At 43.7% G+C, this 56,447-nt stretch overlaps 1 protein-coding gene and 1 pseudogene across 3 annotated transcripts; both read right to left on the minus strand.

Annotated features, from left to right (window-relative positions):
- Positions 1-804: 804 nt before the first annotated feature.
- LOC123121222 (disease resistance protein Pik-2-like) lies at positions 805-15,141 on the minus strand (annotated as a pseudogene).
- Positions 15,142-23,032: 7,891 nt separating this feature from the next.
- On the minus strand, positions 23,033-29,640 carry LOC123126216 (probable peptide/nitrate transporter At3g43790). 3 transcript variants are annotated; one of them, XM_044546595.1, is made up of 17 exons: positions 29,312-29,640; positions 27,105-27,145; positions 26,910-26,970; positions 26,653-26,755; positions 26,461-26,563; positions 26,326-26,379; positions 26,185-26,247; positions 25,664-25,713; positions 25,500-25,575; positions 25,204-25,413; positions 24,949-25,036; positions 24,350-24,435; positions 24,197-24,262; positions 23,734-23,778; positions 23,566-23,654; positions 23,420-23,463; positions 23,033-23,298 (listed from the first exon to the last, which is right to left on the minus strand). In XM_044546595.1, the coding sequence occupies exons 1-17, from the start codon at positions 29,466-29,468 to the stop codon at positions 23,201-23,203; spliced, it is 1,434 nt and encodes a 477-aa protein (XP_044402530.1). In that variant the 5' UTR covers positions 29,469-29,640; the 3' UTR covers positions 23,033-23,200. The 3 variants fall into 3 exon arrangements, with proteins under 3 accessions (XP_044402530.1, XP_044402529.1, XP_044402528.1); XM_044546594.1 differs by having other exon boundaries at positions 24,155-24,262; XM_044546593.1 differs by having other exon boundaries at positions 24,125-24,262.
- Between the last annotated feature and the right edge of the window lie 26,807 nt (positions 29,641-56,447).

Below are 56,447 nucleotides of genomic sequence, written 5' to 3' on the forward strand. Positions count from 1 at the left end.
ACTAAATCAACTAAATCAACTAGCATACTAAATCCACTAGCATACTAAATCAACTAAATCAAAATGTTCTAAATAACCTAAATCAACTAAATCAACTAGCCTACTAAATCAAAATGTTCTAAATCAACTAAATCAACCAGCCTACTAAATCAACTAAATCAAAATGTTCTAAATCAACTAGCCTACTAAATCAACTAAATCAACTAGCCTACTAAATCAACTAAATCAAAATGTTCTAAATCAACTAAATCAACTAGCCTACTAAATCAACTAAATCATATCAACTAAATCAAAATGTTGCATATGAACTAGCCTACTAAATCAAAATGTAGTAGGGAGGAGGGAGAAGGAGGGGCGACTCGAGGAGGGAGAAGAGAGTAGGACGGAGGAGGAAGGCGGAGCGAGGAGGGGCCGGCCAGCGGCGAGTGGAGGAAGGACGGAGGAGGAGGCCGGTACCGAGTCCAGCGAGGAGGAGGAGGTGACGGCGGCGCAGATCGGAGGAGGGGTGACGGGGGAGGACCGGCGCGGGGGGTTGTGGGGGAGATCGAGTGAGTGTGAGTGTGATCTGGATCGGATAGAGGAGAGTGGGGGTGGGAGATGGAATGGTTTAGCAGTAGCGCGCTGTAGCAAAAGGCGCTACTGCTAAACGACCTATCAGCAGCGCCTTTCACAAAGAACGCGCTACTGCTATGTGTCAGTAAAAATAGACATAAAAAATACATTGATCATCAATGGTCTTTTTGTGTACAATCTGATATGTCAATAGGAATCCTCACCGGTTGGTTTAAGAACCGGCGAGGATTCCTATTGCGGCCACATATCCTACACATAGAGTTCAATGAAGACCAAGTGCTTGTGAAAATTGTAGAAGTAACATATTTAAGGTGGTACAAACTCTCTTCACGGAGCGAGGTGGGACTAAATTTTTGTAGTAAACTTAGCAGTAGCGGTTATTGTGTAAATGCGCCACTGTTATGATCCATAACAGTAGCGTTCTTTATGTTAACGCGCTGCTGCTAGAACTAGCCTCGCGGCGACGTCGTGGCAGCAGTAGCGCGTCTTTGAGAGGGCGCGCTACTGATACATTTGTTTCAGCAGCGAGTTTTGTGCGCGCGCTACTGCTACTTAGCAGCAGCGCCTTATTTTAAAGCGCGCTGCTGGTAAGATTCTGTGTATAGGGTTTTCCCTAATAGTGGGGGCATGCAGTTCTACAACTTTCGGGCATGAGAGATGCTCGATGCCTAAATAGAAGCGATAGGTTCTCGCCACTGACATGTTATATGACATCTCAAGATTATCAAGCTTCGGTGTAGCCCCTTCCGTGAACGTTATGTATGCGCCATCCATAGAAGTGAGGTAAAACTTCTTCAAGAATTGGAATCCAATAACAATAAGCTTTTTTTGGCTCTTGTAAGCAAGCGCAACTGTAGCACAACTAATGATGAGAGCTCACCATGAGTGTGCAAATCCTCCTCCCTTAATTCAGCTACAATGATTTCCAGACGAGCAAGACTTGTGAGAGATGAAGAAATCCACTTTGGAATGTTCGTAAAACAGATATTGCCATCCATATCAAATACCTGAAGGTAAGATGGTGGGGGTGACCAAGGATCTAGGAAGTTGACGGAACCATCATAATCATCCCATATAGATGAATGGCATATACATAAAGATTGGAGTTTGCAGCTACCAAGTTTGCATAGCGAGGAGAGTAGCATTTCCTGATAACTCCTGTCCATGTTCTCACTATCCAACAATAACTTGAGTTCATTCAATCTGGCCAGGCTCCCGAGCTCCTCCAAAGCATCCAATGAACTCCTCGTAATATCAAACATTGGGGGCACCCTTATGCTTCTCATATTGTCGATCCTATTACGTACCATGCAGAATTTTTGGGTGGGTAGATACTGTAGTTTACTGAGACAGACAATTCCAGCCGGCAACTCTACTATGTGTGTCCCTAAGATCTAGGGTCTCTAGATCATGTAGTGCCACGACACTTGGTGGTAGCTTTGATATGCTGGTGCCCTGAGGCTTAGAAACTTTAGCTAGTATGATTTGTCCATATTGTTCATGTCGTACTCTTCCAAACCCTCACAACCTTCAAAGTCCAATACACGTAAAGCTTCAAATTCAGGAAGACTAGGAAATTGTTCCATGTAACCTGATGATGTTACTGTTAAAGATCAAACATGACTTATATCTTCATTTGCCAATGAGGATGCCAACTTCTAGTCAATGTGCTGAATTGATAGTCACCGAATAGAACCATGACGATTTGTCAAACTTGTTTGGCCTCTACCTACAACAGTGAATTTTTTTTCTTCAATTGCTTTTGAGCTAATACTTTCAAGCATCATATCGTGAACTTGGCAGGCACGAACCTTACCATCATACCCAGTGTCCACTGGTTGTACCGTGCTTTCGTTGATAAGATCGTAAAAATAGTTCTTTGCGACCTCTTGATGACTCTGTCCACGCCCTTACCTGATAAAGCCTTCTGCTATCCATCTCCTCACTAATCTCTCGTTGTCAATCTCACAATCCTTGGGAAATACACTTAAATACAACAGACAAGTTTGAGATTAGGTGGAAGATCATTATAGCTAAGGGATAGTATGCTATTCATTCCCTATAGACTCTGGTTATTTTCCAGTGTAGAACCAGTCGACCTTTTAACCTTCTCCCACTCCTCCTTGGTAGCTGATCAGTTTGCCAACAAACTAGATATAGTGGCAATTGCCAATGGCAGGCCTCCACACTTCTTCAGTACTTCATCTGAAACTTCCTTGAGCATATCAGGACAACAACCATCAGAGCCAAATATCCTTTTGAAAAACAAGCCTCTAGAGCTAACATCACTTAGGGGTTCCATTGCATACATGCGTCATCAGTATTCAGACAACATGACTTGGCTACATCAACAATGCATGTAGTGGTTATAATTCTGGTACATAAATTATCCTCTGCAAAAGCACACTTAATATGTTCCATACTTGTGTGGACCATACATCATCTATGCCAAAACATGAACAACTAAGAGGGCAAATAGTTGACCTTTTCCTTATCTAAGGCCCACGCAGTATATTTTCTTCACTATTTTGCCTGGGTGGGGGGGGGGGGGGGTGGGGGGCTATGCCCCCCTCAGACCTTCACTAATTAAGCTCCACCACTGACGAGATATCTATCGAGAAAGATGACATGAAATTGAACCACTTTCATACATAGCTTTTATTCATATGAAGCAAGGCTGAATTACTATGGATTTAACAAAATGCAACTTTGTAACAACATGAATCCACTTATATCAGCCAAAGCACTTGGATGCAAGATATCAACATGCTAGTGGGGTATACCATGGCATACATGGGCATATTATGGAAGTAAGCATAATGTAGACCATAAATCATATAAAGATCATTTCCAAACGAACCATGGATCCCAAGTTATGCATATACAAAGTTGCAAAGTGAAAGATCGTGGATGTTGCCTAGAGGGGGGGGGTGAATAAGCGCTTTAAAATAATTACGGTTTAGGCTTGAACAAATGCGGAATAAACCTAACGGTTAATTTGTCAAGCACAAAACCTAAAACAACTAGGCTCACCTATGTGCACCAACAAGTTATGCTAAGCAAGATAAACAACTATGTGATAGCAAGATATATAACAAGGAACACTACGGCTATCACAAAGTAAAGTGCATAAGTAAAGGGGCTCGGGTAAGAGATAACCGAGGCACACAGAGACGACGATGTATCCCGAAGTTCACACCCTTGCGGATGCTAATCTCCGTTTGGAGCGGTGTGGAGGCACAATGCTCCCCAAGAAGCCACTAGGGCCACCGTAATGTCCTCACGCCCTCGTACAATGCAAGATGTCGTGATTCCACTAAGGGACCCTTGAGGGCGGTCACCGAACCCGTACAAATGGCAACCCTTGGGGGCGGTCACCGAACCCGTACACTTTGGCAACCCTTGGGGGCGGTCACCGGAACCCGTCAAATTGCTCGGGGCGATCTCCACAACCTAATTGGAGACCCCGATGCTTGCCCGGAGCTTTACACCACAATGATTGAGCTCCGAACACCACCAACCGTCTAGGGCGCCCAAGCACCCAAGAGGAACAAGCTCAAGGGTACCAAGCACCCAAGAGTAATAAGCTTCTCAACTTGTAACTTCCATGTATCACCGTGGAGAACTCAAACCGATGCACCAAATGCAATGGCAAGGGCACACGGAGTGCCCAAGTCCTTCTCTCTCAAATCCCACCGAACCAACTAATGCTAGGGAGGAAAATGAGAGGAAGAACAAGAAGGAGAACACCAAGAACTCCAAGATCTAGATCCAAGGGGTTCCCCTCACATAGAGGAGAAAGTGATTGGTGGAAATGTGGATCTAGATCTCCTCTCTCTTTTCCCTCAAAAACTAGCAAGAATCCATGGAGGGATTGAGAGTTAGCAAGCTCGAAGAAGGTCAACAATGGGGGAAGAATATGAGCTCAAAGGATAAGGTTCATTGGGGAAAAAGACCCCCTTTTATAGGTGGGGAAAAATCCAACCGCCATGGTCACAGCCCGCACCGAGCGGTACTACCGCTCCAAGGAGCGGTACTACCGCTAGGGCGGTAGTAGCCCTTTGAAACACAACAGCAAGGAGGCAAAAAAGCCAGAAGAACCGTCGGAGCGGTAGTACCGCTTGACCTCACGGTACTACCGCTAGGGGTAGCGGTACTACTGCTAAGGGTAGCGGTACTACTGCTTGCGAGCGGTACTAAAAAATTACATCCGTGCCTACCACCGCTGGACTTGTGACGAGTTTTTGGTCCCGAGCGGAAGTAGCCGCGGTAGTACTGCTCCAAGCGGTAGTACCGCGCTCAAGAGCGGTAGTAAAAAATTACATCCGCTCCTGTCCGCGGTAGTACCGCTGCAGCCTTTTCAGAACAGCAAAACTGACACAACTTCTGCAAATGGACTCCGAATTCGACGAAACCAAGTTTGTTGGAAAGCTAGCGACAAGGGCTAACACAATCTTGATAGAAATACCAATAAGAAGAAAATGAGAAAAGGCCCAAAAGAAAATGGTGAGAACCCTTCCTCGGATAAGACCGGTAAAACCTCCAACATCGAAAACATCATAGAAGACGCATGCAAACTCCGTTTTCGATGAACTAAAGCTTGTCATCAAGATGACCATAAGCTCTAAGACTCACAAAGAGAACCAAACAAGAACCAAGAAACATGATGCAAGGATGCAATGGTTTGAGCTCTCGACGAACGATACGATCAAGCTACTCACTTGAGAGCCCCCCTTGATAGTACGGCTATCGATCCTATAACCCGGTCTCCCAACTACCACCATGAGACCGGTAAAATAGAAAACCTATCAAGGGAAAACCTTTGCCTTGCACATGGTCCACTTGAGCTAGATGATGACGATCTTGACTCCCTCAAGTTGGACCACCTTTCTTGATTGCGTTGGCTCGATGAAGACTAGATGATTACTCCCCCATAGTCCACTATGGGTGAGCCACTCTTCGGCACATCTTCACAAGTCCATTGTCACCACAATGGACGGCAAGCTTCAAGCACTTGATCTCTTCGTGATGCTCCACTTGAACTTGCACATGGCAATCTTGATGACGATCACCACTTGAACCACAAGATATATTGGGATTCAAAGTGGGAGATACCTTTGAAGCCTTGGCCATAAGGCAAAAAGCAATAGATGATGATGTGGGATCCCTTGAAGCACCATTCAAGACCACATCTTGTTCCATGGAGTGTTGGGTTTCCTCTACATTGTTAGCACAACAACTCGAGGAAATACATGCATTTTTATCATGCCAACAAGACATAGCAAGCATATCATCATGAGATTTAGTCAAGCAATTTGTACATGATATGCAAGGACTATCAACACAAGCATGTGAAACATTTGGAGTGCTCGAAGTGCTAGAGTCCAAAGATGAAGCATCGCAACAAGAAAGTGATGAAGGATTATCAAAACTAAGCCCACTATTATCATTGCAATGAACACCACTACTCACCATGTCATTACCTTGTGGCAAACCACATGTAGGTGAAGTAGAAGAAGTTGAGAACACAACACGACCGGAGGTGGAGGGAGAACAATCATCCCCACAAAACTTGGACACGCCATATTTATCTTGAAGCTTTGTCCACAACTCATGAGCATCCCGGAAAGGCATGAGTTGAAATATAACTACATTGCTCAAAGCATCAAAAAGCACATTAGAAGCTTGAGCATTGAGATAAGAGTTTTTCTCATCCTCTAAAGATAATCTTTGTGGATCCTTTGGAGGAGAAAAACCCATATCTACAATTCGCTCTAAATTTGGGTCCATGACCCTAAAGAGATTAAGCATGCGAATTACCCAAACATCAAAATGTGTGCCATCGAAACTAAGAGTGTCAGAGAATCCTAAACCCCTAGTCGACATCCTTACTCTCTAGGCGGTTAAGCCCTATAAAGAGAGACGAGGCTCTGATACCAATTGAAAGATCGTGCATGTCGCCTAGAGGGGGGGGGGGGTGAATAGACACTTTAAAATAATTACGGTTTAGGCTTGAACAAATGCGGAATAAACCTAACAGTTAATTTGTCAAGCACAAAACCTAAAACAACTAGGCTCACCTATGTGCACCAACAAGTTATGCTAAGCAAGATAAACAACTATGTGATAGCAAGATATATAACAAGGAACACTACAGCTATCACAAAGTAAAGTGCATAAGTAAAGGGGCCCGGGTAAGAGATAACCGAGGCACACGGAGACGACGATGTATCCCGAAGTTCACACCCTTGCGGATGCTAATCTCCGTTTGGAGCGGTGTTGAGGCACAATGCTCCCCAAGAAGCCACTAGGGCCACCGTAATCTCCTCACGCCCTCGCACAATGCAAGATGCCGTGATTCCACTAAGGGACCCTTGAGGGCGGTCACCGAACCCGTACAAATGGCAACCCTTGGGGTCGGTCACCGAACCCGTACACTTTGGCAACCCTTGGGGGCGGTCACCGGAACCCGTCAAATTGCTCGGGGCGATCTCCACAACCTAATTGGAGACCCTGACGCTTGCCCAGAGCTTTACACCACAATGATTGAGCTCCGAACATCACCAACCGTCTAGGGAGCCCAAGCACCCACGAGGAGCAAGCTCAAGGGTACCAAGCACCCAAGAGTAATAAGCTTCTCAACTTGTAACTTCCACGTATCACCGTGGAGAACTCAAACCAATGCACCAAATGCAATGGCAAGGGCACACGGAGTGCCCAAGTCCTTCTCTCTCAAATTCCACCGAAGCAACTAAAGCTAGGGAGGAAAATGAGAGGAAGAACAAGAAGGAGAACACCAAGAACTCCAAGATCTAGATCCAAGGGGTTCCCCTCACATAGAGGAGAAAGTGATTGGTGGAAATGTGGATCTAGCTCTCCTCTCTCTTTTCCCTCAAAAACTAGCAAGAATCCATGGAGGGATTGAGAGTTAGCAAGCTCGAAGGAGGTCAACAATGGGGGAAGAACACGAGCTCAAAGGATAAGGTTCATTGGGGAAGAAGACCCCCTTTTATAGGTGGGGAAAAATCCAACCGTTATGGTCACAGCCCGCACCGAGCGGTACTACCGCTCCGAGGAGCGGTACTACCGCTAGGGCGGTAGTAGCCCTTTGAAACACAACAGCAAGGAGGCAAAAAAGCCAGAAGAACCATCGGAGCGGTAGTACCGCTTGACCTCACGGTACTACCGCTAGGGGTAGCGGTACTACTGCTAAGGGTAGTGGTACTACTGCTTGCGAGCGGTACTAAAAAATTACATCCGTGCCTACCACCGCTGGACTTGTGACGAGTTTTTGGTCCCGAGCGGAAGTAGCCACGGAAGTAGCCGCGGTAGTACTGCTCCAAGCGGTAGTACCGCTCCCAAGAGCGGTAGTACCGCTCCCAAGAGCGGTAGTAAAAAATTACATCCGCTCTTGTCCGCGGTAGTACCGCTGCAGCCTTTTCAGAACACCAAAACTGACACAACTTCTGCAAACGGACTCCGAATTCGACGAAACCAAGTTTGTTGGAAAGCTAGCGACAAGGGCTAACACAATCTTGATAGAAATACCAATAAGAAGCAAATGAGAAAAGGCCCAAAAGAAAATGGTGAGAACCCTTCCTCGGATAAGACCGGTAAAACCTCCAACATCGAAAACATCATAGAAGACGCATGCAAACTCTGTTTTCGATGAACTCAAGCTTGTCATCAAGATGACCATAAGATCTAAGACTCACAAAGAGAACCAAACAAGAACCAAGAAACATGATGCAAGGATGCAATGGTTTGAGCTCTCGACGAACGATACGATCAAGCTACTCACTTGAGAGCTCCCCTTGATAGTACGGCTATCGATCCTATAACCCGGTCTCCCAACTACCACCATGAGACCTGTAAAATAGAAAACCTATCAAGGGAAAACCTTTGCCTTGCACATGGTCCACTTGAGCTAGATGATGACGATCTTGACTCCCTCAAGTTGGACCACCTTTCTTGATTGCGTTGGCTCGATGAAGACTAGATGATTACTCCCCCATAGTCCACTATGGGTGAGCCACTCTTCGGCACATCTTCACAAGTCCATTGTCACCACAATGGACGGCAAGCTTCAAGCACTTGATCTCTTCGTGATGCTCCACTTGAACTTGCACACGGCAATCTTGATGACGATCACCACTTGATGTCATCCTCTCCATGGGTTGAGTGATATCTTCCTCTTGACGCAAGCCCATGAACACGTACCTAACCCCACATAGAACTCTCACATAGACCATGGGTTAGTACACAAAGCACAATGGACAATGCTTACCATACCATGGGATCACTTGATCCCTCTCGGTACATCTTCTACGCTTTGTGAGTTGATCAACTTGATTCACTCTTGACTTAGTCTTGATCAACCTAGAATCTTTCCAACTCTCTTCATTTGGATGATGTCTTGAAGGTAAACATGAATGATCACACAATCTTCTTCTTCAAGACATGCTTGCAATAAGCTCAACTCTCACATGACCAATCTTTGGATAATTCCTTAATAGCACCTTGGTCAACACAAACTCTCCTTGAAACCAACACATGTACTCCAAGAAAAGCCTATGGACAAAACCTTCAAATATAACTCAAGGCAACCATTAGTCCATAGAGATTGTCGTCAATTACCAAAACCAAACATGGGGGCACCACATGTTCTTTCACAAAGTTTTAACAGTTTCTGTGATTTATATCATGATGCACTTTTCAAACAGAGATGGCAACATGCTGGCAGATTTGAACATGGATGAACATGCTATCAGGAAATGCTACTCTCCTCACTATGTAAGCTTGGGAGCTGCAAACACCATCTTCCCTTCAAAGTTATTACTTGGATGGTGTAATCTGTTTTGCTAATGTCCCTAAATGGATATCTCCAACACTCACAAGCCTTTCTTATCTATAAATCATTTTTTTGAATTAAGGGATGAAGGAGCTGCCATCATTAGTTGTGCTACACTTGAGTTTGCACATAGAACCAAGAAAAAAGCTTAAAATAATTGGATTTCCATGTCTGAAGATGTTTGGTATCTCTTGTACGGATGGGGCATACGTAACCTTCATGAAAGGGAGTATGGCGAAGCTTGAGGATCTTATGTTGTCATATGATGTGTCAGTAGCAAGAACTTACGACTTTTATTTAGGCATTAAGCATCTCCCACTTCTAAAAGTAATATGATTACAAAGCTGGAAAGAATAACCCACACCATCAAAAGTCAAGTCTGCATTAGTTGTGATCAAGAAGGAAGCTGGTGCCCATCCCAACCATACTGAAGTTGATATAGGTCTTCTGATTTGGGATATGGACAAAGAGGACAGTGATGAGACCGGTAACGGCGAGCAAAAGAACAAGGAGGGGAATTAAAATGGTACAAGCAGTACCCCTATATCACATAGTCCGAGGTAACCCCAATGCTATGCGCTGCGATATTTTTGTGATGATTTGATTTTGTGTAATCGTGTAGATGGAGGAACCAATGTGCTACCATGTGCACTGATTAACCTAAAACGAGTCTCTCTCTTTTGAAGTCACTTTTTGTATTGGTTTATCAGTGTATGGCTTCAGTTCTTTTGGGGGGTGGAGTGGGGGGGGGGGGGGCGTAGCCCCCCCTGCATTTTAGGTTTTTATCAGTCTTAGTTATGCTACAGTCACTTTAGACATTCATCAATATTTTTCTTTGTATTTTGTTTTGTGCGAGCTAGTAGGTTTTTCGTTCCCTCAGGTCATTATTTGTTTTTTTAGTCAATGTGACTCTATCTTGACTCTGAATTCTCGTTTCTTTTTCTGTTGTGGCATGCAGAAAATCTCAAAGGAAGTAGCCACAAACTTGGACATCCCGGAGAGTGGATCAGCGACACTAATGATGGGTGAATGCTGCTACACGACGGCTGAGTACGACACACGACAGCCAAATGTCGAACATCATTTCGGACCTAAGATGCAGATGTATTCCTCTTCTCTTTCTTTTCTGTGCATGACTTGGAGCAGATGTTAAAATAAATTTATGCATGTATTTCTGGTAAACTTTCATAATAGATTTGGATCATTTAAAAAATCACCCTAAAATACCTCTAGAACAATGATGTCACAATGGATCCTGTATTTTTCTTATTCATGCATGTCGCATGCTTCCCCAAAAGTTAGACCGTGCATGTGAAAGTTACCATATGACATCACGAATGGTGATGCACTGTTGAGATTGTATTGAATAATATGTGCACGTATTGTGCTACAATTGAACTTGTAATTATCAAGAGTTAGGTGCTAGCACTAACAAAGATTTTGCTAGTCAAAGTACATGATCAAATGTTAACCCAAAGTACAAGAGGGCCTTACATATTTGTACAGAGGGAGTACTTGTTATGTACCATGATTGTGGTTTGATTTGTTACATAATTGCAATAATTAGCCGTTCTATAATAACTATAGGCTTGACCGTTAGCGGAGCCATGGTACACGCTAAACATCGAGTCATTTTGGATCATCATGCGTGAATGGTTTGACAGTTGAAATGTTTCGGAACCAACCACACCCAGTGTGTTTTTTTACCAGAGGAAATGCGTCTTTTGGGCATCCAGCATATATCAAACATTCACCGTCAGTTTTCTTTTGTTCACATGCGATTCAGTGGCTAGGTTAGGCAAACTAAGCATGTGATTGTCTAGTGAAAGTTGCATCGTGCATTTGTGAAAGTTACTGCCTCGTACGAGCGCTCTGGTTGGCTCCTCGTGCCTATAAATACCGTGAGACATCATGAATGAACGACCACGGCTCGCCACCTTCCTCTTCTCCCGTTCTCCTCCTAGCTGCAACTCTTGCGCTGCTGCTGCTTCTTCCCATGGGAATAAACGACCGCCTTCCTGGGGCTAGTCACAGTTCTGGGGACAACAATAGGCTTGGGAAGGAGCCGTGGCCATATCCGCATACGGATCCAGCTAGACCACGGCCAGACCTAGACCCACGGCTACTGCCAGGTCCAGAGGTGTCACGACGCCCATGTCATGACCCAAACCCCCATGACCCGAACATCCAGTTTGAGCCTGGCAGTCAACCTGGCCGGTCTGCCAGCTCAAATCGACACAACAACCCTAGGTCCCCGAGCAGCCACCATCTTCCTGGTAATGAGCCTGGCCAAGCCGTCAGCTCAAGTGGGAGCAGCAACCCCTAACAGACCCACAGAATCGGCCCATAGCCATCTCTGCCAACGGGAGGAGGAGCAGCCCCCTAGAGCCGAGAGGCACTGGCTGGCGCCGAGTATTTACACTGTTCGTAAGCATGTACTTCACGCGAAGGAGACACCTCATGTAGGGGTGAATAGTGCCTAAATAAGACTATGAATGGTATACCTCATGGAGCTACATAGACTACAAAGGTGATGTGAATAATGTCCACAAAGACTATCTATAATAATAATGGAAGAGAAGGCCCACTAAGCCTTCTCTCATGCCTATAAGAGGAGACACCATCCATGGAGGGGTGGGATCAAGCATTGGCATAGCAGGGAGCTAGAGCATCCAATGAGAAGACTCCCTGCCTAGTCTCCGTAGCATAAGTTGTTGTACAATGTAATATAGCAAGTATATTAAACGTATTGTAATGCAATCGTTGGAGGTAATATTAAGACAATCTTTATTTTATCTTTGTTGCAAGGTTCCCGAAGGAAAACCATATGTGAGCTAAGTTGAAATAGTTCTGTAACTCCCTTGTGCCTTTTCTTTTTTAGATCATATTCCTCTGCAGAATAATCAAATAGAGAAGATCCACTTGGGACGAAGATAGAACTTCAATTAATTTGAAACGAATTTAACCAAATATAACTAAATAGGTGGTACACACTAATATATTTCTCTTAGCATGTAAACATGCTAGCTTAATATGCAACCATGTATGGAAAAGGACACATCTCAATAGATATAGGATCGGGCGATGATGGTACGTGTGCACTGTTTTCTTCTTGTAGGCGTCGCTTTTGAAGAATTTGGACTTCGGGTGGTGTCTAGGTGGTGGTTCGTGTTGCAGCTACAAGGAGTTGATCACTCTAGCGGGGTCTTTTTTTTTTCTTCTTCTTCCTTTTGTCTTTTGATTGTGTGCATCCATAATGTCTTTACGACAGTGTGTTGTTGCAAAGGCTGGGTATAATTGGTATCTCCGCGATATTAATATATTCTCCTTGTAAAAAGAAATTATAAATATTTTTATTTAAATTGTATCTTTTTATCTAAACAGTGGTATGTTGTCATTACATGCTCCCTCTGTTCAAGAATATAAGGTGTATTGATTTTCGTGGAAGTCAACCATTTGAATGTTTGACCAAGATTATAGAATAAAATAACAACATTTACAATACCTAATAGATAAAAATATGAAACTACTTTTCGTGATGGATCAAATGATATAAATTTCATATTGTGGATATTGATGTATTTTTCTGAGAACTCGATCAAAAATGCATTTGTTTGACTTTTGAAAAAACAAATCTTTCCCTAATAATAATGCACGGATTGACTCCGTGGGTTCACCGTCACAATATTTCTTCCCGTGAATTTACGCTTTCAATTTTTTTTCTTCAATATATTTATTTTCTATATCCAAGGTGATACTAATCTATCTATATATCCCCCGCTGCGTTGTTGGTTTCGTCCGCCCCGTTTAGGTGATTTTTTTGGGTCCTATATATGTTGCCCATTTGGAGTCTTTTCGTTCGCAAGCACTCCCGGTCTCCCCGCTCGTGTTTGTTGCCTACACGAGACACCAATCTCCACAACCCTGGCTGCCGCCTCTAACCCTCCAATAAATACTGGCTCATGAAAGAGAAGGCAAAAGGTGGATTCGGCGGTAGAGGCGGACTCGCAGATGGAGCCATCGGAAGAGAGGAGGCATACGATGAGGCAAATTCCACAGGGTGCTTCGTCCCTCCTGCCGACCGTGAGCGAAAAGGATGGAAGAGGAGGGCTAGGCGGCAAACCTTCGGAACCAGTTGAGAAGCGAGTCCCAGAGCCCCGTGGCGCTTTCTGGCAACGCTCGAGACCGTCCCTCGCCTACGCGCCCGCCAAATCTATCGAGGGAATTAGCAGTTCCCGATTGGAGAGGAGGAAGGAGGGAACACGATGATGAGACGACCGAGACGTCCATTGTCTAGCAGCAGACGGTGGGTTTGAGGAGGACAACGGCTGTGCTGGTGTGCCGCGTGCGTACGGTAACTGTGTCCGGCGAGCGTGACGTGCGATGCGCGCTCATGTGCACCACTCGTGCGGCAAAGCATGCTGGCCGGCTGCATGCGTCTCCGACATCATGTGCGTGGCATGTGTCCAGCGTGCTGGGCTTGTTGTGCGTAATTTTCCGATGGTCTGCTTTCTACACAAGCCACGGTCCTTCGGCATCAAGAACAAACATGCATCAGGAAGGAAACATCCCTGGGTTTTTTTATCGCTTCAGTGCTCTGGTACGCATCTTTAATTGTGTGGTTGCATAGTAGGAGACGAGGGGTGGGCTGTGACTTGAACATATGATATGGTCATCTTGGTGTCATTTGTGAACTAAATTGGCTATATTTCTTTGAGTTAAAAGAAGCACGGAGTAGATATAGATAATAAACATAGGAAGTAACATGAGGGAGAATTCAGTCATAGCTTCAATTCAGGGTATCGGGCATATATTTTACAAATTCTTTTTTTCATGGAATATATTTACAGATTCAATTCAAACCCAGGAAGCATCAAACATGTTAATATGAATTCCTCCAAGAAAAGATAAGTGTCTATAATTTTTTCTAATAAAATACGTTTTGATGCGAGTTCCACACAAAAAATATATTTCTTAACTAAACAATATGAGCAGATTATGCTTGCTGCATTATTATATTTGAATAGATGCTTACCGCAACTATCACACTCGATTGGTTAGCTTGCTGCTGCTATTACTTCAGATTTGTTGATATTGCTATTTATTTCATGTTCTACTTTTAAATTTTAGAATGTACCAATAGTCATTTAAATAATTAATTAACAATAAAGTTACGCTCTTCAGTCAAATCAATTTACTAGGAATCATACCCATGCATGTCCTGATCAGTGATCCATCCATTGTCTTATGGCATAGTTGCTCGACCTGGCCCATTCATAGGAACCGTCGTTTTTTTCCTGTTGCAACGCACGGGCATTTGTGCTAGTACACCTTATATAAAGAGGCGGAGGGAGTAAGAAATATCTAGATAATTACGGAGGCATGACAGGAGATGCGCCACTACATGAGACGTCCCCGGTTAATTTACATGTATTTTATGTACTATTCATGCAACTCTAATCTATCCAGGTGTATGGTTAGGCAACATGCACTAATTAGGTGCCGATCTAGCCAGCTGGCTGGTGCCGATCTCGAGTGAAAGTTGGATCATGCATGTGAAAAGTACTGCCTAGTACTAGCACTTTGGTTGGCTCGTCGCACCTAAAAATACCATGTGACATCATGAATGATGATACCATACCAACATACCTGTGAAGACTGAAAGATAGTAGCGATGATGATGACAAGGCGTCGCCGCTCAGCACCATCCTCTTCATGTTCGCTTCCTGGCATCAGCTCTTGCTCTGTTATTTCTTCTTGCCTGTTAGATAATAACGAGAAATAAACGAGACAAAGAGACATGGATTTTTACGTGGAAACCCTTGCGGGAGAAAACCACGGACGCACGAAGGCACAATCATTATGATGAAGGAGTATTACAAGCACGAGACGATAGACCGTCTTAGGTGCGACTACATGGGGTATATATGAGGGCAATACATGAGAGTCCTTGTAGGACAAGTAAACGGGTTGTACTCGTACGCGTCGGTACCAACGCAAAGGCCCACACCGTATGTACTACGTCTAGTCCAATACGGTACTAGAATTTGGATCATAATTTAACAATCTCCACCTTGAGCCAAATTCCCTCCAGTAGTCGAAAAAAATAAATAACTCCATCCAAATCAGCATAAACACCTTGTGCGTCAAAGTCCATAGGACTAGTGAGAAATACCAACTAAGCCTGAGTAAAGCTCAAACTTATTGGTCGATACTGGCTTTGTCATCATATCAGCAGGATTATCATGAGTACTTATCTTGCATACCTTCAAATCGCCTTCAGCAACAACATCTCGAATATAATGAAATCTGACATCAATGTGCTTTGTTCTCTCATGATACATTGGATTCTTTGTAAGATATATGGCACTTTGACTGTCAGAAAATATGGTAGGGCAAGATGAATCTCCACAAAGCTCAGTGTACAAACCTCTCAACCAGATAGCTTCTTTGCATGGCTCAGAAATAGCCATATACTCGCATCAGTAGTGGAACATGCCACAATAGTCTGCAAAGTTGCTCTCCAACTCACAGCACAACCACCAATGGTGAAAACATAACCTGTGAGTGATCTCCTCTTATCCAAATCACCAGCAAAATCAGAATCAACAAAACCAACAAGTCCATCTCCAGTTTTCCCAAACTGTAAATAAGCATTAGAAGTACCACGTAGGTATCTGAAAATCCATTGAACTGCTTTCCAATGCTCTTTTCCAGGATTAGCCATGTATCTACTGACAACACTCAGTGCATAAGATAAATCCGGACGAGAACAAACCATGGCATACATAAGTGAACCAACTGCACTCGAATAGGAAACTCTAGACATGTACTCAATATCTGCATCTGACTTAGGACATAAGGCTGATGATAACTTGAAGTGTGCAGCTAGTACTTACTGGCTTGGCATTATGCATATTAAAACGACGAAGAACTTTATCAATATATCCCTTCTGACTTAGATATACTTTTCCAGACGGTCTATCTCTGGATATTTCCATGCCAAGTATTTTCTTTGCTGCACCCAAATCCTTCATCTCAAATTCATTACTCAATTGCTTCTTTAGTTCATTAATCTCTGACATACTTTTTACAGCAATTAGCATATCATCAACATAAAGGAGCAAACAAATAGTTGAACCTTTGACAGTTTTCAAATAAACACAACTATCATAATTAGACCTTTTGAAACCTTGACAGAGCATAAAGGTGTCAAATCTCTTGTACCACTGTCTAGGGGATTGCTTCAATCCATACAGAGATTTCTTTAACTTACAGACAAGCTTTTCTTTTCCAGGAATAACAAAACCTTCAGGTTGTTCCATATAAATATCCTCTTCTAATTCTCCATGTAGAAATGCAGTTTTAACATCCAATTGTTCAAGCTCAAGATCATGCATGGCAACAATACTGAGTAAAGTGCGAATAGACCTACGCTTCACAACAGGAGAAAAGACTTCGTTATAGTCAATACCTGGAATCTGACTGTAACCTTTAGCAACTAACCTTGCTTTATATCTTGTCTCATCATTAGGAGAAACACCTTCTTTCCTCTTGAAAACCCACTTGCAACGAATAGGTTTCTTCTCTCTAGGTAATTTTACTAAATCCCAAGTGCCATTCTTTTCAAGTGATTCCATCTCATCATGCATAGCGGTCATCCACTTATTACTATCACCAAAAATAATAGCCTCGGAATATGAAGAAGGCTCAGCATTACCTTCAATTTCTTCTGCAACAGATAAAGCAAAAGAAACAATATTGCACTCTTCAATTAACCTGTCAGGTTTATGAGTACCCCGCCTAACCTGTCACGTGCGAGATTCCAACTGGGTGGAACAATATGCTGATTTGGAGTAGGAGTGACATGTTCATCATCAACGACGGGTTCATCATGTGCATCAACAATTTCATCACCAGATGTATCACCTGAATCAATAACATGCTCCACCTGAACAGTAGGCTCCTGAACAATAGGCTGTTGTTCACTCTCAACGGGAACATTAGTAGATGAAACATCATGTAACATAGCAGATTCATTAAAGATAACATTTCTGCTAATAACCACCTTCTGGGTTTCAGGATTCCACAATTTAAAACCTTTAACACCAGACTTATAACCAAGAAAGATGCACTTAACAGCCCTAGGCTCCAATTTTCCATTATTAACATGAGCATAAGCAGTGCAACCAAAAACTCTCAACTGTGAATAATCAGCAGGTGAACCAGACCATACCTCAATTGGAGTTTTCTTATTAAGAGCAATAGATGGTGAACGGTTAATAAGATAACAAGCAGTGGAAGCAGCCTCAGCCCAAAAACGCCTATGCAAACCTGCATTGGACAACATGCAACGAGCTCTGGAAATAATGGTCATGTTCATACGCTCAGCAACACCGTTTTGTTGAGGAGTATAAGGAACGGTGTAATGTCTGACAATGCCTTCAGACTTGCAATAATTCTTAAATTGCTTAGAACAGAATTCCATACTGTTATCAGTGCGAAGTATCTTTACCTTCTTTTCAGTTTGTCTTTCAATCATAATCTTCCACTCCTTCAATGCTGAGAATGCTTCATATTTATGCTTCAAGAAATAAGGCCAAACTTTTCTCGAATAATCATCAATAATAGTCAGCATGTAACTAGCACCACCTAGTGACTTTCTACGAGATGGTCCCCATAAATCAGAATGAACATAATCAAGAATACCTTCAGTTGTATGAACCGAAGTGTTGAACTTCACCCTCTTGTGTTTGCCGAAGATACAATGCTCACAAAATTTCAATTTACCAGGTTCATATCCATCAAGAAGACCTCTCTTATTTAATTCTGCCAAACCAAGTTCACTCATATGTCCAAGACGCATATGCCAAAGGTTAGCAACATCACAATCAGAATTCTTTGAAATAGCTGGAGTAGCGTTACCTGAAACGGTAGAACCTCGAAGGTAATAAAGACCATTGGTCGAACTCAAATCACCTTTCATCACAATAAGGGAACCTTTGGTGACTTTCAAAACACTATCTCCACCTGAATACTTGTACCCCTTTGCATCAAGGGCACTCACAGAGATAAGATTTCTCTTCATCTTCGGAATATACCGAACATCTGTCAAAGTTCTGATTGTACCATCAAACATCTTGATTCGAACGGAACCTATGCCTTCAATCTTGCTTGGTGAATTATCAAAAACCCAAAACGGAACCAGCGGACGTAGTGGAATCAAAAGTATTAAACCAATCTCTATGTGGACACATATGAAAAGTGCATGCAGTGTCAAGTACCCACTCATCATTGGCCTCAGCACATCCAGCAATAACGACAAGAGCATCATCGGAACTATCATCACGAGCAACGTTAGCAGAATTTTCACCTTGTTTGTTACCTTTTCTCTTTTCTTTATTCTGCAACTTGAAACACTCAGAGATGTCATGCCCGTCTCTCTTGCAATACCTGCAATATTTCTTGTCTCTGGATTGCGACCGGCCCCTGTGGCCGTTCTTACTTTTGCCTCTGTTTCCATTATTAGAGTTCTTCTCCTTTGTCCTGCCACGAACAGATAATCCCTCGACTTGGGATGAACTCGAACCATCATGAGGCATCATTAATTTCATCTTCTCCTTAGAGTTCAAAGCTTCATAAACTTCATTAAGTGTGAGAGTATCACGACTGTATAATATGGTGTCTCTAAAATTGGTATAAGAACTTGGCAGTGAACAAAGTAACGTTAAAGCAGTATCTTCCTCTTCATACTTAACCTCCATTGCAGCTAGATCAGATATGATCTCTTTAAATTCTGAAATATGATTCAAAACATTACCTCCCTCGGGTAACCTATGCAGGAATAATTTTTGCTTCAGATGCATCTTGCTGGTGAGATCTTTAGTCATGCAAATCCCTTCTAGCTTTAACCATAGAGCGGCGGCAGTTTTCTCGCTCAAAACTTCCTGCAAAATATTATTATGCAAATGGAGTTGAATTTGTGACAAAGCCTTACAATCAATTCTTTTCTCCTCATCAGTCCAGTCCTGAATTCTATTCTTCCCAAAACTATCCAGTGCTTCAACATAGTCGGTCTGTGCCAACAACGCCCGCATCTTGACTTGCCATGGGGTAAACCTTGTGTCACGGTCCAGTGGCGGAAGATCGTACTTCATGGAAGCCATGAGTAGATAAATTTGTGTACACAAAGTAGTACAAGCCCGTAGAAAAATTCTTGACAAAATTTAATATGCGAAGGAAAAAAAGAGTAAAACAGATAGCACCTGATACGCTGGGTGGACGTAGCACACCGAAGACCAAAAAAACTTGAACTGTAACTTGACGTGACGAATAGTACTAGTAGCTAGCTGATCTGACCTTGTACTATTTCTTGATCCTTCACGTGAAGGGAGAGGCCAGCTAATCTGAAGTCTCGGGACTTGATCCTTGTACACAGCGGCGAAGGAACCCGGTGCCTTACAATTTGATGCGACGGCGCGGCGGAAGTTTGTGTCGGCCTTGGACAACTGCTTGCGTATGAAATCCTGTCGATCTCGGATTCTGCGTAGGGCGACGCAGCGGAAGTCGATCCGGTGGATCGCTGGCTCGTGTGCGGCGGCGCACACGACGAAACCCTAACTCTCTCGTCTCAAATCTCGTATACGAACCTCAACTCTGTATACCACTTGTTAGATAATAACAAGAAATAAACGAGACAAAGAGAGATGGATTTTTACGTGAAAACCTTTGCGGGAGAAAACCACGGATGCACGAAGGCACAATCACTATGATGGAGGAGTATTACAAGCACGAGACGACAGACCGTTTTAGGTGCGACTACATGGGGTATATATGAGGGCAATACATGAGAGTCCTTGTAGGACAAGTAAACAAGCTGTACTCGTACGCGTCGGTACCAACGCAAAGACCCACACCGTATGTATACGTCTAATCCAATACGGTACTAGAATTTGGATCATAATTTAACATTGCCACCGTATAAACAGACGGTCTTCCTGGGCCTAGTCGTAGTCAGCGTGGCCGGGCCAGCGGCTGAACAACAAGCCATATTTGACACAAGAGAATCAGCCCGTAGGCCGTAGCTACCTAGAAGGAGACACCTGGTGTAGAGGTGAATAATGCCTAACTAAGGTATGGTGTAGAGGTGAATAATGCCTAACTAAGGTGGTATAGCTCTACATGAGTATATATACTGCCTACAAAGACTACGAGGATGATGTCTAAAAAGATTATTCGTAATTAATACTGAAAGAAAAACCCCACGAAGACTTCCATTGTGCCAATAGAAGGAGACACCACCCGTGGAGGGGTGGGATCGAGCATTGAAGAAGCAGAGAGCTAGATCACCTAGCGAGAACACTCCCTGCTCTGTCTCCATAGCAGCAGCAACTACACACTGTCATATAGTCAGTATATCAAATTTTATGACTTAGTTAAGAATTTATTTGAAGTAGAGTACCACATATTAAGAATGTTTATGTGGCTCAATCAAAAAGTTTTTCCAGTTCAATTAAGAATGTTTATGTGGATCAATCAAAAAGTTTGTTAAGCCACCTAGGCCCTAGCGATAGCATGCCTTATGTTGAATTAATTAAGAATAATATGTGGCTCAATAAAAAAAATCATCAAAGGAAAAATTAACACAAGGCATGCTATCTGTTTTTTTCTAGAGGAGGAGGACCCCCGGCTTCTGCATCTGGACGATGCATGCAGCCACTTTATTAATTATTCACACAAGACCTTACAAAGTCATACAACAGTAAGACTAAAGCCACCGTCTAGGCAACATCTGTCGCTACTCCTATCCAATTGATGTAGGATGCTGATAGTCTGGGCCTAATACCAAACAGACCTCGCAGCCAAACCTAACATCTAAGACCTGAGGTGCCAACCAGGACGCCTGCCGGGTATGGGGCACCCACCAGTCCGGCGCACTCCTCAACCAGGACGCCTGCTGGGTATGAGGCCGCCGCAGCCACCTGCCATCAATCCATCTTCAGTGATGTATTGCTGCATCTACCTTGCCCGGTCTAACTGCCGTCGACGCCACCAAGACGCCAGACAACGCCACCATCCTGCGCTCGTCCATCCTCACACGCCCACCGGCGAGACCCCGCTGCTCCATGCCGCCGAGACCCGCAGTCGTCGACGCGAGAGAAGGCACACCACACCACCTCACGCCTCTTCCATCCGGCGCCGCTCCACAAACGATGCCCCCAATAGGGAACACGACACCGCAGCGCCGCCATCGTCCGATCCGATGATCTTTGGATTTATGATTTCTCCCGGAGCGGCACGAGCAGGTTGACGATAGTTGCTTGACGATGCCTTCATCAAGGTAACGACGTAGACGCCGCCATCGCCCGCCATGACCGGAGTCGGCTCGAATTTCACCGGCGACTATGTCTCCCCAACTCGCCGCCGGTGCTAATAGTGGCATCCAAGATCCGTCACTACTAGCCTGGCCAACCGCCTTCGGTGGAGAAGGCAGCCACCACCATCATGCCCGGGCCAAGAGACCCGGGCGTCCTCGTGCCGCGAAGATTACCCGGGGGGTCTCCTCTTGCTGTTGTCGAGATGAGCGCAGCCGCAGTGGATCTTGGTCTAAGCCCTTCGGGCCCAGATCAGATCTCATCGCAGCCAAAATCTCATCCGCCAAACGGCCGCCGGAGATGTCCTGGCCACCGCCAACCCGCTGCGCACTGCCGTTGGAGGAGGAGGGAGATGGACGCCGCTGCCCCGACGCGTTACCGCCGGCTGAGGACTGCACCGCCGCCGCCTCACAACAGGGGCTTCGCCCCGCGGCGTCCTCAGCGACGGCGGCGGTGTGGGAGGCGATGGAGGGGGAGGGCTGAGGGTGGTATGCTCGGGGACTCCCGGGGGCGGCGCGGCGCCGCCGCCTCGGGGGAGAGAGGTCGCGGGAGAGGGGTCGGGGGAGCAAGTTCACTACCTCATTGAGATTAAAGCTCACTGGCTAAACCATGAGTTTTCTAGCTTCCAATAATGACATATAGGATCTTGGTGTTGTCTCGTGCATTAATTGTATGGAGATTCATCGAAACATGGGTCCAAAAAGAGTATAAGTTCTATTATGATGACATACATGGACAGCGTGTAAAAGAAATACATTATACACTAGTACTGTACCTCACCCGCTCCTGAGGAGTAAACTATGATCCTTTCCACGTGCACTCAGCAACCACTTCGCCGCGTAGAAACTACAGGTGCTCGGCACATAAAGGCTTGTGACAGCCAACAGACTAAACGGGAGGGTCCATGTGGAGCCTCTGTAAGCCAAGTGTCCAGCTTAGTTTCCTTCGCTGCGAAGGCCAACCATAGATCGTCACGTGCCCGCTCAACTAGCCAAGCGTCTTCTCAAGGCACACGGCGTAGGTATAAGCCGTGTTTATTTCCACGCCAGGGACAACCACGGGCAGCCCCGTGTCTAAATTACACTTGGCCTACGTCAAAACACTAGACAACTTGTGATTTTCCTATAGTGCAAGGTACCATATGCAACTCTTCTGATCAACAATCAACAAAGCCATTCTCGATCTTCTTACCAGAAACAAGTTATCGTAAACCAAAGCATTTTGTGCCTAGGAGTTCTCACTAAAAAAAAGATATCACGTCACATCTGATAACAACCAAGCAAATATGAAAAATATCCATGACACAATACATGAAGTTACACAGTTTTTGACTCAGGGCTGCATTCTGTGGTAGTGCCCCTAATTTTAATTAACTAGCTACATGTACATAACTGCAGGCTCATCATTTCATCACACTCGTCATAGAGAAAAATGGCTTGAACGTCAGCGAGAGCCCGATTACTGACACCATGTTCAGCATGAAGAACAAGATATGATCACCTGCATATTGGATGATAAATAAATCAGTATATGCTCTAATATGTGTGCCTGTTCCATTCAAGTTAAAGCAAAGCATCAATATAAATGCAATTAGCATGGGTTGGACGACCAATGTGTTTACCTGGTAAGAACAATCCAGTTATGTTCTTTTGAGCCCATGAAAACCTGCAGAAAGGCAAGAGATTAGCTAACTATGAAGCACACTAGCGGCCAAGCAAAAACTTAGGGCAATTACTACACAAAAAGCAAAAGAAACAATGTACTTACAAAATTCCTCCTGCTGCTGGAGCTACTGCTTTAAATATTGACATCAGAGTCACAGAGATACCATTGGCAACACCCCTTTGTTCTTGTATCTGTCCATGTTTTCACGAAAGATGTTCGGACATAGCAAAAATAACTCAAAGAAAATGGAACCAGACAGATGATACATACCACTGCTGTGTTTTGTAGAATGTTGCACGCAACAGTAATCGTAGCCTGTTCCATTTTAGATGATGCATTAGAATACTCAAATTGCCTATTAAAATCACTATCTATGGAGCTTGTTTTCTCCGGATACTAAACGTTTAATTTTACTTCATCTGCACAAGTAGTGCTCAAACATGATCTCTCTATACCGCCCAAAAACCTTCATCATTATATTTATATTTCTAAATGGAAGATTTTATTGCTCTTCCGGCCTATACACCAAGATGATAAAAATGTTCGTATAGGATGATTACTAATGTAAGCAATGAGGTGTAACTTTTTTTGTATTGAATGAATTCTAGCTTTTTTTTGAACTCCTGATGAACACCCCCAATTTCTATTAGTTCACTTTTACCAAAGCAACAAAAGAATATGCGAGACTTTCCGCAAACATATTCTTCAGAAGTGAAGCTATGTTGATGAGTACTTTGAGCTCCACACCATATAGGTTGCTCAGGAATGGATATGTTGTAAGCAGAAGTATAGATAATACCTGAAAAAATAAACTTGCGTTCAGTATTGTGCAATAGAATCATCGTATTGAGCAATTACTTTGACATTATATGGTATTCACACATACCGCTGCAAAACGGAATGGCTTGATTAACCCAGCATACTTGGCAAGGAGTGGGTAAATCACAAGTTGATACACCAAAACACCAAAACCTACAAGATTAAAGGGAGTCAAAACTAGAGTTACATGTAATAGGTAACGAAGCGATACTACATATGAGTTGATCAAGGTTGGAGAAGGCGGCAGGCGTAAGCGAGGCGGTTGGCATTCGCCTAGTGCCTAGGCGGTGCTTAAGCGCCCTAGGCGCAGCATAGGCGGTAATATAGTTTTACTATCAGGGTGTATTTGTGAGTATTATATGTGTGTCGATATTAATTTAAGGCATATAAATAAGTTAACTGCCAGCCACTGCAATTGGAATATGGCCCGTTTGGCATATCAGTGCAATATGACATGATTCCTCGCTTGGGTAGACAATTCCTTGCTTGCCCTGTCTAGACTTCCATTTATGCCCTAGGCGAGGCGTTTGGCCATCGCCTAGCGCCTAGGCGTGCTTAAGTGCCGGCACTGCGTTTTCCAACAGAGGTTGATTTCATTCATTTTGGGTTAACTATGTTTAACTTGCACAATGATCATATTATGAAATTAGAAGGAACACCACATACCTGAGATAGCTAGCGCGGTGCCAACATCTTGAGATGTCAAACTTAGTCCCCGATATTTTCTACTGCTCACAGCCCAGAGTGAGAATATCTGAAGATGAAATTTACAAAACACATGAAAAGTTGCTTTAGTTCCTTACTAAAAAAAATGGTTTGGTTCCGAATCTGATTGTTCCCTATATGATAGATATGATGAATACAAGCATCTTTTCATACTATGTTACTTAATCTATTTTAGATACCTAAATATTGAATTACCTCGAGATAAGCTGTATCATGAAGAGAGAAGACACAGTAGAGGGTTATTGCTGACATCAACTGACGGTTCTTTAGCAGGCTCTTCGTAGATGCCATTCTGTCGGATCCCAATTGGTTAGCTTTCCCATCTTCTATGTTCAAATCGGTGACTTGTGCACCCATTGCGTCAATAGCTTCCATTTTCTCATCATGGTACATGTGCAGAGTTTCCTAAAAAACATTATTCAAGAATAGGAATTCAATGGTGATAAAAGAATCACATGGAGATTTGGGGGGGGGGGGGGGGGGGGCAATACCGGAAGCCAAATGCATGCAACACCCGCTGCTGCCGCTAGAGCTGATATGACGAGGCAAGGGAGGAAATATGGAAACCTATAAGTAGATGTAATTTGACAGGTTTATCTTACATTCCCAATGATGCAAAATTTATATCACTGAAACAGTATGAGTGATAATTTACCTTCCAAATATGGATTCCTCAGAGAAAAGATTTGGGTACTTCTTTGCAGGCTGATAGAGGACAGAGAATACACAATGTTAGCGAAAGCCATTCATATAAGATCACTAATCACTCTCCAAAGGGACATTATATGTTCATCATGCGGAAAAAAAGTTATGCTTATCACTTTTAATGATTAAAATATAAATATATGGAAATTCCCTTGGAATAAACCATTTCTAAACTTTCGTTGAAATGACATGATAGAAAAGTTCTAGCTATTCGTCAAGCCTTGCGTTTTTGCATCAATTATGGTAGATGATACATTATTCTCAAGCTCTACACCATGGTTAAATATAATTATGGGCATTTAATGAGTTATTGCAATAATGGCTTTGATGGACTACCATATGCAACATCTTTTCCATGCACCTGGAAGCTACTTACCCTTAGTTTGGTAAACTGGTTAAAAATACAACTTTAGTTCTTCAGGGTTAGTTATGTATTTCTTTAACTCTATATCAAAGTTGACTGATCCTTACTCGTGCAAGAAATCCTCCAATGGCTGGACCAGTAATAAGAGCTATTGATCGCGAAGATGTAACCTGCGACATAATGGTAAACATAATTATCAGCTAATAACCGAGTCTGAAACACTAAACATAAAGTTGAATTGTTCTTACAAGAGAAATTCCTAGAGCTTGGTGCTCTTTCCTGCAGACTTCTGAAGCATAGGCCTAAGGAATGCAAACACACCCATGGGTGTTAAACAACTAAGTACTTCTTAATTCATCTAGTCACTAAGACTAGCAAATTACCTTGATTGGTCCTAATATACCACAGAGTAACCCAAGTAGCCCCCTAGTAATAATTGCCATCCAGTAAGTGGTGCTAAGGCCGAAGAGTGTGTTAAATACAATCCTGAAAAGAAAGATGTATAATAGGGCTTACTTTGATTTAATTGAACAGAGAACAAAATAACTTTTCATGTGTAACTGAATCTGCCATACACTGAGAGGATACTAATCATAATGCAAGGCTTCCTCCCATATTTGTCAGCAAACATGCCCCATGGCACAGCACTAGTGGTTCTTCCAAGGAAATACGCAGCCCCTTAAGACACATAGTTTACAGTCAGTAACTAGGTATTGATATAAAAACACCGTGGACACATTTATAGTATACTCAATGTACTTTATTGTAGGCTTTTCTTCCCGTGTTTTCACCAAAAATTGTCAATTGGTCTGAGGGAACAATTAATGCTTACCGACAAAACCAGCATAGAACCCAATGTCTTCTTCTTGCTTTGCGACTTTCAAGTCCCTAATCTATTGCATCATAACAAAGGTGAATACATAATTAATCACCATTTAGTTTGTAATAATTCATAAAAGCAAACAGTAACTTGCATGCACACAGTCAGAATATATAGATGCCCAAGTTTTGCAACATCGCTACATACCATGAAGTATAAGTAGGGAAACAGAGACTGGATCGGTAGTGCTGGAAAGATAACAGACCAAGGTGTTAGTTACCAAGCCCTAAATCTTATAAGATATAGCTGATCTAATCATCTAAATCAACCTACAGATATGTTCACCTAAAAAAACCTTAAGATATGTAAACTTTTTATTTTCCTTACAAATTAATTCAGGTGACAAAAGAAAATTGGAGTTTCGTAAGGCTGGTCACAATGAGCAAGAACATAAGCTAGTAACCTACACACTTTTCTAGACTATGTTACTACCTTCATAGTGGGTAGGAACATGTATGTAGTGTCATGCAACGATGTATTTATTAGGTCATAGACTCATTGTTTCTTGGAGTGTGTGATGTTCCGGTTACTTAGGCTGCTCCCAATGCATGAGTGCTTAGATGAGGTGCTAAGCACATTAAATAGCTTAGCAACTATACTCCCCAATGCATAGGTGCTTAGCTTATGGTTGCTAAGCTTGCTTCATTTAATGATTTAGCAACTAAAGCTCTTCATGTATTGGTGGGCTTTCTTCCTTTAAATGTTTTGCCTAGGTTCACGCGCTTAGCATTGTTTCTTCCTGGGGTCACCACACTCATCTCTCTCCTCTTAAATAACTTGCCACATCAGATTTTTTGCCTACGTGCAAGGCTTAGCACTTGTACAAGGTGGAGCATTGGGAGGGGCCTTAGCTAGTTACCACAAGCAGCTCTCTCTTCATTAAATATGTGCCACATAAGCAAAGTTGCATTGGAGTGTGTGATGTTACTTCTAAGTTCCTGCCCATTGTGACCAGCCTAAACAAATCGCATGGCTAATGAATAAATGCAGAAAGACGCATACATGTTTGGGGCCATGCATGTCAAGATGTTGCGAAGTCCGGAATGGTCATGGGAGTATATATTGATTGAAATCGACTGGATCGAGTGCCGCTAGTTATCATCCTGAATGGCATATATAGACGTACACTAGACAATCTGGATGTTAGGACATACTCCCTCTGTCCCTCAATTCCACAATGTAGCAGATATTTTGTTTTCTGAAAGCCAAATACGTCTATACTTGACCAAGTTTAAAGAAAAATATATCAACATCCATAGTACAATATTCAGTAGTATTACGTTCATCAGGAAATGTACTTTTATATTTTCTACATCGTCCGGATAATACCACTAGTATCAGGGAGGATGCATCATGCATGGCCTGGCCGGCGCCCACGTTCGTACGAGTAGAGTAGGCACCCACCCGATCTACTCGTCGCCACCGTGTAGTGTAGTCCATGCCATATGATATGATACGACCTACCTACCTCGCTCCTAGATGTGCTCGCGTATGCTTGAAATTGAATTGTGACGTGTTTGGTTGGCTGCACCAAGCCTAACCAGGCTCTAGCGGGTTAAAGTACTGAGCTGTTAATTTGATTGCCTGACTTGCACATAGAAACTGGCCCACACGAAACTTAAAGCTCCCAGCCAGGTCCGCCAAGAACGCTTAGATCGACCGTTTTCCTAGATGCAGGCTCGACCTAGTGCAATTTACACTACGGGAAGGATGCGAACTGGGATAACTGCAGGCGACCAAACAACGTGCAAAATATGACCTAGAGCGTGCATACCCTTAAACAGGAGCCGATCGAGACAGACCGGAGCCACTGGAGTACATGGTATACCACGTGAGAAACATGTACAACTAGACAAACAACTGACACTTCTGTCATGCTATTTCCATTTTCCATCGCCCAGCCGATGGATCATTTCTTAAAACTCAGTATAGAGACAGATGCTCATATACACACATGCGCACACACCCTTCAAAAGGCTGGCGTGAAAAGGCACGTCCTTCGCATGGAGCTAAATATCACCTAGCCGATGGACTGGAGGGGGGGGGGGGGGGGGGGGTGTCATATATTATATTGATTTCTTTGTCTGTTAGGCAATGCCATGGTTATTTATTCTATCTATCTAGTCTTGTGAAACTCCCATGCTTGCCGACCGTAACATGCAGGTTTTGTGTGCGAGGTTCGTGCCCCATCAAGGAGGAAGAAGACGACTGATTCCATCTAAAAAAGGGAGGAGGAAGAAGAAGAGGCAACTAATGAGCTGTAGCTGGTGATTTAACCAGCAGATCATCTTAATGGAATAGCATATGATCATTTCAATTTTCAAAGAAAATGAAAAACGAAACCAAACACTCACCGGCGCAGAGGCAGACGACCCAGACGTAGAAGAAGTTGAGGTAGGGGACGCCGGTGTTGGTCTTGTTGATCTGGTCCAGCCTGCACCCGGGGCACCCCTCCTTGCACACCCTCCTCCCCTTCGCCAGCAACGGAGCAGCCACCGCCCCCGCCGCCATTACCTCCGTTGGCTGTGCTCGCTGAACAGCAGAATGGCTCTAACAAAATGTGGTGGATCAGAAGGGCCGGCCGACAAGTGAACAAGAAGGGAATGTGGTGGATCAGATCGGATCTCCTCTGCTCGGCTCAGCTCAGCTCGCTCTCGGCCGGGCCGTCCGACAAGTGCATCAGTAAAAAATAGCGGCCACGACTCTAGTTCCTAGTCTTGTGTTATAAGCGATCGACTCGAATCCCGTCCGTCCATCCTCCATAGGGATATGCATTCCTACTGAGTGAAATCCGGTGTGTTCCATCATTACCACGGCAGCGTGCAACGTTTGATTCTCCTACTCACGTGACAAAAGATTCCGCAGCAAGCACTTATCTGTACCTAACGTGCTGTATACCCAGTCTGTGACTAGTGGGCCTCCCAATAGAGCTGCTGGCCCCCCAAAAAGGATTATGATGCTTCCTTGATTTGATTGAGTCAAGTTGCTCACGTGTTGTGTTTTATTCCAATGCAGGGAGGTTGGCTTCTACACTCATTTTTCAACACAATACAATCGCAGATTCTTGCATACACTCGTCTTTATGAACACACGCACATCATATCTTAATGAGCACCTCTGAAATGCTGAGCTATCACAATATCTTGAGATTGATGAAGTCAACATAAACATCCTGTAATTAATGAGAGCGTCTCCTCCCACTGAACATCGCCCGAAAGACTGAAATAATCCAGAAAATGCGAGCATCAGTGCAAAATTTAGGACGTGGACCCTGATGGGCATACCCGCACACGAATCCAGCTGGACCGCGGCCGAAATCACTGTTCTGACCTTGTCAGAGTTTATTCTCACAAACTGAACCCGGCGTGAAAGTATTTCACGATTTGATCCTTTTAGAAACGCCAGGGCCCGCGGCGTTTCTGGTCAACTACGAAACGCCGAGGCAGCTAGCGTTTCTGACCTGGCCCACTGCCAGGCCGAGGACGCGTTGTTTGCTGACGTGGCGTGGTGGAAACGCCTAGCAAGCTAGCGTTTCTAGAAACGCCACTGTCCTTGGCGTTTCTGGTGCAGATATTTTAGGTGGTCGTGGGGCTTTCACCCACCACTCACCTTTCACTCTCTTCTCCCCATTGGCCTATCCCGAGCTCTTGCCCTTTTTCCCCTTTGTGTCCCTCACTTAGCCCCTCTCAAATCCTTGCAAATCGATTGGGTTGGTCCGTGGATCCGGTGTCATTTCCGTTCGTTGAGGTAACCTCCTTCATCTCACAAATTTTTATTGGTTGGATTTGTCCATTTGGATTGATTTGTTCTTGTTGTTCCTAACCCTAGTTTTGAACATGAATCTATAATGTGATGTTTTGAGTATTGTTGTTCCAATAGTGTTGCATTGTGATGTTGTTGAGCATACCTTATTGTTTGGGTTATGGCTAATGTTAAGATTTAGGGTTAGGGTTATGGCTAATGTTAAGATTTAGGGTTAGGGTTAGGGGTTTTGTTTGCAATGTGGTATATTTAGCATTGTTCGAACTGACTGTGGGCCAGGGCAGAAACACTAGCTACCACGGCGTTTCCGTGTTGGCCAGGAACGCTAGCTGGCTCGGCGTTTCGGTGTTGGGTGGAAACGCCGCCGGCTATGGCGTTTCTAAAAGGGTCAAATCGCGAAATACTTTCACGTCGAGTTCAGTTTGTGACGATATAACGTTGACAAGGCCAGAACAGTGATTTCGGCCTTGGACCGCGGCCAGACCAAGACCCACGACCGATTCCAGGACCAGAGGTGTCGCGTTGCCCACGTCATGACCCGAACATCCAGCCTGAGCCTGGTAGTCAACCTGGTCAGGTCGGTAGCTCAAACGGGAGCAACAGCCCTAATTAGGTGATACACACTAATATATTTCTCTTAATTTAGTGTATGACATGCGAGTCAATATAAACGCCATGTAATTACTTTACTTTATTGCTAACCGTTAGCCATAGTAGTAGAAGTAATAGTTGGCGAGACAACTTCATGAAGACACGATGATGGAGATCATGGTGTCATGCTGGTGACGATGGTGATCATGCCGCGCCTCGAAGATGGAGATCAAAGGCGAAAGATGATATTGGCCATATCATGTCACTTTATGATTTGCATGTGATGTTTATCATGTTTACACCTTATCTGCTTAGAACGGCAGTAGCATAAATAAAATGATCCCTCACTAAAATTTCAAGAAATGTGTTCCATCTAAGTGTGCACCGCTGCGAAGGTTCGTTGTTACGAAGCACCACGTGATGATCGGGTGTGATAGATTCTAACGTTCGCATACAACGGGTGTAAGCCAAATATACACATGTGAAACACTTAGGTAGACTTGACGAGCCTAGCATGTACAGACATGGCCTCGGAACACGGGAGACCGAAAGGTCGAACATGAGTCGTATAGTAGATGCGATCAACATGGAGATGTTCACCATTGATGACTAGTCCGTCTCACGTGATGATCGGACACAGCATAGTCGATTTGGATCATGTATCGTTTAGATGACCAGAGGGATGTCTATCTGAGTGGGAGTTCATTAAATAATTTGATTAGATGAACTTAATTATCATGAACTTAGTCTAAAATTGTCTTTACAATCTATCTTGTAGACCCAATGGCACACGCTAATGTTGCCCTCAACTTCAAGCGTTCCTAGAGAAAACCAAGCTGAAAGACGGTGGAAGCAACTATACGGACTGGGTCCGTAACTTGAGGATCATCCTCATAGCTTCCAAGAAAGCATATGTCCTTGAAGCACTGCTAGGTGATGCACCCATTTTCCTAGCAAATCAAGACGTTATGAACGCCTGCCAGTCGCGTAGTGATGATTACTCACTGGTTTAGTGTGGCATGCTTTACAGCTTAGAACCGGGGCTCCAAAAGCGTTTTGAGCAACAAAGAGCACATGCGATGTTTGATACGTCTCCAACGTATCTATAATTTATGAAGTATTCATGCTATTATATTATCTGTTTTGGAAGTTTATGGGCTTTGCTAAACACTTTTATATTATTTCTGGGACTAACCTATTAACCGGAGGCCCAGCCCAAATTGCTGTTTTCTTGCCTATTTTAGTGTTTCGAAGAAAAGGAATATCAAACGGAGTCCAAACGGAATGAAACCTTCGGAAGAGTTATTTTCGGAACGGAAGCAATCCAGGAGACTTGGAGTAGACGTCAGGGAAGCTTCGAGGAAGCCACGAGGCAGGGAGGCGCGCCCTACCCCCCTGGGTGCGCCCCCCACCCTCGTGGCTCCCCTGACCGACTTCTTTCGCCTATATATGTCCATATACCCTAAAACATCGGGGAGCAGAATAGATCGGGAGTTCTGCCGCCGCAAACCTCCAGAGCCACCGCAAACCAATCTAGACCCGTTCCGGCGCCCTGCCAGAGGGGGGGAATCCCTCTCCGGTGGCCATCTTCATCATCCCGGCGATCTCCATGACGAGGAGGGAGTAGTTCACCCTCGGGGCTGAGGGTATGTACCAGTAGCTATGTGTTTGATCTCTCTCTCTCTCGTGTTCTTGATTTGGACGATCTTGATGTACCGCGAGCTTTGCTATTATAGTTGGATCTTATGATGTTTCTCCCCCTCTACTCTCTTGTAATGGATTGAGTTTTCCCTTTGAAGTTATCTTATCGGATCGAGTCTTTAAGGATTTGAGAACACTTGATGTATGTCTTGCCGTGCTTATCTATGGTGACAATGGGATATTCACGTGATCTACTTGATGTATGTTTTGGTGATCAACTTGCGGGTTCAATGAACTTATGCATAGGGGTTGGCACACGTTTTCGTCTTGACTCTCCGGTAGAAACTTTGGGGCACTCTTTGAAGTACTTTGTGTTGGTTGAATAGATGAATCTGAGATTGTGTGATGCATATCGTATAATCATGCCCACGGATACTTGAGGTGACATTGGAGTATCTAGGTGACATTAGGGTTTTGGTTGATTTGTGTCTTAAGCTGTTATTCTAGTACGAACTCTATGATAGATCGAACGGAAAGAATAGCTTCGTGTTATGTTACTACGGACTCTTGAATAGATCGATCAGAAAGAATAACTTTACCCTACAATAATCTCTTCGTTTGTTCTCCGCTATTAGTGACTTTGGAGTGAATCTTTGTTGCATGTTGAGGGATAGTTATATGATCCAATTATGTTATTATTGTTGAGAGAACTTGCACTAGTGAAAGTATGAACCTTAGGCCTTGTTTCCTAGCATTGCAATATCGTTTACGCTCACTTTTATCACTAGTTACCTTGCTGTTTTTATATTTTCAGATTACAAAAACCTATATCTACCATCCATATTGCAATTGTATCACCATCTCTTCGCCGAACTAGTGCACCTATACAATTTACCATTGTATTGGGTGTGTTGGGGACACAAGAGACTCTTTGTTATTTGGTTGCGGGGTTGCTTGAGAGAGACCATCTTCATCCTACACCTCCCACAGATTGATAAACCTTAGGTCATCCACTTGAGGGAAATTTGCTACTGTCCTACAAACCTCTGCACTTGGAGGAGGCCCAACAACGTCTACAAGGAGAAGGTTGCGTAGTAGACATCAATGTTCCAAGAGCTGAGAATGGTTTTCCAAGCTCATGCCCGGGTCGAGAGATATGAAGTCTCCGACAAGTTCTTCAGTTGTAAGATGGAGGAAAATAGTTCTGTCAGCGAGCACATACTCAAAATGTCTGGGTTGCACAACCGCTTGTCTCAGCTGGGAGTTAATCTTCCAGATGACTCGGTCATTGTCAGAATCCTCTAGTCGCTTCCACCTAGCTACAAGTGCTTTGTGATGAACTTCAATATGCAAGGGATGGAGAAGACCATTCCTGAGTTATATTCGATGCTGAAATCAGCGGAGGTGGAGATCAAAAAGGAACATCAAGTGTTGATGGTGAATAAGGCCACTAGTTTCAAGAAAGGCAGGAGTAAGAAGAACTTCAAGAAGGACGGCAAGGAAGTTGCTGCGCCTGGTAAGTCAGATGCCGGGAAGAAGCCAAAGAATGGACCCAAGCCTGAGACTGAGTGCTTTTATTGCAAGGGAAATGGTCACTGGAAGCGAAACTGCACCAAGTACTCAGCGGATAAGAAGGCCGGCAGCGTCAAAGGTATATATGATATACATGTTATTGATGTGTACCTTACCAGCGCTCGTAGTAGCTCTGGGTATTTGACACCGGTGCGGTTGCTCACATTTGTAACTCAAAATAGGAGCTGCGGAATAAGCGGAGACTAGCGAAGGACGAGGTGACGATGCGCGTCAGGAATGGTTCCAAGGTCGATGTGATCACCGTCGGCACGCTACCTCTACATCTACCTTCGGGATTAGTTTTAAACCTCAATAATTGTTATTTAGTACCAGCTTTGAGCATGAACATTGTATCTGGATCTCGTTTGATGCGAGATGGCTACTCATTTAAATCCGAGAATAATGGTTGTTCTATTTATATGAGAGATATGTTTTATTTAGTACCAAATAGTTGCAAGAAAGCCTAGGTGTTTGCGCTGAAAATTTAAATTTTCTTAGCCATCCTTGTGAACTTTGCAATGAACGTGGTCATTTAAATATCCAATGCAAATTGTTTCATGATCGTATCGTGTCCAAAAATTGTGATGACTTGATTTCCCTTGCGCATCATAATGAACTTAGTTTGCTTTTGGGTTATGAAGAAATGAAATGTATAGCTAAGATTATTCCAGAATTTTCCCTTGAGAGAGTTCTTGAGTTTGATCTAGAAGAAATTTTTATGTATTGTGCGGTGAATTGCATTGAAAATCCTTATATTGCCAATTACATAAAGAAAAGAAAACAAATAGAAGATGAAGAGAATACTAACGAAAGGGAAGAGACTTCCCAATATCCTCCTATTATTTCTTATGATGAATCAGGTAACGAGGAGGAGCTTTCTATTCAACCCATCTCATTAATAAGGAGCTCGAAAGACAGGGTTAAACCCACACATGATGTGAAGAAGAAAAAGAAAAGACGGAGAAGCAAAGGTAAAAAGGTATCCCTCCCAAATGATGTTGCTCCTACTACTCATTGTGATGATGATAATTGCTATAATATTGGTGCTATCCATACTATTAATGATGAGAGTGATTATGCTTATGATATGAAAAGGCCCAAGCTTGGGGATGCTATGTGTGATGAGAATGACATGCTTGAGAATATATTTGCTGCAATTAATGTTTGTCCCAAGCTTGGGGATGCTATGTTAAATGAAGATGATATTTTTAGCCTCCCAAGTTTTGATGAGCAAATTTATTATGATGATAGCATGTCTCCTATTTATGATGATTATTGTGATGACACCTATGCTATAAAGAGTAGTGATGATTATATTTATAAAACTTATCATGATTACCCTTTTTCTGCATTACTCTTTTAACGTGGAAACCATTTATAGTATTCGAGTCTCTTATGATACTCCCACTATTCCGATTGAGAAGAATTTTGCTTATGTGGAGAGTAATAAAAATTCTATGCAAGTAGATCATGAAAAGAATGCCATAGGTGATGGTTATATTGTTGAATTCATTCATGATGCTACTGAAAATTATTATGAGGGAGGAATATATGCTTGTAAGAATTGCAATAATATCAAGTTTCCTCTCTATGTGCTTAAAGTTTTGAAGTTATGCTTGTTTTGCCTTCCTATGCTAGTTGATTATTGTTCCCATAAGTTGTTTGCTCACAAAATCCCTATGCATAGGAAGTGGGTTAGACTTAAATGTGCTAGTCATATGCTTCATGATGCTCCCATTATGTTTCAATTCTTATCTTTTATGAGAGCATCATTGAAATCATCATGCCTAGCTAAAAGGCAATAAAGAAAAGCGCTTGTTGGGAGACAACCCAATATTTACCTTTACTGTTTTTGTGTGTTCACATGATTATGCTACTGTAGTAATCATGTTTTATAGCTTTTGTTTCAATAAAGTGCCAAGTAAAACCTTTAGGATAGCTTACGGTGATAGTTGTGTTGCTCCTGCTGAAAATCAGAAACTTTTGCGCCCAGTAAATTAGTTTTCATAATTCACAGAAACGTGCTTTGGATCTGATTCTTTTTGCTCTGGATTGGTACACAAATTTCTGAGGTTTTCCTAATTTGGTAGGATTTTTGGAGTTCCATAAGTATACGTTTGATACAGATTACTACAGACTGTTATGTTTTTAACAGATTCTGTTTTCTATGTGTTGTTTGCTTATTTTGATGAATCTATGAGTAGTATCGGAGGGTATGAACCATAGAGAAGTTGGAATACAGTAGATATTACACCAATTTGAATTTAGAATGAGTTCACAACAGTACCTAAGTGGTGATTTATTTTCTTATACTAACGGAGCTTACGAGTTTTCTATTGAGTTTTGTGTTGTGAAGTTTTCAAGTTTTGGGTGAAGTCTCGATGGACTATGGAATAAGGAGTGGCAAGAGCCTAAGCTTGGGGATGCCGAAGGCACCCCAAGGTAATATTCAAGGATAATCAAGAGCCTAAGCTTGGGGATGCCCCGGATGGCATCCCCTCTTTCGTCTTCGTTCATCGATAACTTTACTTGGAGCTATATTTTTATTCACCACATGACATGTGTTTTGCTTGGAGCGTCATTTCCTTTTTCTTTTGCTTGCTGTTATTTAGAATAATCTTTTGCATCTCTATTTTCAATAAAAATGTCAAGGATAGCCTTTACCATGCTTATTTTGCAAGTATGCATGTTGCTGTTTCAAAACAGAAAGTTTATCGCTGTTGCAAAAATTCCCTAGAAAAGCCAGATTATGATAAATTGTTGAAACTTTTTGCATATTGAGCATTGATAAATTTTCTACAGTGTGGTAGAATTTCATAATGTTTGGAGTTAGGGAAGTATGATGAATCTTGCATTCTTTACAGACTGTACTGTTTTGGCAGATTGCTGTTATGTTTGCATATGTTTGCTTGTTTAATGATTCTATTTGAGGATAGGAGTATTAAATATGCAGAGACATTTAGTATGCAATGTTGAATAATAATTTTTGTGATTTGCTACAGTAGAGAATGATAAGGTTTTTGCATTGGTTTATACTAACTTATCTCACGAGTTCTTGTTGAGTTTTGTGTGGATGAAGCTTTCGAGATTTAGGAAACCATGATATGAGAGGAATTAAGGAGACACAAAATTTCAAGCTTGGGGATGCCCAAGGCACCCCAAGATAATATTTCAAGAAGTCTCAAGCATCTAAGCTTGGGGATGCCCCGGTTGGCATCCCACCTTTCTTCTTCAACAATTTTTTTTGACTGGTGACTGTAGGGAAAACCCCCCACAACATTCAAAACTTTATTTCAGAAAAAAGTAGCATACAATATACAAGGATTACAAGGGGTAATCAGTATAAGAAAAAACTAAAAACTAAAGCTCTAGAGATACAGAACCTCAAGGAGGAAGAAAGGAAATCCACTTAAGAAGCTCTTCCTTGTACCTAGCCTTAACTCTGTGCTGCATTAGCATAATATCATGGATAAAAGCACTCCTCCACTTGTTGAAACTCTGCCTCTCATGCCTAAACACCTTTGCATTCCTGATTATCCATATGTTCCAGCAAGCAATAAACACAACTTCAGTGAAAAAAGGTTTTGCAAAGTCCTGCTTAGCTTGCAAAACAATATCAGACATGTCATTCCCAGGTGACCATGTGATTTGCAAGTAATTCCATATTCTGACACTAAAGTTGCATTCAAAGAACAGATGATTCCTGGTCTCTCTATTCCTTAAGCTGCAAGGGAGACAAAAAACTCCATCACCCATATGCCAATGCCTTCTCTCCACCATGTCTTTTGTATTTAGCCTGTCCATGATTAACATCCAAGCAAACACCTTTATTTTCATTGTGCAGGATGATCTCCAGATCCACAGAAGGAGAGGGTTAAATGACATGTTTGAATGCATAAGAGAGTAGAACCACTTGGGCTTAAAAGCATTACATGCCCCCTGCCAGAACCAAGAATCCTTGGCCTCCAAGTCTCTACTACAAGAAACCATAAGATTTTGAACTGCCAAAAATTCCTGATATGCTTGTGCAGATAAAGGCAAGTGAAACATGTTAACCATATCCAGAGATTGAAAGGCTTCATAAACAGTGATCCAGGGATCTTTCACATAGGATAAAAGCCTAGGGAACCTAATCTGCAAGGGTTCAACTGATTCGCCAATCTTCCACTTGTCAGACCAGAACAGAGCAGTGCTCCCACAATTAACTTGAACCCAGGTTGTGTTTCTATAATGATCCATCAACTTGCAAATATCCTTCCACCAAAAAGAACCACAACTGTCAGTACCTTGAGGCACTGAGCAATAATAATATGTGTCCCAAATAAGAGAGACCCAAGGCAAATCCCTCCTATTTAAGAAGTTATGTAAATGCTTGAGCAAAAGTGCCATGTTCTGCACCCCCAGGTTCAAAATTCCCAAACCACCTTTGTTCTTAGGCCTACAAATGAGTTCCCAAGGAGCCGATGATGGAGCTGGCTCATCCCTATGCTTTCTCCATAAACACTGCCTCTGAATTCTCTCCAGTTGCTTTATAATTCCAGCAGGTGCCAGCAAACTACCAAGATAAAAAATTGGCATGGAGGACAATGCAGAATTCAGAAACTGGAGTCTCTCCCCTTGATTAAGAAAGGAGGAGCTAGCTGTCATCCTTCTTTCCATACAATCCACAAGTGGCATAAAATCCACCATTTTAGGCCTTGTAGTGCCAACAGGTAAGCCAAGATATGTGAATGGCATTTTGCCCACTTGGAAAACCAAAAGCAGCAACCAACTCAATGATAGCACCCTCATCAACATTTATGGGAATCATAGAAGACTTGTGGAAGTTAACAACTAGCCATGTTGATCTTGAGAACACTTGAAGCATGTCCTTCAAAGCCAAGAGTTGCATTCTATCTGCTGGTAAGATAATGAGAGTATCATCAGCATATTGCACAATGGGATAATCCTGGTCATGGCATGGAATTGGCAATTTCAAAATTCCCCTCCTGAACATATCATTTACCACTGTTTGGAGAAGATCAGCAGCAATAACAAAGAGTAAAGGTGAGAGACAGTCACCCTGTCTAACCCCCTTTTTACAAAGGAATTGCCTACCAGGTACACCATTTAGAAGGACTAATGATGTCCCAGTGGAGAGAAGCTGTTTGACCCGGAGAATCCATCTCTAATTGAAGCCTTTGTATTTAACAATCTGCAAAATGGTTTCATGCTCAATTGAGTCAAAAGCCTTTTCAAAATCCAGCTTAAGAATCACAATAGGCCTCTTAGATTGATGGCACTGATGCAAATATTCCAAGGACCAGCCAATGCAATCCTGGATAGTCCTGCTCTTTATAAAGCCATACTGATTCTTATGTATGCATGCCATAATTATCTTTTGGAACCTATTTGCAGCCATCTTAGACAGAAACTTAAGACCCATCCCAGTCAAGGAAATTGGTCTATAATCACTAATCCCTTCAGGGCTCAATTTTTTTGGGAGCAGGGTGATATAAGAGCCATTGATGTTTTCCAAATTTGCAGTACCAGAATGAAAAGCCTCAGCCAACTCATAAAAATCATGACAGATAATGTGCCAGCACTTCTTAAAGAACAAACCATTAAAACCATCAGGACCAGGTGCTTTGTCTATTGGCATAAGTTTGACAGTGTCATCCATTTCCTCCTTAGTGAATGGTTCAGTAAGAAAATCCAATCCTTCAACTGGCTTAAGCAACTTGCTGAGATCAAAACCCATGGCAACTCCATTAGACTCCCATTCTATTCTTGAAAAAGTTCCAAATGATGCCCTCCATCTGAGAGTGATTAGAGACAATTGTCCCATCAGTGTCCTTCAAGGAAGCAATAGAATTTCTTCTATGCCTCTCAGTGGCCATAGCATGGAAGAATTTGGTATTTTCACCAGCAACTTTAATATATCTAATTGTGCACCTCTTTTTCCAATAAACAAACTGAAGATGTAAGAGCTGCTCCACATGCAACTTGACTACCTTCCTGAAATTAAATTCAGGTAATAAAGGCCTTAGCTCCTCAAGGCCATCAAGACACAGAATGACCTCATTGCATTTGGCTATCAAAATTTTCAGCTTGGAAAAGTTTAACTGCCACTTCTTAAGGGCACCTCTTAAACTCTTGAACTTATCAGCAATCCTAGCAGTGATATGAGCTTTATGAAAAGATTTCTGCCATGACTGTTGAACACATTCCATAAATCCCTCAAGCTCAACCCAGAAGTTCTCAAACCGAAATATTTTAGATTTAGGAATGGAGGTTTTAATTGTGACAACACATGGCACATGGTCAGAAGCAGTTCTGGCCAAGGGCAAAACTTCAGTCATGGGGTAAGAAGAAATCCAATCTGCAGAAGTGAAGAACCAATCCAACTGTTCTAAAAGTGGGCTATCTTGCATATTAGACCATGTGTAAGATCTTCCTTTAAGAGGCAGCTCAAGCAAACCCAGATGGGCAATGATTTCATTGAAAATGAAGATATCATTCAGGTCCCCCCTGGCAAATTCCTGTTCTCTAGAGATCTTATAAAGTTAAAATCACCCACCAGGAGCCAATTATCATCCATAGGTATATGCAGGTTATAAAGCCAGCTGACAAAATTATCTCTAGCTTCCCCTTGACAAGGACCATAGACTGAAACTAAGGACCATTTCTCATTATTCTGCTTAGAGAGAAACTCAACTAAAATAGCAAAAGGCTGAATCTCAAGCACAGTGCCCCAAAAAATGGACGAATTCCAAACCACCAAGAGGCCCCCAGAAGCTCCCAGAGAAGGGGAGAAAGCAAAGCTATCAAATCTTTTGGGGCAAAAGGATCTAATAGATCTATAATCAAAAGAGCTGCACTTAGTTTCTTGGAAACAAGCAACAGCACATTGACTCTCATCCAGTTTCTGCCTGACAGCCCTTTGCCTTGCATCAGAGTTCAATCCTCTAACATTCCAGCATAAAACATTCCAGCTTTTACATGCATTACTCATTAAAACACCTATGAGGAGATAATAAAGTCTGGTGGCACATAATGCCAACAAAAGTAACCTGAGTGCGACAAGAGACACTTAAAATATTACAGGGACCAAAATAAGACCATATCCCTGACAAAAGAGGACCAAAGAAAGACATGATCCACCCCCACCAGCTAGTATGTCACTACACATTTGCATCATTTTCTGGAGTAGCAGTGGGATCAGCCATAAGCTTCTCCACAAAAAGGAGATCATCTGCAATGCCAAGCTCCTTGCCAATCTGCTGTAGCTTATTGATAGGAGTTGGAGGTGGAAGATCTTCTAGTTGCTCATCCTACAGGTTGTCAGACACTGTGGCAGAGAAAGGCTTGGGCTTTGGCTTCCTCCTCTTGGACTGCATAGGTAGCTCCTGGAAGACTGGCTTCAAACCATCTCTCTGCAAAGACCCCCTGGTGCACCTCCTGACAGAAGTCTCCACAATTGGGATTGGTGCCAATGTTTTCCTTGGCCTTCTAATTTTCCTCTGTGCCTGATCAGAGATATCCACAGATACAGGAGCAATCTCAGACTGTATTTCCTCTGTGTCAGAGATTTCCAACGAAGGAAAAAGTGCCCTTGCCACAGGCATGTGCTCCTGCTCAGAAGTTTGATAGGTAATCATTGGCACCTCAAAAGCCAGATCCCAACTTCTCTTGGTCAGCATGGAAGACCTGACAGGCAGCATCTCAACAGGTTTGGAGAGCTGAAAGTTGAATTCAGACTGCAGTAAGATCTCAAACTTTCTCCTCAGAGCCATCTCTGGTGGCAACTCAGGTCCAAAAAAGACTTTATTATCAGCAATGTTGGCAACCAGAAGCTCCTCAATGGCAATAGGTTCAGCACCAACATGATCAGCAGCAGGAGGAGGGTTGTAGACCACCATGGCCCAGTCCTCAGGGTTATACACAGGCTCCTCCACCAGAGGTTGTTCCTGCCCAGCTGGAGGCTCAGCATTTTGCTCCACATCAAAAACCAGCACAAAGTTTGGCTGAATAGCTTGCTCCACAGATACAGAGAAATCATCAGAGAGATCCAAAACCATGGACTACTGCTCCACTTCCACATTGTCTTGAGCAATCTCCTCATCCTCTCCCCAAGCTGCATTGCCCCAGTTGTTATCCCCCATGTCTGGGTGCTCAGGAGGAGGAGGTGGCACATCATTCCAACCCATAGCAGGGTATGGGGGCAAGATGAAAGGAGGGAGCTCTGGAAAAGGCACCGCAGGTAGAGGACGCGGGTTTCCATTCATAGGCATCCAATCCTCATCATGCGGCATCTGTTCTGCAAAGTTGGCGCCAAGAATGTAGATAGGGGCAGTCCATGACACACGGGCCCCACCCCAAGCAGCATAGTCATTGAAAACCACATCTCGTGGAACAAGAGCATCTTCAGGAAAGGAGGCAAAAACAAGAGTTCTGACTAAATAGGGATCCTGGGTATTCCAATGATGAAACTTGCCAAAGGTATTTACTGCAGCCCTGATATTATCCGTATTGCGTAGATCTAAAGGGATACCCAGCATCATAATCAGTCCCTGACGAAAACCCTAAGCTCCACGGAAACCCTCTCCCTCATCATGCTTCATAAAGCGAACAAATCGGTCGTTTCCAAGGTGCTGCGGAGGTAACTGGAGAAGAGAAAAACGCACTGTCGGGTCTCTAACTCTGAACAAACCTACAGCATTGATCCAAGGTTGAACGGACCGAACCTGATATCCATGAGCCTCCAACCAGTCAGCTACTTCCTCACGAGCAGCTCCAATCTCATTGGCCTCCGGCAGAGGCATCACTTCAGCAAGCATGTAATCCTCGTGGCGACGCACAATGGGGACGTGCGGCGTCACATATGTGCGCGGCCAGCGCGCATCTCCAGCATCAATGATATGGTGGCCAGCAGGAACAAACTGCATTGGATCGAGCGGAAAGTTGGCCATGGCAGGCGGTGGCGATGGCGATTCTGGTGGCAGAGGTGGTGTCGCCGGAGGAGGGTCCGGAGGAGTTGAGGGGCCAAGGTGGATGGAATTGGGCGAGGAGGCCGGTGCAATGAAAACCGAAGAGTCCAAGTTAGGTAGATATCGGTTAGTATCGGTTGAGCCTAAGTTTTTGCTTCTTCACATGATAAGTGCTATCCTTGAAATGTCGTTTCATTTTGTTTTGCTTGCTGTTTGAATAATATCACAAGATCTGAAGTTATTAAATGGAAGAGTCTTCACATAGCTAAATAATTATTTAACTACTCATTGATCTTCACTTATATCTTTTTGGAGTAGTTTGTCATTTACTCGTGTGCTTCACTTATATCCTACGAGTAAATGGTTGAATGATTTGAATGTCATAAATCTTAAATTATATATGTTTCATATGCCTTTCCCATGGGGAGTAATACCTTCACATATAACAAGTAGAGGTGGTAAATTTTTTGAAGGTTAGCAAACATGGTATTGGTCACTTGAACAATTCATGAAAGAATATTGAAGGAAGAGAGATTTCACATATAAATATACTATCTTGGACATCTTCTATGATTGTGAGCCCCATTAATTGTTTTCAAACTTGAGCAAATAGTTGAAGTTGGACAAGGAAGACAACATAATGAGTTGTGCTTGGGTATATTTGTAGAGAAGTTATATTGTTATGGATCCTTCAACATGTGGTGCTTGCTATTTAGAATCTTTTGCTAGCCTAAATTTCTATACTAAGAAGGAATACTGCTTGTGCATCCAAAATCCTTGAACCAAGTTTCTTCCATGAGTGTCCACCATATCTACCTATATGCGGTATTTACCTGCCGTTCCAAGTAAATTTGCATGTGCCAAACTCTAAACCTTCAAATAATAATCTGTTTTGTATGCCCGAATCGCTCATGTAGCGACTAGGGGCTGTCAGTATCTTCCATGCTAGGTGGGTTATTCTCACGATGAGTGGACTCCGCTCATCATTCACGAGAAAATGGCTGGTAACTGGGATGCCCAGTCCCATGATCAAAAGATCAAAACCAAAATCGCAAATAATTTAAACAAAACTCCCCCAGGATTGTTGATAAGTTGGACGGCACCGTTGTTTCGGACAAGCCGTGGAGTGTGATTGTTGGTGGAGGGGGAGTAAAATCTTTACCTTTCTGTGAACCGCCTATAATGTATGTAGTATGGAAGATATTGGGAACTCTTGGTCGTTATGTTGACAATGAAACCATACCTCTCAAAATTATTTTCATCTCTGTTTTAAAAGCTTCGAGCTCTGGCACCTATGCAAATCCCTGCTTCCCTCTACGAAGGGCCTATCTTTTACTTTTATGCAAGAGTCAGTAGTATTCCTTCCCATTCCAACCTACTCTTTAGTTTGCAAGCATCATGTGATGGAAGATCTAAGCATATATGGACATTCAAATATATTTGATCATGAATTATTATTGTTGAAAATTATCTATATGATAAATAAGTTGGGAGGCAAAACATTAAGCCCATATCTTTCTCTGTGTTCGATGGATGCTATTTGTTCTAAAAATATGCTTTGAGTGGTAGCAATCATGGAAGACTATATGATAGTTGAGTATGTGGGATTTGCTAAATCAAAGCTCTTACATAGACCCTTCCTGAAAATAAGATGAATTGCAATTGTTTGATGACTGAGAACATAGTTTGTTAGTTTTCAAGAAGTTTATGGTCTATGCTTTAACATGTGAATAGCTTGTTAATTGATCATGAGAAGTTTTATGAGATGAGCTACTGTTATGACATATAATGATGCTAGAAAAGGTGATTGAAATTATCGTTGATCAAACTTGTGCACCTTCGATTCACACTTCATAAATTATTTCTTTTATCATTTACCTACTCGAGGACGAGCAGGAATTAAGCTTGGGGATGCTGATACGTCTCCAACGTATCTATAATTTATGAAGTATTCATGCTATTATATTATCTGTTCTGGAAGTTTATGGGCTTTGCTAAACACTTCTATATTATTTTTGGGACTAACCTATTAACCGGAGGCCCAGCCCAAATTGTTGTTTCTTGCCTATTTCAGTGTTTCGAAGAAAAGGAATATCAAACGGAGTCCAAACGGAATGAAACCTTCGGGAGAGTTATTTTTGGAGCGGAAGCAATCCAGGAGACTTGGAGTAGACGTCGGGGAAGCTTCGAGGAAGCCACGAGGCAGGGAGGCGCGCCCTACCCCCCTGGGCGCGCCCCCACCCTCATGGGCCCCTCGTGGCTCCCCTGACCGACTTCTTTCGCCTATATATGTCCATATACCCTAAAAACATCGGGGAGCAGAATAGATCGGGAGTTCCACCGCCGCAAACCTCCAGAGCCACCGCAAACCAATCTAGACCCGTTCCGGCACCCTGCCAGAGGGGGGAATCCCTCTCCGGTGGCCATCTTCATCATCCCGGCGATCTCCATGACGAGGAGGGAGTAGTTCACCCTCGGGGCTGAGGGGTATGTACCAGTAGCTATGTGCTTGATCTCTCTCTCTCTCTCGAGTTCTTGATTTGGCACGATCTTGATGTACCGCGAGCTTTGCTATTATAGTTGGATCTTATGATGTTTCTCCCCCTCTACTCTCTTGTAATGGATTGAGTTTTCCCTTTGAAGTTATCTTATCGGATTGAGTCTTTAAGGATTTGAGAACACTTGATGTATGTCTTGCCGTGCTTATCTGTGGTGATAATGGGATATTCACGTGATCTACTTGATGTATGTTTTGGTGATCAACTTGCGGGTTCAATGAACTTATGCATAGGGGTTGGCACACGTTTTCGTCTAGACTCTCCGGTAGAAACTTTGGGGCACTCTTTGAAGTACTTTGTGTTGGTTGAATAGATGAATCTGAGATTGTGTGATGCATACCGTATAATCATGCCCACGGATACTTGAGGTGACATTGGCGTATCTAGGTGACATTAGGGTTTTGGTTGATTTGTTTCTTAAGGTGTTATTCTAGTACGAACTCTATGATATATCGAACGGATAGAATAGCTTCGAGTTATTTTACTACGGACTCTTGAATAGATCAATCAGAAAGAATAACTTTGAGGTGGTTCCGTACCCTACAATAATCTCTTCGTTTGTTCTCCGCTATTAGTGACTTTGGAGTGACTCTTTGTTGCATGTTGAGGGATAGTTATATGATCCAATTATGCTATTATTGTTGAGAGAACTTGCACTAGTGAAAGTATGAACCTTAGGCCTTGTTTCCTAGCATTGCAATACCGTTTACGCTCACTTTTATCACTAGTTACCTTGCTGTTTTCATATTTTCAGATTACAAAAACCTATATCTACCATCCATATTGCACTTGTATCACCATCTCTTCGCCGAACTAGTGCACCTATACAATTTACCATTGTATTGGGTGTGTTGGGGATACAAGAGACTCTTTGTTATTTGGTTGCAGGGTTGCTTGAGAGAGACCATATTCATCCTACACCTCCCACGGATTGATAAACCTTAGGTCATCCACTTGAGGGAAATTTGCTACTGTCCTACAACCATCTGCACTTGGAGGCCCAACAACGTCTACAAGGATAAGGTTGCGTAGTAGACATCAATGTTCCAAGAGCTGAGAATGGTTTTCCAAGCTCATGCCCGGGTCGAGAGATATGAAGTCTCCGACAAGTTCTTCAGTTGTAAGATGGAGGAAAATAGTTCTGTCAGCGAGCACATACTCAAAATGTCTGGTTTGCACAACCTCTTGTCTCAGCTGGGAGTTAATCTTCCAGATGACTCGGTCATTGACAGAATCCTCCGGTCGCTTCCACCTAGCTACAAGAGCTTTGTGATGAACTTCAATATGCAAGGGATGGAGAAGACCATTCCTGAGTTATATTCGATGCTGAAATCAGCGGAGGTGGAGACCAAAAAGGAACATCAAGTGTTGATGGTGAATAAGACCACTAGTTTCAAGAAAGGCAGGTGTAAGAAGAACTTCAAGAAGGACGGCAAGGGAGTTGCTGCGCCCGGTAAGTCAGATGCTGGGAAGAAGCCAAAGAATGGACCCAAGCCTAAGACTGAGTGCTTTTATTGCAAGGGAAATGGTCACTGGAAGCGGAACTGCACCAAGTACTTAGCGGATAAGAAGGCCGACAGCGTCAAAGGTATATATGATATACATGTTATTGATGTGTACCTTACCAGTGCTCGTAGTAGCTCCTGGGTATTTGATACCGGTGCGGTTGCTCACATATGTAACTCAAAACAGGAGCTGCAGAATAAGCGGAGACTAGCGAAGGACGAGGTGACGATGCGCGTCGGGAATGGTTCCAAGGTCGATGTGAGCACCGTCGGCACGCTACCTCTACATCTACCTTCGGGATTAGTTTTAAACCTCAATAATTGTTATTTAGTACCAGCTTTGAGCATGAACATTGTATCTGGATCTCGTTTGATACGAGATGGCTACTCATTTAAATCCGAGAATAATGGTTGTTCTATTTGTATGAGAGATATGTTTTATGGTCATGCCCCGCTGGTCAATGGTTTATTTTTATTGAATCTCGAACGTGATGTTACACATATTCATAGTGTGAATGCCAAAAGATGTGAGGTTGATAATGATAGTCCCACATACTTGTGGCACTACCGCCTTGGTCATATTGGTGTCAAACGCAAGCAGAAACTCCATGCAGATGGACTTTTGGAGTCTCTTGATTATGAATCATTTGACACGTGCGAACCATGCCTCCTGGGCAAGATGACCAAGACTCCGTTCTCCGGAACAATGGAGCGAGCAACCAGCTTGTTGGAAATAATACATACTGATGTATGCGGTCCAATGAGCGTTGAGGCTTGCGGTGGCTATCGTTATGTTCTCACCCTCACTGATGACTTAAGTAGATATGGGTATGTCTACTTAATGAAACACAAGTCTGAGACCTTTGAAAAGTTCAAGGAATTTTAGAGCGAGGTAGAGAATCAACGTGACAGAAAAATAAAGTTCTTACGATCTGATCGTGGAGGAGAATATTTGAGTCACGAGTTTGGCACGCACTTAAGGAAATGTGGAATTGTTTCACAACTCATGCCGCCTGGAACACCTCAGCGTAATGGTGTGTCTGAACGTCGTAATCGCACTCTATTGGATATGGTGCGATCTATGATGTCTCTTACCAATCTACCGCTATCATTTTGGGGTTATGCTTTAGAGACTGCTGCATTCACTTTAAATAGGGCACCGTCTAAATCGGTTGAGACGACACCGTATGTATTATGGTTTGGGAAGAAACCTAAGCTGTCATTTCTGAAAGTTTGGGGATGCGATGCTTATGTCAAGAAACTTCAACCTGAAAAGCTCGAACCCAAATCAGAAAAGTGTGTCTTCATAGGATACCCTAAGGAAACTATTGGGTATACCTTCTACCTCAGATCCAAAGGCAAGATCTTTGTTGCCAAGAATGGATCCTTTTTGAAGAAAGAGTTTCTCTCGAAAGAAGTAAGTGAGAGGAAAGTAGAACTTGATGAGGTACCCCCTCTTGAACCGGAGAGTAGCGCAGCACATGAAAATGTTTCTGTGGTGCCTGCACCGACTAGAGAGGAAGTTAATGATGATGATCATGAATCTTCAGATCAAGCTGCTACTGAACTTCGTAGGTCCACGAGGACACGTTCCACACCAGAGTGGTACCCTGTCCTGGAAATCATGTTGTTAGTCAACGGCGAACCTTCGAACTATCAAGAAGTGATGGCGGGCCCCGATTCCAACAAATGGCTTGAAGCCATGAAATCCGAGATAGGATCCATGTATGAGAACAAAGTATGGACTTTGGTGGACTTGCCCGATGATCGGCAAGCCATAGAGAATAAGTGGATCTTTAAGAAGAAGACTGACGTGGATGGTAATGTGACCGTTTATAAGGCTCGGCTTGTCGCTAAGGGTTATCGACAAGTTCAAGGAGTTGACTATGATGAGACCTTCTCACCCGTAGCTAAGCTGAAGTCCGTCCGAATCATGTTAGCAATTGCCGCATTCTATGATTATGAGATCTTGCAAATGGACGTCAAAATGGCATTCCTTCACGGTTTTCTTAAGGAAGAATTGTATATGATGCAGCCGGAAGGTTTTGTCGATCCTAAGAATGCTGACAAGGTATGCAAGCTCCAGTGTTTCATCTATGGGCTAGTGCAAGCATCTCGGAGTTGGAACATTCGCTTTGATGAAATGATCAAAGTGTTTGGGTTTATACAGACTTATGGAGAAGCCTGTATTTACAAAAAAGTGAGTGGGAGCTCTGTAGCATTTCTCATATTATATGTGGATGACATATTGTTGATGGGAAATGATATAGAACTTTTGGAAAGCATAAAGGCCTACTTGAATAAGTGTTTTTTGATGAAGGACCTTGGAGAAGTTGCTTACATATTAGGCATCAAGATCTATAGAGATAGATTGAGACACCTCATTGGTCTTTCACAAAGCACATACCTTGACAAGATATTGAAGAAGTTCAATATGGATCAGTCCAAGAAGGGGTTCTTGCCTGTATTGCAAGGTGAGAGATTGAGCGCAGCTCAGTGTCCGACCTTGGCAGAAGAAAGAGAAAAGACGAGTGCCATCCCCTATGCCTCAGCCATAGGATCTATTATGTATGCCATGCTGTGTACCAGACCGGAAGTGAACCTTGCCATAAGTTTGGTAGGGAGGTACCAAAGTGATCCCGGAATGGAACACTGGACAGTGGTCAAGAATATCCTGAAGTACCTGAGAAGGACTAAGGATATGTTTCTCGTTTATGGAGGTGCCGAAGAGCTCGTCGTAAAGGGTTACGTCGATGCTAGCTTTGACATAGATCTGGATGACTCCAAGTCACAAACCTGATACGTGTATATTTTGAATGGTGGGGCAGTCGGCTGGTGCAGTTGCAAGCAAAGCGTCGTGGCGGGATCTACATGTGAAGCAGAGTACATAGCTACGTCGGAAGCAGCGCAGGAAGGAGTCTGGATGAAGGAGTTTATCACCGACATAGGAGTGATTCCCAATGCGTCGGGTGAGGTAGTCCTGGATTAGGGGGTCCTCGGACAGCCGGACTATAAACTTTGGCCGGAATGTTGGACTATGAAGATACAAGATTGAAGACTTCGTCCCGTGTTCGGATGGGACTCTCCTTTGCGTGGAAGGCAAGCTTGGCAATTCGGATGTGTAGATCTCCTCCCTTGTAACCGACTCTGTGTAACCCTAGCCCCCTCCAGTGTCTATATAAACCGGAGGGTTTAGTCCGTAGGACAAGAACAATCATAATCATAGGCTAGCTTCTAGGGTTTAGCCTCTACGATCTCGTGGTAGATCAACTCTTGTAATACTCATATCATCAAGATCAATCAAGCAGGAAGTAGGGTATTACCTCCATCGAGAGGGCCCGAACCTGGGTAAACATTGTGTCCCCCACCTCCTGTTACCATCCGCCTTAGACGCACAGTTCGGGACCCCCTACCTGAGATCCGCCGATTTTGACACCGACATTGGTGCTTTCATTGAGAGTTCCACTGTGCTGTCACAATAAGGCTTGATGGCTCGTCTTGTTGTCAAGGACAACATTACCTCGGGGGAGCCCTGGCTGTAGGCCAAACTCTCCGATTAGGCGGCTTCGTCATGACCGCCCGTTCGGCCGTTGCGCCGATGATGACTTCTCGGGTCATCAAAAACAGCCTCCACATCGGCTCGGGTTCGCCGAGTAGATGGATCCAATGGAGCTCTCTTCCTTGAATGAGCTCTTGGATCGCATCGCCGCCCTGGGAGTCTCGCTAAGGACTATGATCGGATCGGGCTTAAACCCGACCAAAGGGAGATTAACTCTCCGCCGGTCACCCATCAGATAGCGGTGGTGGAGGAGCAACGCAGCGATTCTTCCTCTATCTTGAGGATGAACTATGTCTGGATTCCCGAGCTCTCCAAGTCGGATACCCATTTACGGGAGGACATGGCCCAAGCTTCGAACCTAGAATCGGACAGCAGGCCAGAAAAATTGGGCAACATCCCGGAGCCCGAACTGCCAAGTGATGACCCACAAGTATAGGGGATCTATCGTAGTCCTTTCGATAAGTAAGAGTGTCGAACCCAAAGAGGAGCAGAAGGAAATGATAAGCGGTTTTCAGCAAGGTATTCTGTGCAAGCACTGAAACAATAGGTAACAGATAGTTTTGTGATAGGATAATTTGTAACGCACTAGTAGGAAATGGGGCTTTTACCCCGGTTCATAAGGGCCTTTAGTCCCGGTTCTGGAACCGGGACTAAAGGGTCGTTACTAATGCCCTAGCCCTTTAGTCCCGGTTCTTACACGAACCGGGACTAAAGGCCGTCCACGTGGCCGGTGGGGGGAGCCCAGGCAGGAGGGCCTTTGGTCCCGTTTGGTGCCACCAACCGGGACCAATAGGCATCCACGCGTCAGCACCTGGCAGGAGCTGAGGTTTTTGTTTTTTTGAAAGGGGGTGCTTTAGGGGTTTTGGGGGGTTAATTTAGGTGTTTCATATATTGTGTTAGCTAGCTAATTAATAGAGAGAAGTGTCCTCTCTTATCTCCGTGCTTGGTCCGCTACGTACTATATACGTATGGAGAGGAGTAGACACGCTAGCTAGTAATCAAATGAAGGAAACAGAAGATCGTCATGAACATATGCATACAGAGAGAAGTGCTATCGACCACCTCTCCTTCTCCGAGAGATTGGTCGAACAACAAGTTCTCGTATATCTATCCGACACTACCGGCTACATATATACAATAATTATCTCTTACAATACAATCTCCTAATTAAATTGTATGAACACAGGGTCCACATAGTATTCTCCGTTTTCAGCGATCACGTGGTCAAGGAAGAATGCCGCCAATTCCTCTTGAATTCCTCGCATACGATCTTCTGCTAGGAGTTGATCCCGCTTCCGAAAAATCTAATTTGAAGAAGGGGGTCAATACATATATATATATGAATAAATGAAACTCAACACAAATGATGGTAATAAAATAAATTTGTGAATATTATTGCTTACGCACTTCATATTGTTCTTCAGTGTAGCCCCGCTCACAGGTCGTGTAGCGGATGGACTCGCAAACGTAGTATCCACAGTAATTATTCCTGGGTTCCTGCCACAACCACTTTACAAGAAATAGAGGTCAATCTAACTGATAAGCAAGCATGCTAAATGGTATTGATCAAACTAGCGCTTGAATCACTAGGAGATGCGCGGAACATGCTACTATAGTACTTACTTTCGGGTGTTTAAATTGCAGCTTCTTCGGCAGTCCCGGAGCTTTTGAGGTGAATTTTCTCCAAACCCTGCCAGACAAAGAAAACAATTACTTGATATCAGGAAATGAACAAAGTTGCTGATATGGTGGATAATGATCGATTTAACTTACTTCTGGCGCATTTGAGTCATGTTCGCATAGTCCTGGGGATCTTTTCGTTTCGAGTCTAAGACGGTTACTACTCCCGGCTCAAGCTTAATCTCTAGGAGAATATAGTGGAAGCTGCGCATGCATGCATAAGTCATCAATTACATTACCATAACCTGGACTAATAAGGGAAACCGAATATGCACAAGACAGTAACACTCACTTGAAGTTGTAAGGAAAGAGTATTATATCTTTGTTTTGATTTAATACCAACGATTGTAGCAAGTTGGCCTCGGCTTCTTTGGGATTTTTTTCAACCGTATATGCATCTATGAGATTTGTGTTAATGAACCCAATATCACCGATTTGTCTTTTCTTCAATTCGGCGATCTTCAATCTGCATAATATAGTGAGGATAAGTATAAATACATGCAATGAAAGAGCTGACCTATATAGAGAGACTTAATGACAGAAGTAGTACTACTTACAGACAGTAGCAAGTGATCGTTGTTTTATCGAGGGACTTTAGATTGTAAAACTAGAAGAAATCCTCAAATGGAACATTCAGCAGTTCAATTCCAACGAGGTCATGCTCCGGCTTAACTCTCAACGTCAAAGTACTCATCCCATCAGACTCTCTGCAGGTTTTCATGTACCAATCATGTAGTCTTCGCATCATCGTGCTTAGAGATCTGACATCTTTGACGAGAGGCTTCCCGTAATGGTATTTGTGGTTGTCCACCTCCATGATTTCATAATGTACATCGTCGGGCAGGTAATCTCCAAGATTGCTATAACCGGGCACCATACCCGGATCATTAGCGACGATGTCTTTTGACACCTTGAGCGGGGGGCACGATTGGTTCGCTTGTTCGCCGAGCTGGGCAATTTTTTTCCTAGCTCGTCGTTCTTTCATCCTTTTATCACTGACAGTACTTCCCGACCGCTCTGCTTCGGCATATGCCTTTCCAAGAACGCGCTCATAGTTGCCTCTTGGCGGAGACTTTGGTGGTTTTGTCAGGGCATCCAGAGTGCGCTTTGCTTTCACCGGATCTACCTTCTCCTCCTTGACTTTGGTGGTTTTGTCAGGGCAGCCAAAGAAGTTCTTCACTTCGGCTCGCACGATCTTCGCGTTCTCCTCCTCGGTCCTCTCATATGGTAACTTCTCTGGAGTCTTCAGAGAAGGACCGAATCTGTATTGCCTCCCGCCTCTGGCAGCTGTACTGCTAGACGCCGGCAGAGCAGACGGAGCGGCTGTCTTCTTTCCTTGCTTACGAGGCGGAGGAGAAGGACTACGACGCGCCGGAGCAGCCGCAGCGGCGGCGGGTCTCTTCCGCCCTTGCTGACGAGGCGGAGAAGGAGGAGGCTGGCTGCCCTGGCGCGCCGGCGCTGGCGGAGAAGGAGGCGGAGTGCCGCCACGCGCCGGAGAAGGAGGCGGAGTGCCGCCACGCGCCGGAGAAGGAGGCTGAGTGCCCCGATCACTCGCCGGAGGAGGAGGCGGAGGAGGAGGCAGAGGAGGAGGCGGAGTGCCCTTACTCGCCAGAGCCGTCCAGTTCGGAAGCTTGATGAGCTCCTTCCGCCATAGGCATGGAGTCTTCAGAGCTAAACCCAGCCGAGTCTCCCCTTCACCGGTAGGGTGGTCAAGCTGGAGGTCCTCAAATCCCTCTGTTATTTCATCCACCATCACCCTAGCATATCCTTCTGGAATCGGCCGGCAGTGGTAGGTTGCGCCGGGTTCAGTAGGTAAAACAGAGCCAACAGCCGCCTTGACTTTGAAGTTCTGCCATTCCGCCATAAGGTGGCAATGTTGAGACTCCGTGATAGCATCCACGGGGTAGCTAGGAGTAGCCGCATGCTCCAGCTGAGGCAGCTCGGTGGAAGCCACGCTGCTTCTACGCTGAGATGGCGGTGTAGCTTCGGGGGCAGTTTCGGCATCTCTATTGCCGTCTCATTCCTCTAGCACTTGAACCCTTTCGTGCAGACGCTGAATTTGGATCTACTCCACTTTTTTCCTCCTCTCCTGGGTTTTGTAACCGCCCGCGTCCGGAAAACCAGCCTTCCACGGAACGGAGCCTGGCGTGCCTCGTGTCCGTCTAGGGTGCTCAGGATTCCCGAGGGCCATTGTGAGCTCGTCGTTCTCTCTGTCTGGAACGAACGTCCCTTGCTGCGCTGCATCGATATAGTGCTGAATCTTCTTGACGGGTATTGCAAGTTGCTCGTCCGTCCAACGACACCTCCCTGATACAGGGTCCAAGGTTCCGCCAGCCCCGAAGAACCAAGTCCGGCAACGGTCTGGCCAATTCATTGTCTGTGGTTCGATCCCTTTATCAAGCAGATCATTCTCAGACTTGGCCCACTTAGGCCGGGCTTTGAGGTAGCCACCTGACCCCGTGCGATGGTGAATCTTCTTCTTCGCAGCATTCATCTTGTTTGTCGCTGACATCTTGTTACTCTTTTCCGATGTCTTGTGGGCCACAAATGCGGGCCTGTGATCTCTGATCTTCTCATACCGGCCGATGAATTCAGGTGTCTCTTCTTTGTCGACAAACGTTTTCAGCTCATTCTTCCACCTCCTGAATAGGTCTGCCATCTTCTTAAGAGCATGAGACTTGATTAATTGCTCTATAACTGGCTTCTCCGGATCCTCCTCTAGCGGTAGGGTGAAATTTGCCTTCAACTCAGTCCAAAGATCATCTTTCTGCATATCATTGACATAAGACACCTCAGGGTCTTCCTTCTTAGGCTTATACCATTGGTGGATGCTGATTGGGATCTTGTCCCTAACTAGAACCCCGCACTGAGCAGCAAAAGCATCCTTTGTCCAGAGGGGTTCAATCGGTTGGCCGTCGCGCGCGATTGCTGTGATCTCAAACCTTTCATCCGAGCGCAACTTTCTCTTCGGGCCTCGTCTCTTTACCGCAGTTGTGCTCGATCCGGAGGGCTAGAAAAAAGAAGAAAGACGAGTGTTAATTAATATGTGTACATACCAAAACAATGAATGCATCAATTAGCTAGTCAGCACAGGCTTAACTAATATATTTACCTGGCCGGACTCTGTTCGGTCACCGGAGCCGTCACCACGGGCTCCTTCTTGCACCAGCATTGGGTCACCGGAGCCATCATAATCATGTCTTTCCTCCTCCACTCTTCGATCACCGCAGCCAGCTCTTCACCCTGTTCTTCCAGACCATCATTGTTATTAAGATACGACAAGATATCACCTCCGGCTAAGATTATGTCCCCCAACACCTCTTCTGCTTGCTCATCTCGTCCGTGCTCCATTGTTTCTGCAAATATTACAACATGGCAATTATTACACAAACATGACAGCAGGTGGATATATTAATTAGTGCAAACGTAGACCTAGCTTATTCCGGGTATTAGTTATCACGGTCGAGAGGGGGTATACATATCGACCGTCCATCATGTCGAAGTTATCTGGGAGGGAGTTATATATATCGACAACGACGACATACATACACGGGAAAATAATGTTATCGAGGAGGGGGTATATATCGACCCCCCCCCCACGTGTTGAAGTTATCGGGAGGGGGTTTTATATCGACAACGACGACATACATACA

This window comes from Triticum aestivum, chromosome 5D, assembly GCF_018294505.1.
Source record: "Triticum aestivum cultivar Chinese Spring chromosome 5D, IWGSC CS RefSeq v2.1, whole genome shotgun sequence".
Classification (NCBI taxonomy): Eukaryota; Viridiplantae; Streptophyta; class Magnoliopsida; order Poales; family Poaceae; genus Triticum; species Triticum aestivum.

Bases quoted from the DNA above. Each gene is read 5' to 3' on its own strand.
- LOC123126216 (XM_044546593.1), bottom strand. From the start codon at position 29,468: ATGGCGGCGGGGGCGGTGGCTGCTCCGTTGCTGGCGAAGGGGAGGAGG. The intron at 25,714-26,184 runs GTAAGGATCAGT...GTCCTCTATCAG, and splicing joins TTGGAGGATTTCTTGCACGA to CCTGCAAAGAAGTACCCAAA. The intron at 23,655-23,733 runs GTATGTATCATC...AAACATGGACAG, and splicing joins TTCTACAAAACACAGCAGTG to ATACAAGAACAAAGGGGTGT.